The sequence below is a fragment of the Arachis stenosperma genome, chromosome 9 (genome assembly GCF_014773155.1).
Source record: "Arachis stenosperma cultivar V10309 chromosome 9, arast.V10309.gnm1.PFL2, whole genome shotgun sequence".
NCBI classification, from domain to species: Eukaryota; Viridiplantae; Streptophyta; class Magnoliopsida; order Fabales; family Fabaceae; genus Arachis; species Arachis stenosperma.
The window spans coordinates 85362131-85434219 of NC_080385.1; the positions used below are offsets into that span (position 1 = coordinate 85362131).

General features: G+C 39.2%; 1 protein-coding gene and 1 non-coding gene across 3 annotated transcripts in view; one reads left to right on the forward strand and one right to left on the reverse strand.

Annotated features, from left to right (window-relative positions):
- Positions 1–4064, forward strand: part of LOC130951700 (E3 ubiquitin protein ligase DRIP2-like) — a 5183-nt gene extending 1119 nt beyond the window's left edge. For both annotated transcript variants that reach the window (XM_057880404.1, XM_057880405.1), the window contains 6 exons: positions 132–231; positions 890–1169; positions 1274–1776; positions 1944–1994; positions 2651–2723; positions 3659–4064. In XM_057880404.1, coding sequence (XP_057736387.1) covers positions 132–231; positions 890–1169; positions 1274–1776; positions 1944–1994; positions 2651–2723; positions 3659–3832 — 1181 coding nt within the window. In that variant the 3' untranslated portion in view covers positions 3833–4064. The remainder of the gene's footprint in view (positions 1–131; positions 232–889; positions 1170–1273; positions 1777–1943; positions 1995–2650; positions 2724–3658) is intronic.
- A 33388-nt stretch (positions 4065–37452) lies between these two features.
- LOC130953398 (small nucleolar RNA R71) lies at positions 37453–37559 on the reverse strand. The gene has a single exon (XR_009075568.1). It is a non-coding gene; the product is annotated as a small nucleolar RNA R71 (small nucleolar RNA).
- Between the last annotated feature and the right edge of the window lie 34530 nt (positions 37560–72089).

A 72089-nucleotide genomic window follows, 5' to 3' on the forward strand; every position in this document is an offset into this window, starting at 1 on the left:
TTCCTGAACTGCGTTATATTATTATTATGACAATACTTATTATATACATGTCTTGTTGTGTATCTGTTAGATTATTTTTTTGATGATTTCAAGGGTGTTTACAATGCATTAAACAATGAACCTTGCAACAGTTTGTAGGAAGTGTATATATGAGAAGCTCTCGGATGAGGAGGTGGATTGCTGTCCTGTGTGCAACATTGATCTAGGCTGCCTTCCGGTGGAAAAACTCAGGTTACTTGTTGTCTCCGACTGCTAACTTTCTTTCGCAATTTGTATGGTTTATTGCTTCTTTGTATAGAACCCAAGAGAACAAAGATAAGGCTCTAATGTCCGGCAGCATATTTATAGTTTGTTTGTTTTTTTGTTTTGGTTATTCTGCTTCGGCTTCCTCCCCACCTCTTTCTCATCTCTAAAACAAGAAACATGCAGCTACGTATATATTATTACTATCTTTTCCCTACTTTCAGAAATGTTATTCATAACATTTTCTTTTTGGCATCTACCTTAAGCTTTATTACCGATAATTATTTGAATTTTGGCAAAGAATATTGTTTAGTGAAAGTAGTATCACCTGCTATTGCATTGCATCGAGATTCTGTAAATAGTGCCAGGAGCATAGAATTTGCATTGAGATTGTGTACATATTGCCAATAGCTAAGAATTTGCATCAAGATTGCTTGCATCTTATATGTGGATTTATTCTGGACTCTGCAGCTTTGATCCTTGCTGAAACTTGATGTTTATATAAGGACATGTCTCCTTGTCTCAAATCATATTAGCTTAGGATAATTTATTCTTATAAGGGATAAGGGATTATATGCATAATATGTTTTATAGGACTTAGAAATTCCATGTCTTGTATTCACGGGCTCCTGTTAATTGTATGCAGGGCAGACCATAATTTACAAGACATAAGGGCTAAAATATTTCCTTATAAGAAAAGGAAGACCAAGATCAAGGAACCAGAAGTTTTGCCTTCAGTATCCCCACCTGCAAAGAGGAAGGAAAGATCACTTTCATCGTTGGTAGCTCCGAAAGTTTCGGCACAAACAGGCCTTACAGGAAAGAGGACAAAAACTGTGTCAAGAAAGGCTGCTGCATTACGTGGGTGCAGTTTTATTCTTGAAGAATCCATAAAAAAGGAAGAAACAAATGGTGGAGATAACATGGTAAGTCTTACTTGATTCATTGAATTTTGCTTCACAAGATGAGTTAGATGTGCATTGTTGCGGCACTCGGACTAATGAATCCAACAATTAATTCATTGTTGTAGGATTCGTCAACGCCTGAGCCTTCTAAGAAAAACAAGTCCAGTGAAAGCACGGAGAACAGTGTAGAACTTACAGAAGGTAAGGCTGATCTCTGGACACCGTTAAACTGCCTTGTTGAAGCCGCCAACAGAACAAAGTCCTCCAGGTCAAATTCACAAGCAGTTCCCCCTGCCAAATCGGACTCTCCAACTACTGCACATGATGCACGAGATATGTCTGAAATCACAAACAAAGCCGAGCTACCTGCTTCAGGTCAGAATGAAATAAGCATTCCAAAATCTAAGAGTAAGGATAATGGACACAAAGCAAAATTTGGTGATGGCAAGGATGGCAACAGCGTGCCTTCGGGACCAGTGAAGCGAAGAAGGTTGCGGCCTTCTGGTCAGAAAAAGGTTGCGCCGACTGAGGGGTCTACCTCAGCCCAAGTCATGCTAGATGCAACAAGGGGATATTGCAACAGAAAGAACACCCCTATTTGGTTTTCATTAGTTGCTTCAGAGGACCAGTAAGTTTAATTTTTCTGCATAAGAAATTCATGGTAGTCATCTATTGTTGGTCTTTGGGTGCAGCCCTTACTTAGACTTCGCGTTAATGCAGAGTGCTTGTGCATCAGATTGCCTATCTATTATTAATGTTTCTTTTGAACTCAATAAAATTTTTGTCATTTTTCAGGAAAGGAGATGTTCCGTTGCCGCAGGTCTCAGCATGTTACTTAAGAATAAAGTAACTATTCTGACACTTAATCTTTCTGCTTATCTGATTTTTTATTTTTGCTTATGTTCCTAGTTGTAAATGAGTAAGTACAACTTTGGCCTGCATATTGAGAATACTATAATTTCATATGTTGTTGTGTTCAAATTAGGCAAACTGTAAATAAAATATTAAATATTGAAAACTGGTCTATATTTGATATTTTTTTGCATGATTTCATAATCTGCAGAAGATTCAAGTACAGAAGAGAAGGGAAAAGAATTCCACTTCATTTTTTCAGGAAAATACCAGTATGATGCATAATAGGATTATGTGGTGTTCAGGCAGAAAATAGTGAAAATTAATCTCCCAATTCTGGAAATTAGTTTTGTATCAGTTCCAAGAGCAACCATATTTCTGAAAACAGCACATTGATCATCATTGTTTGGTTCTGCCAAGTTAATACTTGCGGCAGATGCAAAGTGTCTGAGTCACATTTTTTAACATAGGAGAAATTGACCTCCATATTGAATCATTTGATTTGTGTTGAGTTTTGTGCATTCTTCTATTGCTACTTGCTCTTTTTCCTGTTTCCTTTCTCATGTAATTTTCTTTTCTATATTTTTTTATATAATAAGGATAAGTTGGTCATAACTGCATGCTTCTTTTTGTTGCTGACCTCATCACAGGGATGGCACTGTGCCTGTTTCGTTTATTCAAAAGTACCTTGTGAAGAAACTTAATCTTGCCAGTGAAGCAGAGGTTAGTTGTTCATTATATATCACTAAGAACTAACACTGGCCAGCGTAATCTCTATCTCTCTTTATTTTCTGTTTCTTTCTCTCACTAAAGTTGTTACTCAATGAGTAATTCCTATTTTGATAATGTCACTCCGGCTTTTACATTCATGCAAAAGTGCTATCGAAAACGTTATCTATCGAGTGACATTATAAAAAGTAGGAGTGGCAATATCCTCTCCCCATTAATTGTATGCTATATTAAATACTAAAACATCTGGCAGCCAATTTCTAACTGTATTAAAATTAGTATTTTCCAAATAGCAAACTGTAAGAATACACAATTAGTATTTTCCAAATAGCAAACACGGCTCAAGTTTCCATGTATTGGTCGACAATTTGAATTATTTTTGTTTGCTGATGAGTCTCTCGGATTTTGTGATGTTAAGGTTCCCTATTATCCCCAATGTTCTATGTGAACTTCAATTGCCTTATGATTTGCTGGTGTTTCAATTTGAAAATTGTGTTACATTATATAATAAACAAATTTGGTTGAGTTTTTATTAACGAGAAAAACTCAAGTGCCAGCAAAATATATTGCTTTTGGTCAGCACTTTTAGTCGTCAGCCCAATTCCTTTAATCTAACAATTCAATAACATATTTTTAGCCCACATTTTTAAACATTGCTGGGTAACTGCTGGCCAAAAACATAAATTCTGCTGGCCCTCTAGTATTTCTCTTTATTAACTATCAAGTACTCTTAACCAACTTGGGTTGGTCGAGTGGTCAGCTCACTCGTCCGCTTAAGCAAGTGTACTCTAATATTACATAAAAATTTATCTCTAAGGAAATTTCATTCCCCCCAAAAAAAAATGTGAATCTATTCAAGTTGAAATAAGCAAGAAATGGTAGGTGCATTATTAGTGCTAATTCTTTTCACGTACTGCTACTATTTACAGGTAGAAATAATGTGCCGGGGTCAACCAGTGCTGCCATCTCTGCAACTACACAACCTTGTAGATTTGTGGTTCAGAACAGCATCAACCTCAAAAAAGATACCAGCATCTGTAGGATCATCAGCCAAGGATTTTGTTATGGTTTTATCATATTGTCGAAAGGCCTTGCCACCTTGAAACAAGTCCATCCCCTATTCTGTTTATATGTAATTTTGTCTCCACCAATTTACATGCAAACTCAACCTTTTTGTTATGGCATTCTCACTGATATTTCCGCTAAGGTATTTGTTCCATTGATTAAAATACCATGCGATGTATCTGTTTGATTTTGGTTTTCATCGTGACCTGAAAATGTGTACCCTCCAAGTTCATGTTGTCTATTATATTGTATTATAAGGTTCATGAGACATATTATAAGGATTATGAGACAAATTCACGATTTCTTGCTTCTTATTGACCTATTGATGTCTTTCTCCTCATAGACATTAACACGAGATTGGTTATTAAGAAAGAAAGAAGATATAGGTGTAACGGGGAAATTTGATTTATACGACACATTTAACAATGCCAAGTTTTAGGGATGCTTCTTTAAATGGCATTAGGCCACAACACCATAAAAAAAAAAAAAAATCATAGTACATACACAACAAATCAGCCATCACTAGTATAAAAAAAGGGGGTGACTATGCACTTCTTAAAGGATTTAGCTCCTCTAAAGTTGTTCATTTACTTTAAAGAGAAAAGTAACGTAATCTAAGCCATTGATAATATAAATGGTTCTTATCATCTTAAATAAATAAATGCATTAAAAGAAGTTAAAACTAGATTTTTTAATAAGATTCCTTGAAAATTGTGCATTTATATTATCAATGGCTTATATTGCGTTACTTTTCTCTTTAAAGTAAATGAACAACTTCAGAGGAGCCAAATCCCTTCTTAAACATTAAAAAAAATTCTTCAAGACTCGTTAAAGTGTGCCTATAAGCACTATCAATAACGTATTTTTTTTATTGTAAAATGATAAATAAGCTCCTGAAAATTTACACTTTCGATAAATTAAACTCGAAAAAAAAAACCCAATAAAGCTCTCTACGATAATTGACTGATACGAATTTTTATCAGAGAATAGAGAACAGAAGAAAATCCTTAGTATTAGGGCAAAGAAAGAAAGTAGAGTTTCTATTACATCGTGCATATCTCACATTATTATATCATATTCCTATTTATAGTATCATTCTTTAATTGGATTATAGGTCCAAATACTAATCCTAACATTACCCTATCCTTCAAAACAACCTTGTCCTCAAGGTTGCGGGAAAAATATAACTCCTAATTAAATTTGTAAATGTATAATACAATTAATAATACAAAAATAATTAATTCTAAAATAATATTTTCTATCTTATTCCTATTCTACTGCAAAAAATAAAGAAATAAAATAAAATAACCACCAAGATCCCATTGAAAAAATATCCAAAACTCACAAAATAAAATTGCTGCAGAAATTTGAATATAGACCAACAGAATTGAAATCCTTAGAATTGGGGTTGAAGTCATTGTACCATCCATCACCTTCTGATGTTGGACTTCAGAAGTTAAAATTTGGCCCAATACAATACTAAACCAAATTGCCCTAATTCCTTCTCCTTCCTTACCTTCCCTGCATCTCCATCGACTCCCCCTCCTCACATGGAAAAAAACCATCGTCGCAGCTCCAACCAGCGTACTGCCAACCGTCGCGAGCTCGCATGGGATAACCGGTGATCTGCGCCGCGTTTGATCCCCCTCTGGTGCACTCGGCACTGCCTTACCCGGAGCTGCAGCCGCTGCCGCCGCTACTGCATCCAACTTGCAGCCACTGTAAACCTTGAAAAATTAGTAGATAATTAGTTAATAAATTCAATTTTAATAGAGAAAATTTGAAATGTAAATTTTATAGTAAAATAGGATAGAGCTAATTAAAATAAAAATTTTGACACTAATTACAAAGAATTTGGTCTAAGATTGGGTCGAACGGGTCGAACCGATCGAACCGGGTCCAAACCTAGCCCGTGGGCCCAACCCACTCAGTTAAATTATGAGCTTCAGCTCATTCTCTCTCTCTTGCATGCATAAAAGCTGAACCACTTCAGCAAAAAGGGGAAAGAATGCTCAAACTTACAAACGCTAACTCAACCTTTGATTCCACACAATTTTTCGCTTCAAGTTCTAATCGTCGTACCGTTTGTGGCCACACGTCCGCAGTGACGAGCTCTACAAAGCCAGTACATTGTAAGGTAAGGAAATCACATTCTCAGTTTCAATTTCTTCTTCTAAAATCCAAAAATGGTATGGTTTTGGGTGTTGAGATTTTGGTTAAGTTGATATTTTAGGATCAAATTGACTTGAGGAATTAGTGGGTCCAGTGGAATATTGGAGGCTTGAATTTGGTCTTGGTTGTTGAAATTTAGTGTTGGAGGCTTGTGAGCTTGCTTAATTGTGTTGTCTCGGGTTATACGAGGAAATTGGCTAAGGTATGGTTTAGGTTTCTCGTATTTAATATATAATGTCTTGTGAAAACTTAGGTTAGATGACCCTAAGATAGGTTGTATGGCATGTATGGTTGAGGATTAATGACTAGTGTTGATGATTGTTGTTTCGGTGGCTGAAAGGTATATTGAATGATTGATGACGGTAAATGTTGAGTACTAATGATGATGAGATTATGTGATAAAAATGAATGTGATGTTGCATAAGAGAAGACTATGTATGATTTGTGTTGAAAATGAATGAGTGTGAGATTCTGTTGGTTATGAGTTCTTGGGGGTGAATTTGATAAGTTGTATAATAATGTGTAATGGAATAAATGAGAAGGCTTAGTTAATCGTTTGATAGATTCAGGTGCTATTTAGAAGTATAGAATATTGGTATTGAGTTTTGATTTTTGATAAAAATTGAGGTCTGAGGTTTTTGTGAAAAATTGATTTTTGGCCGAACTTCGACGAGCCATAACTTGGCTTCCAAACTCCCAAATTATTTCAAAATTATTTCATATAAAAATTGGATCTGTGAAGTTTACGCCATTTGAAGAACGGATGGAAAACGATTTAAAACGAAAAAGTTATGCGTGTCGGAAGTTCGGAGTGCAAATTGAAAATTCTGCAGCATTCAACATTTTTGCTGTTCTGCATAAGCCACTTGAATTGAGAAGGAAACTATTTGTTGTCAATCCATTCAAATAAATAGAGCTTCTTCCCCTAATGAAAGTGGGGTTTAGTGAATCATAGCTCTAAATTCAACAACAAATGCAAAAGTAGACATGCCAATTAAGTAGTAAAGAAAATGAAGAATGAAGAAGAAGTTCTTAAAAATTGAAATTCAAAATTGCTTCCGAAAGTAACTTCTACAAAAACTACCTAAAAGTTCCTAAAAAATAAAAAAAACTAAAAAGTGTAAAAATAAAAATCTAAGTGTGTAAAGTTTCAGAGCCTCCAAGCCCCTCCCGAGAGAGAGAGAGTTTTTCAAGTACAAAACTCTACTCTATTTATACTACTCCTAAAACTCATTTGGAGGTCTTCAATTGGATTAGCAATGTGGGCTTTTCCTTTGTTAAATTCCTGGTCCAATGAAGGAGGTATTCCCCTTTGAAGAGAGTATAGAGCAGAGCAAGTTTCCATCAATTCTGGCCCAACTGGGCGTTACTTGCAAACACGCCAGTTCACAGCACGTTGGCAACGTGCTATTTAATTTCCTGGGCACCAGGCTTGGGCTTTGACTCAGTTTTGATGCCCAAGGTTGCCTCTGGTTTGAGCTTCAATTTTGTGCTTCACTATAGACTATTATACATGGTTGGAAAGCTCTGAATGTCAGCTTTCCAACGCAACTGGAAGTACCTCAATTGGATCTTTGTAGCTCAAGTTATGTTCCATTGAAGAAGACATGGTCAGGCTGCCTGGGTTGGGCGTTTTTGCCAAACACGCCAGAGACAACGCCCTTAGTTTCTGAGACTCTAAATGAGGCCAACTTTTGAATCTTCAAATGAACTCCAATCCCACACTATGATATATGGTTGGAAAGCTCTTGATGTCTAATTTCCAACGCAACTGGAAGCACCTCATTTGGAGTTTTCTAGCTCAAGATATGCTCCTTTGAAGAAGGTATGGTCAGGCTGCTGATGAGCGGATAATTTGTATGCTTTTTGGCATTGTTTTTAGTATGTTTTTAGTATCTTTTAGTTAGTTTTTAGTATATTTTTATTAGTTTTTAATTAAAATTCACTTTTCTGGACTTTACTATGAGTTTGTGTGTTTTTCTGTGATTTCAGGTATTTTCTGACTGAAATTGAGGGTCCTGAGCAAAAATCTGATCCAGAGACTGAAAAGGACTGCAGATGCTGTTGGATTCTGACCTCCCTGCACTCGAAGTGGATTTTCGGGAGCTACAGAAGCCCAATTGGCGCGCTCTCAACGGCATTGGAAAGTAGACATCCTGGGCTTTCCAGCAATATATAATAGTCCATACTTTGCCCAAGATTTGATGGCCCAAACCGGCGCTCAAAGTCACCTACAGAAATTCCAGCGTTAAACGCCGGAACTGGCATAAAATTTGGAGTTAAACGCCCAAACTGGCATGAAAGCTGGCGTTTAACTCCAGAAAAGGTCTCTACACGAAATTCCTTCATTGCTCAGCCCAAGCACACACCAAGTGGGCCCGGAAGTGGATTTTTCTGTCATTTACTCAATTCTGTAAACCTTAGGACACTAGTTTACTACTTATAGGATCTTTTGACATTGTATCCGGACCTTATGACCCCATAACATTTTGTACACGTTTCTTTCCACAGTATGAGCCTCTAAACCCCATGGTTGGGGGTGAGGAGCTCTGCTGTGTCTTGATGGATTAATGCAATTACTACTGTTTCTTATTCAATCATGCTTGCTTCGATTCTAAGATAACACTTGTTCTTAATCCGGATGAATGTGATGATCCGTGACAATCATCATCATTCTCAACTATGAACACGTGCCTGACAACCACCTCTGTTCTATCTTAGATTGAGTAGTTATCTCTTGGGTTCTTTAATCGGAATCTTCGTGGTATAGGCAGGACCTGATGGCAGCATTCAAGAGAATCCGGAAGGTCTAAACCTTGTCTGTGGTATTCTGAGTAGGATTCAATGATTGAATGACTGTGACGTGCTTCAAACCTGTAACCTACTGGGCGTTAGTGACAGACGCAAAAGAGGGATTCTATTCCGGTAGGGGAGGGAACCAAACCGGTGATTGGCAGTACTGTGACAGAGTGCGTGCATTAGCTTTCACTGCGAGGATGGGAGGTAGCCATTGACAACGGTGAAACCCTACATGAGCTTGCCATGGAAGGAGGCTTGCGTGTTTGATGAAGAAGACAGTAGGAAAGCAGAGATTCAGAAGATGGAGCATCTCCAAACCTCAACCTATTCTCCATTACTGCAATACAAGTAACCATTTCATGTTCTTTTACTTTTTACAATCAATCCTGATAATTTCTGATATCCTGACTAAGATTTACAAGATAACCATAGCTTGCTTCAAGCCGACAATCTCCGTGGGATCGACCCTTGCTCACGCAAGGTATTACATGGACGACCCAGTGCACTTGCTGGTTAGTTGTGCGGGATTGCAAAAGTGTTATTGCAATTTCGTGCACCAAGTTTTTGGCGCCGTTGCCGGGGATTGTTCGAGTTTGGACAACTGACGGCTTATCTTGTTGCTTAGATTAGGACTATTTTATTTTTGTTGGTTTAGAGTCTTTTAGTTGAGTCTAGTTTCATATTTTAAGTTTGGTGTCAATTGCATGCTGTTGTTTTTCTTTTGATTTTCGAATTTTTCATATTCCTAGTCCCTTTTTGATTCACAAAAGTTCTAAGTTTGGTGTTCTCTTTGTGTTTTTCCTTCAAAATTTTCGAAAATTTAGTGTTTGATTTTCTAAAAATTTTAAGTTTGGTGTCTTTTTGTGTTTTTCTCTTTCCTCTTTTTTTTTAGAATCAAATCTTTTTCATAAAAATTTTTCAATCATATCTTTTTAATTGCTGTTTTCAAAATCTTTTTTTTTACTAATTGATTCAGTTCTCAATTTGCTTTGATCTCATTTTCCCTTTGATTTTCGAATTCTTTATTTTATTTTCCTTTTGTTTTATTTTATTTTATTTTATTTTTTTTCGGTTATTTCAAAAAAAAAATTTAAAAATAAACAAAATTTATCTCTTTGCAATCATTCTCATTTCCCTTTTGTCCATTATGGACTCAAGTGGAATTAATCAGTCCAAGAGGACTCTGGGGTCTTATGCTAACCCCATTACAGCTGCATATGGGAGTAGCATCTGTATACCTCCTGTTCATACCCTGGGTCAAGCTGTCCGACCCGGGATGTTTAGCGACAAGCCGACCGACCTCTTCAAGCCAAATGCCCGACCTCTTTAGGCCAAATGCCCGACCTCTTCAGGCCAAATGCCCGACCTCTTCTCAAAGAGCTCGGCCAAATGCCCGACCTCTTCTCAAAGAGCTCGGCCAACTCACCAAAGGAGCCCAAAGCAGGCCCAAAACGAAGGAACACAGCCCAATCTAAAGGCAACAAAAGCCCAGAAAGATAAAGGCGGTTCCCTTGAAGATAAGATGACCTCACTTAAAGATAAGATAAAAGATAAGATAAGATAACTAACTTATCTTATCCACAGGAGGCCTCATCTCACCATTATAAATACACTGGAGCACCCAGGTATAACTCAGACTCTGATTCTACACATATCTACTTGGACCCATGCTAACTTAAGCATCGGAGTGTCATTGCAGGTACCACCACCAACCACTCTGCATATCAAGCTCGGGTCCCTGAACCCCCACCTCGGGCCTCTCCAGACGACCGAGCTACACGTTTCAGGTAACCCTCGGAACATTGGCGCCGTTGCCGGGGAACCTGGAAGTCATCCCATCACCATGGCGGACAACCATGACAACGACCATGATTCAGATCTAGAGGATAGAACACCGCACAAAGACGCGGATACTACACCAAAAGATACTCTTCAACCCACCAAAGGCGAGAATTCGCCAAAAGAGGAGGCTATGGAGGCACTTCAAGATCGCTTAAAGCAACTCGAAAAAAAGGTGGAACATCAACAAGAAGCTGAGAGAGACCTACGAAGGGAAGTTAGGTGATGCCACGAGTTAAAGGACAAGCTCCTAAAACTCGAAGCAGATCTCAAGGCCAAAACAACTCGATCCGGTCACGAAGACAGCCCCTACAAAGATCAAGACCCATTCACCAAAGATATCATGAAAGCTAAAGTCCCAAAGGACTTCAAGGCTCCCGACATGATCCCGTACGGCGGCACATTGGATCCAAGCCATCATCTCAGTAATTTCAGAAGAATGTACCTCACCGACACATCGGACGCCATTCGATGCAAAGTCTTCCCGACTACTCTAACGAAGACAGCAATATGGTGCTTCGACAGTTTGTCTCCAAGATCCATCACAAGTTTGACGACCTTGTTAAGAAGATTCCTCGCCAGGTTCTCCATCCAGAAGGATAAAGCCAAACACACTTCAAGCTTGCTGGGAATTAAACAAGGAGATCAGAAAAGCCTTTACAGCTACATGGAAAGATTCAACAACGCATGCCTTGACATACAAAGTCTTCCAACAAAAGTGGCCATCATGGGACTCATCAATGGCCTAAGAGAAGGACCTCTCAGCCACTCAATATCCAAGAAGCACCCAACATCTCTGAACGAGGTACAGGAACGGGAACAGAAACACATCAACATGGAAGAGAACTCTCGACTAGGAGAAAGCTAAAAAACCGAATTCTCCTAACCCACCACGGGACAAGGATAAAGAGTCCAAGAAAAGAGAAGATCAATCGAAGAAGATCCCACCACCTCGCCCAATCAAAAGCAAAAAGGAGAAAGAGGTCGGACGAGTTGAAGGCCCACCTCATAACAAAGAATCGGGCGAGTTAAGGTCCACCTCACAACCAAGAGGTCGGACGAGTTTAAGCTCCACCTCACACCAAAGAGGTCGGACAAGTTGAAGGTCCACCTTACACCGAAGATGTCGGGCGAATTGAAGGTCCACCTCACACCAAAGAGGTCGGACAAGTTGAAGGTCCACCTCACAACCAAGAGGTCGGACGAGTTGAAGGTCCACCTCATACCAAAGAGGTCGAACGAGTTTAAGCTCCACCTCACACCAAAGAGGTCGGACAAGTTGAAGGTCCACCTTACACCGAAGATGTCGGGCGAATTGAAGGTCCACCTCACACCAAAGAGGTCGGACAAGTTGAAGGTCCACCTCACAACCAAGAGGTCGGACGAGTTGAAGGTCCACCTCATACCAAAGAGGTCGAACGAGTTAAACATCTACCTCACACCAAAGAGGTCGGACGAGTTGAACGTCCACCTCACACCAAGGAGGTCGGACGAGTTGAAAAGGACAACGGAGTACGAACAAGCCTTCCGAGATTTCAAAATTCTTGGGGCAACCACCCATCCTTTCCAAACCACGGGAAAGTGAAGAACTCATTATACCTCGCAGTGGGAAGTCAGGCAATAGCCTCAGCACTAGTCAGAGAAGACGAAAGTGGGAAACAACCCGTCTACTTCATCAGCAAAGCTTTACAAGGGACCGAACTAACCTATCAACAGATAGAAAAAGTTCGCCTACACCCTCATACTCACCTCTCGACGACTCCACCCATACTTTCAAGCTCACACTATCAGAGTTCCAACCAACCAGCCAATAAAGGGCATCCTGCAGAAAACAAACTTAGCTGGAAGAATCCTACAGAGGACAGCTCGGATAATTCGGGAGACCTTGGACAAAACCAGAGAACATTTCGGACAATTCGGGGGACTCTGGACAAAAACAGAAAATAGCTCGGACAAATCGGGGAAAATGAAGTCTGACACATAGAATGCCCGAGCTAATGCAGCCAGCACCAACAACTCGGACAAATCGGAGAAAAATGAAGTCCGACACATAGAATGCCCGAGCTTATGCATTTTCAAAACCAGCCAGCACCAACAGCTCGGACAATTCGGGGATATGAGGTCCGACACATACCTTGAGAACAGAATGCCCGAGCTGATGCATTTTCAAAACTAGCCAACCAAGGGGCAATAACAGAAGCCTCATCCGAGCTACATTACAAGACCACAACAAATCGGTCTCGAAGGCGGTATAAGGGATGTACTCAGGGTCAGCCACAGTAACACGCATTTAAACTATGAAATCCAGCTAATCAGACACGCTGTCCGGGATCTTAGTAGACATCTCAAAGACATAGGTCGACTATGGAATTACTACCAAACAACTCGGGCAAATAAGGAAACAACTCGGACAATAACAGCAAAACATCAAAGTGACAGACGTGGCAGTAAAAAGGGAAACCCCAGGATTCACACAAAAGTCCAGGGGCACCCTTTGGAGGCAACAACAGAGTAAAAACCCAAATACAAAGGAAAGAACTCGACCTACTTCCAAAAGTCCGAGAGAGAGCTCCGATCAAGGAAGAGGCATTAAAACGTCAAATGGCCTCAAGATACAATCAGAAGGTAGTACAGCAAAAAGCTTTGCCAACAAACAATCTCATCCTAATCCAAAATGATATCGGAACAACTCGACTTGGAGAGGGAAAGCTTGCATCCAACTGACCATACCAAGTTGTTTAGAAGAACTGGGGAAAAGGTTGCTACAGACTGTCCGAACTCGAAGGGCAAGAGCTACCAAGGTCATGGCATGCCTGCAATCTAAAAAAGGGCGCCAAGCCGAGATCCAAAAAGATTGCCCGACCTAGAAAGATAAGTACTAACATGTACACACTCTTATTTTTATTATTGTTTAAAAGATTGCAGATTCCCTAAAAAGTTTCCTACCAAGACGCCCAACTACGGCAGGTCGGCAAGGTGAAACACCAAAATCATCGCCCGATCACGACAAAATCGGCAAAGATGAACACAGAATAATGTAAGAAGTTATCGAAAGTGATCCAAAAAAGAACCTGACGAGGCCTTACGGATTGCTAAAAAGACTGGCCGACGTTGAGAAGTCGGACCAAGTCAACCCAAGTTATCAGCAAATCCCTGGAAAGAGGTCTGGACAACCCTATAAAAGAGGAATTGCTATAACTTAGAAGAGATCGACCTAACGAAGTCGGTTTCCTACAAAAATAAGTTATAAAAGTAATCCCTGAAAGAGACCTGGCAAAGGTCCAAGAAAGAGGGTTACGAAATAACTTAGAAGAGGACGACATAAAGAAGTCGGCCTCCTACAAGCGAAGTTATAAAAGTAATCCCTGAAAGAGACCTGACAAAGGTCCAAGAAAGAGGATTACAAAAATAACTTAGAAGAGGACGACATAAAGAAGTCGGCCTCCTACAAGCGAAGTTATAAAAGTAATCCCTGAAAGAGACCTGACAAAGGTCCAAGAAAGAGGATTACAAAAATAACTTAGAAGAGGACGACATAAAGAAGTCGGCCTCCTACAAGCGAAGTTATAAAAGTAGTCCCTGAAAGAGACCTGACAAAGGTCCAAGAAAGAGGATTACAAAAATAACTTAGAAGAGGACGACATAAAGAAGTCGGCCTCCAACAAGCGAAGTTATAAAAGTAATCCCTGAAAGAGACCTGACAAAGGTCCAAGAAAGAGGATTACAAAAATAACTTAGAAGAGGACGACATAAAGAAGTCGGCCTCCTACAAGCGAAGTTATAAAAGTAATCCCTGAAAGAGACCTGACAAAGGTCCAAGAAAGAGGATTACAAAAATAACTTAGAAGAGGACGACATAAAGAAGTCGGCCTCCTACAAGCGAAGTTATAAAAGTAATCCCTGAAAGAGACCTGACAAAGGTCCAAGAAAGAGGATTACAAAAATAACTTAGAAACGACCGACAAGAAGAAGTCGGACCAACGAAAGCTACAGCTCGTCGACACGAGAAATCGGACCAACGAAAAGCGTGCGCTAAAAGGGACATAGCTTTGCCCAAAAAGCCACGGTTCCACGACAAGGCTATCGAAATTGTTCAGACCAACTAAGAAGGTTCTACCAAAGAACACTAAAAAGTTGTCAGACAAGTTAGCCCCAAAGGACCACCTCGACCAAGCAGAAAGTGAACAAAACCAGAAGTGATCAAGAGAAGTCGGACAACAAAGTACCGACACTCTACAAAAATCCACAAAAGGGACAAAGACATCTCGCAAACGGCCAAGGAAAGGTCAAAAGACCAAAGCCAAAAGTGCTTCGCTGAAAAATACGAAAGTCTTGAAAAAAGACACTACTTAAAAGGGAAAAGCACGACCTCAAAGACAGAGCTAAAAAGTCATCCAAAACAAACTGTAAAAAGGTTCCCAATCGGAACACTACCTAAAAAGTTGTTGGATTATGACTAAAAAACCGGAACAGCGAAGACAACCAAGTCGGAAGAAGGCTGAAAAGTCCCCTCAACAAAGTAAAAGGGGCAATATCAGACTCGCACAAAGGAGAAACTATTCAAAGATCGACCAAAGTCAGGACGCTTGAGCACGACTTCCCCGAAGAGATCGAAACTCTGAAAGCACGGTCTCACGGAAAAGACCGAACTCAAGCAGGGGCAAAGTAATACAGGTCGACGTCAGTAAAGAAGAGGTGCAAGTATGATCTCAAAAAAGAACAAAGCCATAAAGGTTCGAAAACAACCTAAGGCTCAAATATGCTCAGCCAAAAGGGATACAACTCCACTCAAAGAAGGCACAATCTCAAACAGGGCTACGAACGTCATCCGAGACTAAAAAAACGTTCTACATAAAGAACACTAAAAAAGTCATTGGAGAAATCACTAAAAGTCCGGATATCAAGCCGCAAAGACAAACTTCACCAAAGCAGAGGGTTGTCGACACAAACTTAAAGCAAGGCGTGATCCAGAAAGCAAGGGTAGAAAACCCACGCTACCACTCAAAAGAGGTTGGACTGTGAAGTACCAAACCTCTAGAAAATCTACAAAGATTGCAAAGCAATGAAGAAACAAGCCAGACAGATGCTTGAGCACGACTTCCAAAGAGATTGAAGCTCTGAAAAGCATGATCTCATGGAAGGATCGAACTCAAGCAGGGGCACTGTTCATACCCTGGGTCAAGCTGTCCGACCCGGGATGTTTAGCGACAAGCCGACCGACCTCTTCAGGCCAAATGCCCGACCTCTTTAGGCCAAATGCCCGACCTCTTCAGGCCAAATGCCCGACCTCTTCTCAAAGAGCTCGGCCAAATGCCCGACCTCTTCTCAAAGAGCTCGGCCAACTCACCAAAGGAGCCCAAAGCAGGCCCAAAACGAAGGAACACAGCCCAATCTAAAGGCAACAAAAGCCCAGAAAGATAAAGGCGGTTCCCTTGAAGATAAGATGACCTCACTTAAAGATAAGATAAAAGATAAGATAAGATAACTAACTTATCTTATCCACAGGAGGCCACATCTCACCATTATAAATACACTGGAGCACCCAGGTATAACTCAGACTCTGATTCTACACATATCTGCTTGGACCCATGCTAACTTAAGCATCGGAGTGTCATTGCAGGTACCACCACCAACCACTCTGCATATCAAGCTCGGGTCCCTGAACCCCCACCTCGGGCCTCTCCAGACGACCGAGCTACACGTTTCAGGTAACCCTCGGAACACCTCCCATTAAAGCAAGCAGCTTTGAGCTAAACCCTCAACTCATTATCATAGTGCAGCAAAATTGCCAGTATTCTGGTCTTCCACAGGAAGAACCTACTGAGTTTCTGGCACAGTTCTTACAAATTACTGACACAGTGCATGATAAAGAGGTAGATCAGGATGTCTACAGACTATTACTGTTTCCATTTGCTGTAAAAGATCAAGCTAAAAGGTGGTTAAATAACCAACCTACAGCAAGCATAAAGACATGGAAACAGTTATCAGACAAATTCCTGAATCATTTTTACCCTCCAAAAAGGATGACACAGCTAAGGCTGGACATCCAAGGCTTTAAACAAGAGGATAATGAATCCCTTTATAGTGCCTGGGAGAGGTATAGAGGTATGTTAAGAAAATGTCCCTCTGAAATGTTTTCAGAGTGGGTACAGTTAGACATTTTCTACTATGGGCTTACAGAAAAAGCTCAGATGTCTTTAGACCACTCAGCTGGTGGATCTATACACATGAGGAAAATAATTGAAGAAGCTCAAAAGCTTATAGACACTGTTGCTAGAAACCAGTATCTGTACTCTAGTAATGAGTTCCCTCCAGAAGAGGAAGTCATGACAGTAGTCACTGACTCTAATCCTCAAGAACAGATAATGGAGCTTAATCAACAACTGCTCCTGATGACAGAACAGTTAGCAGAATTTAAAGAGATGCTCCATGAAACTAAAGTTGCTAATAAGAGCATAGAACTACAGTTGAATCAAGCAAAACAGCAAATATCTAAACAGATAACAGAGGAGTGCCAAGCAGTTCAATTGAGGAGTGGAAAGACCTTGAATAACACTGTTCAAAAGAGCAAAAAGCCAAATAAGGAACAAATGACAGAGGACAACCAACCCACTGTTCAAAATCCCTCTGAGGACAGTAAGAGCCCAGAGAGGAATATTGGCGTTCAAACGCCAGAAAGGGAAGGAAAGCTGGCGTTAAACGCCCATTCCTTGCCCAGTTCTGGCGTTCAAACGCCAGAAAAGGGGGAAAAGTTGGCGTTAAACGCCCATTTTCCACCCATTCCTGGCGTCCAAACGCCAAGGGAAAATCAGACACCTGAGAGTGCTGACAGTAATCCCTCTAACAAGGCTTCTTCAACCACTTCTGTAAGGAATAAACCTGCAGCATCTAAGGTTGAAAAATATCAAGCCAAGATGCCTTATACTCAGAAACTTCGCAAGGCGGAACAGGATAAGCAATTTGCCCGCTTTGCAGATTATTTAAGGACTCTTGAAATAAAGATTCCATTTGCAGAGGCACTTGAGCAAATACCTTCTTATGCTAAGTTCATGAAGGAAATCTTAAGTCATAAGAAGGATTGGAGAGAAACTGAAAAAGTGTTTCTCACTGAAGAATGCAGTGCAGTCATTCTAAAAAGCTTACCAGAAAAGCTTCAAGATCCTGGAAGCTTTCTGATACCATGCACATTAGAAGGCACTTGCACCAAGATAGCTTTATGTGATCTTGGAGCAAGCATCAATCTAATACCTGCATCCACTATCAGAAAGCTTGGGTTGATTGGAGAAGTCAAACCAACCAGGATATGCCTCCAACTTGCTGATGGCTCCATTAAACACCCATCAGGCATAATAGAGGACATGATTGTAAAGGTTGGGCCATTTGCCTTTCCAACTGACTTTGTGGTGCTGGAAATGGAGGAGCACAAGAGTGCAACTCTCATTCTAGGAAGACCTTTCCTAGCAACTGGACGAACTCTCATTGATGTACAAAAAGGGGAAGTAACCCTGAGAGTCAATGAGGATGAGTTCAAGTTGAATGCTGTAAAAGCTATGCAGCATCCAGACACACCAGAGGACTGTATGGACGCTGACATTATTGACTCTCTGGTAGAAGAGATCAATATGGCTGAAAGCCTAGAATCAGAGCTTGAGGACATCTTCAAAGATGCTCAAACTGATCAGGAAGAGCCAGAGGAGGCAAAGGAATTTTCGAAAATTCCTCAGGAGGAGGATAAGCCTCCTAAGCCTGAACTCAAACCACTACCACCATCCCTGAAATATGCATTTCTGGGAGAGGGTGACACTTTTCCAGTGATTATAAGCTCTGCTTTAAATCCACAGGAAGAGGAAGCACTGATTAAAGTGCTGAGGACACACAAGACAGCTCTTGGGTGGTCCATAAGTGATCTTAAGGGCATTAGCCCAGCTAGATGCATGCACAAGATCCTATTGGAGGATAATGCCAAACCAGTGGTCCAACCACAGAGGAGGCTAAATCCTGCCATGAAGGAGGTGGTGCAGAAAGAGGTCACTAAATTACTAGAGGCTGGGATTATTTATCCTATTTCTGATAGCCCCTGGGTGAGCCCTGTCCAAGTTGTTCCCAAAAAGGGAGGCATGACAGTGGTTCATAATGAAAAAAATGAACTGGTTCCTACAAGAACAGTCACAGGGTGGCGCATGTGTATTGACTACAGAAGGCTCAATACAGCCACCAGAAAGGATCATTTTCCTTTACCATTCATAGACCAAATGCTAGAAAGATTAGCTGGTCATGATTACTACTGCTTTTTGGATGGCTATTCAGGCTACAACCAAATTGCAGTAGATCCTCAGGACCAAGAGAAAACAGCATTCACTTGCCCTTCTGGCATGTTTGCCTACAGAAGGATGCCTTTTGGTCTGTGCATTGCACCTGCAACCTTTCAGAGGTGCATGCTCTCTATCTTCTCAGATATGGTAGAGAAATTCCTGGAAGTCTTCATGGATGACTTTTCAGTATATGGAGACTCATTCAGCTCCTGTCTTAACCACCTATCACTTGTCTTGAAAAGGTGCCAAGAGACTAACCTGGTTTTAAACTGGGAGAAATGTCACTTTATGGTGACTGAAGGAATTGTCCTTGGGCACAAAATTTCAAGCAGGGGAATAGAGGTGGATAAGGCAAAGGTGGAGGTAATTGAAAAATTACCACCACCTGCCAATGTTAAAGCAATCAGAAGCTTTCTGGGGCATGCAGGATTCTACAGAAGGTTTATCAAGGATTTTTCGAAAATTGCTAAACCCCTGAGTAACCTGTTAGCTGCTGACACACCATTTGTGTTTGACACACAGTGTCTGCAGGCATTTGAGACCCTAAAAGCTAAGCTGGTCACAGCACCAGTCATCTCTGCACCAGATTGGGCATTACCATTTGAATTAATGTGTGATGCCAGTGATCATGCCATTGGTGCAGTGTTGGGACAGAGGCATAACAAGCTTTTACACGTCATTTATTATGCTAGCCGTGTTCTAAATGACGCACAAAAGAACTACACAACCACAGAGAAAGAGTTACTTGCAGTGGTTTATGCCATTGACAAGTTTAGATCCTACCTAGTGGGATCAAAGGTGATTGTGTACACTGACCATGCTGCTCTTAAATACTTACTCACAAAGTAGGATTCAAAACCCAGACTTATAAGATGGGTGTTGCTTCTGCAAGAGTTTGATATAGAAATAAGAGACAGAAAAGGGACAGAGAACCAAGTGGCGGATCATCTATCCCGGATAGAACCAGTAGCTGGGACGTCCCTCCCTTCTACTGAGATCTCTGAGACTTTCCCAGATGAGCAACTCTTTGCCATTCAGGAAGCTCCATGGTTTGCAGATATTGCAAACTATAAAGCTGTGAGGTTCATACCCAAAGAGTACAGTTATGTGCAGAGAAAGAAACTAATTTCAGATGCCAAGTACTACCTTTGGGATGAACCATATCTCTTTAAGAGATGTGCTGACGGAGTGATCCGCAGGTGTATACCCAGAGAAGAAGCACGAAGGATCCTATGGCACTGCCATGGATCACAGTATGGAGGACATTTTGGAAGTGAGCGAACAGCCACTAAAGTTCTCCAGTGCGGCTTCTACTGGCCTACTCTCTATAAAGATTCCCGAGAGTTTGTGCGTAACTGTGACAGTTGCCAAAGAGCTGGTAACCTGCCTCACGGATATGCCATGCCTCAACAAGGAATATTAGAGATAGAATTGTTTGATGTATGGGGAATTGATTTCATGGGACCATTCCCACCATCATACTCAAACACTTACATTCTGGTGGCAGTGGACTATGTATCTAAGTGGGTAGAAGCAATTGCTACACCCACTAATGATACCAAGACTGTACTGAAATTCCTCCAGAAGAACATTTTCAGCAGATTTGGTGTTCCCAGAGTACTAATCAGTGATGGGGGCTCTCATTTCTGCAACAAACAGCTATACTCTGCTATGGTTAGATATGGAATTAGCCATAAAGTGGCAACTGCATATCATCCACAGACTAATGGGCAAGCTGAAGTCTCTAACAGAGAGCTAAAAAGAATCCTGGAACGGACTGTAATGGCCCGAAGAAAGGATTGGGCAAAGAGCTTGGATGATGCTCTGTGGGCATACAGAACAGCATTCAAGACTCCTATAGGAACCTCTCCATACCAATTGGTGTATGGGAAGGCCTGTCATTTGCCTGTGGAACTGGAACATAAAGCCTATTGGGCAACCAGATTCCTAAACATGGATGCACAGTTAGCTGGTGAGAAAAGACTGCTCCAGCTAAATGAGCTAGAGGAGTTCAGACTCAATGCCTTTGAAAATGCAAAAATTTATAAGGAAAAGGCAAAGAAGTGGCATGACAAGAGATTGTCAACCAGAGTCTTTGAGCCAGGACAAAAAGTTCTGCTCTTCAACTCCAGGCTCAAACTGTTTCCAGGAAAACTCAAATCCCGGTGGAGGGGTCCGTATGTGATTACAGGAGTGTCACCATATGGATATGTTGAGCTTCAGGATATTGATTCTGACAAGAAGTTCATTGTTAATGGACAGAGGATCAAGCACTATCTTGAAGGAAATTTTGAGCAGGAATGCTCAAAACTGAGACTTGAGTGATTCTCAGTGAAAGTCCAGCTAAAGACAGTAAAGAAGCGCTTGCTGGGAGGCAACCCAGTCATTAGGAAGGTGTATGATTAGTTCTTACAGAGGCAAGTATCAAAAATGAAGGAATTCACAGAGTTACAGAAGGATTCAGCTCAAAAAGCAGAGAAAATGAGCTTACTGGCGAAAAAACGCCAGTAAGGGGCATTTTGGGCGTTAAACGCCAGAATGGGCACCATTCTGGGCGTTTAACGCCAGGTGTGCAGCATCCTGGGCGTTTTGGAAAAACGCCCAGTGATAAAGGATTTTTGGCGTTTAACGCCAGCCAGGGCACCTGGTTGGGCGTTAAACGCCCAAAAGGGGTAGCAAATGGGCGTTAAACGCCAGAATGGGTGCCATTCTGGGCGTTTAACGCCAGAAAGGTGGGGGGACCACATTTTTGTTTTCAACTCAATTTTTTTCAAACTTTCCTCTTTTTAACCATACTCTTCTACATAAATGCACTTCAACCTTTCATTATTCACTTTCAAATCTTCACAAATCAAAACCATTCTTCAAATCTATTTCAAATTAATCCCAAATCTTCTTCAAAAACTCACCCTTTTCTCAATTTCTTTTCATATCTTCTCAAATCTCCTTTCAAATTTTTATTTTTTCGAAATCTCTTCTCCCCTCCCTTATAAATTCACGTTTGGAACCCCCTTTTGCCCACACCATTCGAATTTTCTCTTCCTCCCCCTCTCTTCTCTCTTTCCTTTTGCTTGAGGACAAGCAAACCTCTAAGTTTGGTGTGCTTTTCCGTGATCACTAAGCCAAGATTCATCAATATCATGGCTCCTAAGGGAAAACAAACCAATTTAAGAGGCAAGAAAGAGAATAATCCAAAGAATCTTTGGAATGAAGAGAAGTTCTTAACCAAAGAACATGAAGACCATTATCATAAAATAATGGGTCTGAGGTCAGTGATCCCGGAAGTTAAATTTGATCTGAAAGAAGATGAATATCCGGGGATCCAAGAGCAAATTCAAAACAGAGGATGGGAAGTTCTAACCAATCCTGAGACAAAGGTTGGAAGGAACATGGTTCAGGAATTCTACTCAAATCTGTGGCTAACAGATAAGCAGAGAATGACTGGAACTGCTTACCATACCCATAGAACCATGGTCAGAGGGAAAGTTATATACTTCCATCTGGACAAAATAAGAGAAATATTCAAGTTGCCTCAACTGCAAGATGATCCTGATTCCTTTAATAGGAGGATGGTGAGAGTAGATAAGGGGTTGGATCAGGTTCTAGAGGACATATGCCTCCCTGGAACTAAGTGGATAACCAATTCTAAGGGTGTCCCAAACCAACTCAAGAGGGGAGACCTCAAACCAATTGCAAGAGGATGGCTAGACTTTATTGGGCGCTCCATATTGCCCACTAGCAACCGTTCTGAGGTCACCATCAAGAGAGCAGTGATGATTCATTGCATTATGCTTGGAAAAGAGGTGGAGGTCCATCATGTGATTGCTTGTGAGATTTACACAATTGCAAATAAGAATTCCACTGAAGCCAAATTGGCTTATCCAAGCTTGATTTCCTTGCTCTGTAAAGAGGCTGGGGTGAAGATGGGAGTAGATGAGTTCATACCCATTGAACACCCAATCACCAAGAAGTCAATGGAAGGACAAGTGCAAGACAACTCCATCAAAAGGAGGGCGCATGAGTTCCTCCCTGAACTCCCTGAAATTGGCTACTGGGCCAACCTAGAAGCATCTATTAACAAGTTGCAAGAGACTATGGAGCAACTGAAGGAAGAACAGCAGAATCAAAACTGCATGCTCTGCAAATTGCTGAAGGAACAAGAGAAGCAGGGGCGTGAAATCCAAGAGATGAAACGCCAAAAGCTCTCCTCTCAAGCTGAGGGAGCATCTACTTCTCAAAATCAAGGTTGTTGAGTCCTAACTCTGTGAAAACCTCTATCATTAGGAGCCTATATTTTTTTCGTTTTTTGTCTTATTTTATATTTTTTAGTCTCATCTTATATCTATATTTGAGTCTTGTTCTTAGTTCATAATTAATAAAATTTAAGTTTATGCCTTAAAGCTATGAATGTCCTATGAATCCATCACCTCTCTTAAAAGAAAAATGCTTTAATCACAAAAGAACAAGAAGTACAGGGTTTCGAAATTTATCTCTGAAACTAGTTGAATTAGTTTGATGTGGTGACAATACTTTTTGTTTTCTGAATGAATGCTTGAACAGTGCATATGTCTGTTGAATTTGTTGTTTTTAAGAATGTTAAATTTGTTGGCTCTTGAAAGAATGAGGAGAAAAGAGAACTGTTATTGAGGATCTGAAAAATCATCAAATTGATTCTTGAAGCAAGAAAAAGCAGTGAATCCAAAAAAAAAAAATATTTTTTTTGAAAAAAAAAAAGAGAAAAAGAAAAAGAAAGAAAAAGAAGGAAATAAAGTTGTGATCCAAGGCAAAAGAGTGTGCTTAAGAACCCTGGACACCTTTAATTGGGGACTTTAGTAAAGCTGAGTCACAATCTAAAAAAGGGTTCACCCAATTATGTGTCTGTGGCATGTATGTATCCGGTGGTAATACTGGAAGACAGAGTGCTTTGGGCCACAGCCAAGACTCATACACTAGCTATGTTCAAGAATCAATATACTTAACTAGGAGAATCAATAACACTATCTGAGTTCTAAGTTCTTATAGATGCCAATCATTCTGAACTTCAAAGGATAGAGTGAGATGCCAAAACTGTTCGGAGGCAAAAAGCTACTAGTCCCGCTCATCTAATTGGAGCTATGTTTCTTTGATATTTTGGAGTCTATAGTATGTTCTCTTCTTTTTATCCTATTTTGATTTTCAGTTGCTTGGGGACAAGCAACAATTTAAGTTTGGTGTTGTGATGAGCGGATAATTTGTATGCTTTTTGGCATTGTTTTTAGTATGTTTTTAGTATCTTTTAGTTAGTTTTTAGTATATTTTTATTAGTTTTTAATTAAAATTCACTTTTCTGGACTTTACTATGAGTTTGTGTGTTTTTCTGTGATTTCAGGTATTTTCTGACTGAAATTGAGGGTCCTGAGCAAAAATCTGATCCAGAGACTGAAAAGGACTGCAGATGCTGTTGGATTCTGACCTCCCTGCACTCGAAGTGGATTTTCGGGAGCTACAGAAGCCCAATTGGCGCGCTCTCAACGGCATTGGAAAGTAGACATCCTGGGCTTTCCAGCAATATATAATAGTCCATACTTTGCCCAAGATTTGATGGCCCAAACCGGCGCTCAAAGTCACCTACAGAAATTCCAGCGTTAAACGCCGGAACTGGCATAAAATTTGGAGTTAAACGCCCAAACTGGCATGAAAGCTGGCGTTTAACTCCAGAAAAGGTCTCTACACGAAATTCCTTCATTGCTCAGCCCAAGAACACACCAAGTGGGCCCGGAAGTGGATTTTTCTGTCATTTACTCAATTCTGTAAACCTTAGGACACTAGTTTACTACTTATAGGATCTTTTGACATTGTATCCGGACCTTATGACCCCATAACATTTTGTACATGTTTCTTTCCACAGTATGAGCCTCTAAACCCCATGGTTGGGGGTGAGGAGCTCTGCTGTGTCTTGATGGATTAATGCAATTACTACTGTTTCTTATTCAATCATGCTTGCTTCGATTCTAAGATAACACTTGTTCTTAATCCGGATGAATGTGATGATCCGTGACAATCATCATCATTCTCAACTATGAACACGTGCCTGACAACCACCTCTGTTCTATCTTAGATTGAGTAGTTATCTCTTGGGTTCTTTAATCGGAATCTTCGTGGTATAGGCAGGACCTGATGGCAGCATTCAAGAGAATCCGGAAGGTCTAAACCTTGTCTGTGGTATTCTGAGTAGGATTCAATGATTGAATGACTGTGACGTGCTTCAAACCTGTAACCTACTGGGCGTTAGTGACAGACGCAAAAGAGGGATTCTATTCCGGTAGGGGAGGGAACCAAACCGGTGATTGGCAGTACTGTGACAGAGTGCGTGCATTAGCTTTCACTGCGAGGATGGGAGGTAGCCATTGACAACGGTGAAACCCTACATGAGCTTGCCATGGAAGGAGGCTTGCGTGTTTGATGAAGAAGACAGTAGGAAAGCAGAGATTCAGAAGATGGAGCATCTCCAAACCTCAACCTATTCTCCATTACTGCAATACAAGTAACCATTTCATGTTCTTTTACTTTTTACAATCAATCCTGATAATTTCTGATATCCTGACTAAGATTTACAAGATAACCATAGCTTGCTTCAAGCCGACAATCTCCGTGGGATCGACCCTTGCTCACGCAAGGTATTACTTGGACGACCCAGTGCACTTGCTGGTTAGTTGTGCGGGATTGCAAAAGTGTTATTGCAATTTCGTGCACCAGCTGCCTAGGCTGGGCGTTTTTGGTGAACACGCCCATGACAACGCCCGTGACAACGCCCAAGGTTTCTGAGGCTCTAAATGAAGCTGGCTTTTGAACCTTCAAATGAATTCCAATACCTTAGTATGATATATGGTTGAAAAGCTCTTAATGTCTACTTTCCAATGCCACTGAATTTACTTCATTTGGAGTTTCCTAGCTCAAGATACACGCCTTTGAAGAGAGCAACATCAAGCTGCCTGGGCGTTGTTGCCCACGTTGTTGGCAAACACGCCAGAGACAACGCGCCAACATCTCCCCTGGTAGCTTCCTGGCGTTGTCAACTTGGTTCTCAAGTTGGCAACGTGCAATGCATCTCAAGTTAGCTTCATTTCCTTGTTTTTGGGGCTTAAAGTTGCCTCTGATTTGAGCTTCCATTTCATGTTGCATTGTGGACTATTGTATATCGTTGGAAAGCTCATGATGTCAGCTTTCTAACACAACTGGAAGCATGTCAATTGGATCTCTGTGGTTCAAGTTATTCATCCTTGAAGAGGGGGAGGTCAAGCTGCCAACTCTGCTGGACATACACTAGCACGTTGCCAACTTGATTTCCAAGTTGCCAACGTGCTGTTCTTCCCTGGCAGCACCAAATGGGCATTGCCAACTTGGTTTCCAAATTGCCAACTTGCTTGTTCTTCCTTTCTCCAATATTTTCTTGCTCCATTGTCTTCTTGCTTCATCACCTAACATAAACCAAAGAATTTTTCTCAAACTTTTGCCATCTTATGCAATAATTTTCAAGGGAATCAATCACATCAACTTGTATATAAACTCCTTGAGTCATTTGCATGAATTATGCCAAATTTCACTTAGTTCTTGGTTCATGGATGCATGGAGGAAAACTCACAAAATTGCTCATTTATTTCAAAGAAAGTGAATGAAACTAAGCTAAAACTAACTAAACTAACTAGTTAAAATAGTAAATATGCGAATGCATCAGTTGGGCATCTCGCGTATGCGAGCAAAATGCTTCCGTACGCGTGGAAGGAAGAAGTACGCCCACGCATACGCGTGACCTTTCAGTGATACGCTCCCACGCGTACGCGTGACCCCTGTTTTCAGCAAATGAAATTTTAGTGTTTTTAAACATGATTTTAAACCTCTAAACCTTTATTTTTACTCTTTTAACCCCAAAACCTTTGTTGGATACTCAGTGATGAGATGTAATTAGGAAGAGGTAGTAACTTGGGCGTGAAGCAAGTTGTGGAGTAGTGAACTAATGATTGTAAAGGGGGTGATTTTAAGCTTGAGAAGTATTAACTGAACTTATATAATTATGAAGAAGATAATAATGAATTTCAATTGAGTGAAAGATGGGTTGCAAATGATGATGACTTTAAAGTGTGACGATGATTAAAGCGATAGTGGTGAGTTGTGATTGTTAGGATGGACTAGTAATTCCTATCCAAGCCATGATTATGAGTTTGAGATATGATTAATGAAGATAACTAAGTTTAATTGTGGATTATTTTGAGATGTCGAGTTATGACTGCGAGGGTAGACGAGTAAATCCTATTCGAGCTATGTTTGTGAGTATAGACGAGTAATTCCTATTCGATGTGCAATGTCAAGGGTAGACGAGCAATTCCTATCCGAGAATAGACGAGTAATTCCTATTCGAGTCCTAGCCTGTGCATAGATGAGTAATCCCTATCTGGGTTAAGGATGTGGCACCTGCTTTGGTGGACGAGTATTGCCTACCCCAATTTTGGTGAAACATCAGCATGGGTGGATGAGTAATACCTGTCCCGTCCTGTGGTGTTTTATCCACGGTTAGCTACCAGGACATGTCCGACTGGCTAAGTAACCGATAGTTGATATCAAAAGCCATAGGATAGGCATACATCATGTGCATATTGTATGATTTGCTTGCTTGTGAACTATATGGATTTGCCTACGTGATTATAATTTGCTATTTGTTATAATTTCTATCTGTATTACTTGTGAACTACTTGTGTTTGCCTTGTTTTACTTGTTTGTCTGTGCAACTCATAGAAGCCGGAGGAACGGAGGAAAGGTGGAAAAGATTAGTGTGCAAGTTAAGTTTGGTTAGGTTGAGAACCTTTAGACGACCACCCTGATTCATGGTTTCTGTTTTAATTCATTAAGCTTTATATTTGAGTGTCGGCATTCTAGGATTGCCTTTGGCATTCCCAGGACCTTATATCTTATATGCGTGGCACTTTTACCATGCTGAAAACCCTCCAATTCTCATCCCATACTGCGTTGTCATTTTCAGATGCAGGTCGAGAGGCACCACGCTAGGCGTTTGGATTTCTGCGGTAAAGTGGAATATTTTGGAGACCTACTTTTGTTATTTTGATATATATATATATATATATGTGTGTGTGTGTGTGTGTGTGTGTGTGTGTGTGTGTGTGTGTGTGCGCGCGTGTTAGACTCTCTTCATGTCTATATTACTACTTTGCTATTGTACCTCCTAGAGGATTTATGAAGAACTAGGGCTTTTAAACATGTTCCTTTGGGCTTAAGGTTGTATATTACGTATGTAAATATTCTCCGGCCAGCCTTATCTTCGCAGGCTAAGTTAGGAGCTTGTTATTATGTTCCTTTTGGTTCGTTATTCCTAGTTTTTGTTATATCATACTTGTAACTTTAGTTTTCTTCTCACGCAAGAAATCCATATTTCTGAGCGTTGCACTTTCTATTTTGTGATATTTGTTTTACCCGTTTATTAAGGCTCCTAGTATACTATTTCCTTTTCATTATTATCATTATATATATATATATATATATATTATTTTAGAGGTCGTAATACCACACCACCTTTGTTTTACGGCTTAAGCATAAAGCTCTGTATGGTAGGGTGTTACATTATGGTATCAGAACAGTTCGTTCTTGTAGAGCCTGAGAGACATACTGACTATGCTTCTGTGCATTCTCTGTGTATGTGTCTATGTGCTATTAGGATATCTGACTGATATACATACCATAAAATTAATGTGTATGCATTTGGAACTTGGAAGCACTAGACTAGAGATATTAAGACTGATCACCTTGATATCACTTGTTTGGTGTGAACAGGTACCATATGGCGACTCATGGACGCGATCGCGGGCGAGGAAGAAGTGTAGACTAGGAAATGCAAATCCTAAAATGATAGAAAACAACCCTGTGAACTTCATGGCCACCCTGGAAAACATGGCTGCGGCTATGCAGGCGACAGTCGAAGCATTAGGAAATCAAGCTAACCATGGAAATGGCGATAATGATGGAAATGGGCCGATCACGTTCACCACTTTTCTGAAGATACATCCACCGAAATTCGGAGGAACCACAAACCCTACTGAGACTGACAATTGGTTTCAAGCAATCGAACGAACTTTACACGCACAACAAGTCCTTGAAGATCAACGTGTTGAATTTGCAGCTTATCAATTGGCGTGTGAAACCCAGTATTGGTGGCAAGGAACGCGATGCCTTCTGCAGCAGAGTGATGCTGCTATACCCTGGGATGCATTCCGAACTGAATTTTACAAGAAATACTTCCCCAATTCAATCAAAACGGCTAAGAAACTTGAACTACTGCAACAAAAGTAGGGTCAGATGACGGTTGCTGAGTACACGAACATATTTAAGGAAATGTGCTGATTCTCTAGAATTTGTCAAGGAGCTCTATGAGACTTTGAAGAATGGAAGTGTATCAAATATGAAGGAGGACTCCGGAGTGATATATTGAGTTCTGTGGGCCTGATGGAGATCAGAATTTTCTTAGACTTGGTAAACAAGAGCAAGGTTGCGGAAGAATGTCTAAGAAAGGCTACAATGGGAGAAACGACCACGGGGAGAGTTACCGAAAGGAGTACAACCCGAATTCAACCCCAAGGATTCAAGAGTTTAAGAGGAATGGTTACAGATCTCGATCCTTCCAGGGATGGAATAGTCATGAGGAAGGTGGCAGCCGTCAAGGAAATGGAAAAGGGAAGCAAGGAAGGAAATACTCAGAGGACTTGAGGTGCCGAGTGTGCGGGAATTTTTATCTAGATAAGCCGTGTCTGCTAGGTTCAGGGTTATGTTTTACATGCGGGAAACAGGAGCACAAGTCTTGGAACTATCCGGAAAAAGGGAAGAGAAGGTAGAACAATCTTAGTGACAAGGTTATGGATCTCTCGTCCAAGGTAATGGTAAAACTGGTATACAAACTCTAACCGCCTTGCATACTATTAACGTACGACACTTATTCACCGCACTTGATTCAGTTGTAATAATCATGATTCCTAGGTAAATTTTTGGTAGATGACTTTGAGTTAATTAGACAAAGGGAGTTTGATTATTATAGATGGATGGATAAGTTCTCAATGACGAGCGATCAGAGTGACGCAGAAGAAACAAGTTGGTTTCTTTTAAAATGTTCAATTTGGGTTATACTTGAGAGATCATAAATTCCAATGGGTGCGTAAAGTGATTAATTGAATTTGGTAATTGTGAACGTAGTGGAGAGGAATGTCTTGAGTTTATCCTTTTGAATGATAGATTGTAAGTACTAAACAAAGCCTGGAAAAAATCCTTTATGCGGGAGAAAGAGGATGCCAATGAATCTTTGCGAATTAGTCTAGCATTCTTTTGTAAATTGTATTGAAATTCTATCTCATAATTCTTCTTGACCATCTTCCCAACTTTATATCTTATGCGCACGTGTCCAGACATGAACTTGTCCTCTTCGAAATGATCCTGAACTTGTTTTAGTATGATCGATTAATCCTTGAATATTGGAAACTCGCTATGAGTCGACTTGCCTTCCTTTGAATTCACCTTAGTTTTCTTCTTGTGCATCTTGCCATTTTCCTATAGTTTTGTTTGATCCCCTTCAAGACATCCTTCTAGTCCATTGTGAATCCCATTCATGTTGTTCATATGTCTTCTGAACATAGTATTCTTTCGAAAACTGAGTGGAGCTTAGTGTAGCATTACGTACGATTCCTCAATGCAATCACCAAGACACTAATTCCTTAGAACAAGACATCGGGACAAGGTAGATGAAGTGGGTAATTAAGCAACATCAAGAGTGGATTCGGAACTTTAATTCTCGACGATCGTATTGCCCGTAGTTAGTTAATGCTATAGGATGTACTATATATTAGGATGCCTGAATACGAAAAAATTTTGAATCTTGGGAAAACAAGGGAAACCACAGTGCCAGATGATGAGCGGAGATTTTATATGCTTTTTGACATCATTTTCATATAGTTTTTAGTGTGTTTTTTTTAGTTTTTATTATATTTTTATAGGTTTTAGTGTTAAAATCACATTTTTGGATTCTACTATGAGTTTTTTGTATTATTGTAGAATTTCAAGTAATTTTTGGCTAAAATTGAGGAGTTGGAGCAAAAATCTGATTCAGAGATAGAGAAAGTACTGCAGATGCTGTCCGGAACTGACCTACCTGCACTTGGAAGAGCTTTTCTGGAGCTACAGAAGTCCAAATGGAGAGCTCTTACTGACTATGAAAAGATGACTTCCAGAGATTTCCAGCAATATATAATAGTCCATACTTTGCTTCGGATTAGAAGATCCAAAACTGGCGTTCAACTCCAGCTACCTGCACCCTTCCAAGCGTCCAGCGCCCAAAAGCAGAGACCAGCATCCAAACGCCTAATGAGGACCCCCTAGCTGGCATTCCATGCCCAAGAGACCTCATAGCACGTGGATCTTATCAAAGCTAAACCCAAACACTCACCAAATGGGCCCTAGAAGTGGATTTTAGTACTAAATAGACTGTTTTACCTTTACTAGTTATCTGTTTAGTATTTAAGGGATTATGTTTATGTAATTGAGACCTTCTTCAAACCTTGTACACCATATTTTCATTTTACTTTGTATTTTACTTCAGTATGAGTTTCTAAACCTCCTAGGTTGAGGAGAAGAGCCCTGCTGAGTCCTATGAATTAATAAAAGTATTATTGTTTCTTCTTCGATCTGTGTTTGATCTGTTTCTAAGATGTATATCCAAACTTCATCATGGTGACTAAGATGATCAAACAATCAGCTCTGTTCATCACATTAAGATGAACGTGTCTGACAAACACCTGCATCTACTTGGGTTTGTGTGAATACGTGACTAGAAAGCACGAGCCAACAGCTATGTTTATACATCTCTCATATGGTTAATCCATGACTTTGTTGGGAACTTCTTGAGACACCAGTTTAGCCAATTTTCGGGGAGATTAGGGTCTCCGTGGTGTAGGCTAGAATCCAAAGAAGCAGCGTTCTCTGATCCGGAAGATTTGACCTTGTCTGTGGCGTTTTGAGTAGGATCGCCAGGAGATTGAACTGCTAAGCGCTTCACCCTTCGTCAAATTGGATGACCCCGGCCAATGACGTTCAATCTGTAGCAGAGCAGATCAATGACCACGGCCCATGGCATTGATCACATATAGTCTGCCATAGAAGACATCATTCACAAGCAAAGAAGACAGTGATACCAGAGTTAATTCAGAAAGACAAAGCAACTCCAATCCTTCAACATATCCCTATTGTTGATTCCAATATTCCTTTTAATGCAAATTTGACAATGACGAGCGGATTTCTGCCAATAAAGAAATTCACTAATATAATCGCGTTGTAAGTATAGTTTCTAAACCAATAGAGAATCCTTTCGTACAAAAGTTTGGTTGTCACAAGTAACAAAAGTCTTTTCGGGAGGTGTGTTTTATTATTGGTTATGGAAAATAGTATTTTTGGGTTTTTGAAAGGTTTGAAGAAGAGAAATAAACTGCAGGAATTAATAAATCAATAGTTAAGAAAACTCTTGGCAAGGTATGAAAATTAGAAGTTCTATCCTAGTTATCCTTATCAATTGTGATGAGAATTGCTCGTTGCTCCCACTTAGTCAACCTCTAACTATGAAGGTAAGTCAATTGGATAAATCAATATGAATCCTCAAGTCCTAGTTAATTCCCAAAGAAAGACTAGAGTTAGTGGAAGTCAAGTCAATTAGCAACTTCCAATTATCAATCAACAAAAGAGTTTGATAACTCAAGAGTCTCTAATTACTCAACCAAAGCTAAGAATATAGAAAGCTAAATAAAAATCATATATCTGAAATACCTCAAATTGCATTAATAAAAGAAATCAGATCTAACATGGAAAAGTTCATAAATTAAATTGGGAAAATAAATAAAAGGAACATTGAACCTGGAAATTGAGAAGTAGAAATCCTAATCCTAAAAGAAATCCTAAATCCTAAAACCTAAGAGAGAGGAGAGAGCCTCTCCCTCTAAAAACTACATCTAAAACCTAAAATTGTGAATTATGAATGTTGTGTCTATATGTCTTGAGTCTCTGCATGTTCCCTGGCTTTATTTTGTGTTTTTGGGCTGAAAATTGGGTCAAAACGCGGCCCGAAATTGCCACCAGCGATTTCTGTTAATTCTGCAGATCGCGCTTGTCACGCGTATGCGTCGGTCACGCATACGCGTCGTTTGATGATTTTCCTCTCCACGCATGCGCGTCAGGCATGTGCTCGCATTGTTTGCGCCAACTTCAATCCACGCGTACACATCAAGCACGCGCACGCGTCGCTGTGATTTTGTCCAAATCGCGCGCACGCGTCAGTTATGCGTGCGCGTCGCTGTTCGCTGGTTGTCTCCTTTATTTCTTGTGCTCCTTCCCTTTTTGCAAGATTCCTTTCCATCCTCTAAGTCATTTCTGCCTTATAAAGCCTGAAACACTTAACACACGGATCACGGCATCGAATGGTATAAAGGGGGATTAAAATACACAATTTTAAAGCTTTGGGAAGCAAGTTTTCAAACATAGAATAAATCCAGGAAAGAATTGTAAAACCATGTAAATCATATGAATAAGTGGGTGAAAAGCTGATAAAAACCACTCAAGTTAGCACAATATAAACCATAAATTAGTTGTTTATCAGACAACTATTCCAACAACCTTCTAATCTGCCTAACTAAGATCTGCAAGATAACCATAGCTTGCTTCAAATCACAATCCTCGTGGGATCGACCCTGACTCGCTCATGTATTACTTGGACGACCCAGTGCACTTGTTTGCACAACAGTACGAAAGTGTGGAGATTCGTGCTACCAAGTTTTTGGCGCCATTGCCGGAGATTGTTGAGTTTGGACAAACTGACGGATTGTCTTGCTCCCTAGATCAGGTAATTTATTTTATTTGAGTTTTTTATTTTTATTTTCTTCTTCTTAATTTTTCGAAAACAAGTTAAAAACCTTTTTCAAAAATATTTTTATTTTTTTGTTTAATTTTTGTTCTTTGTTTGAGTCTTGTGTTCTTATTCTTGTTGAGTCTTGCGTTTTCTTCAAGTCTTTCTTTAAAAAGATTTTCAAAAATAATTTCCTTGTTTAATTCTTGTGTCAATTCTTTAAGTTTGGTGTTTTCTTGTTATTTTCCTTTTGATTTTCGAAAATTTATGTTTGATTTTCTAAAAATTTTAAGTTTGGTGTTCTTTTTATCTTCTTGTGTTCTTTGAGTCTTTGAGTCGTGTTCTTTGTTGTTCTTGTTAGTCTTCAAATCGTTCTTGAGTCTTTGTGTGTTTTGATCTTAAAATTTTTAAGTTTGGTATCCCTTTGTGTTTCCCTCCAAAATTTTCAAAAAATAAGGGGTGTTAGATCTAAAAATTTTAAGTCTTGTGTCTTTTACTTATTTTTCTCTTTCATCATAAAATTCAAAAATAAAAAATATCTTTTCTAACTTAATTCTAACATAATTTTTGAAATTTTTAAAATAAAAATTCAGATTTCAATTTCAAAATTTTATCTTATCATATCTTAGTTGTCAAGTTTTCAAAAATCAAATCTTTTCAAAAATAAAAACCATATCTTTTTTTTTTAAAATCAAATCTTATTTTTTTCAAAATCTTATCATATCTTTTTCAAAATTTAAAAATCTTATCTAATCTTTTTCAAATTTCAAATTTTTAATCAAATCTTTTTTTTAAACAAAATTTCAAAATCTTAACTTTTCAAAATCTTTTTCAAATATTTTTAATTTCTTATCTTATCTTTTCTAACGTCCAATTTTAAAAATCATTTCTTTTTCCAAACTATTTAATTTCTTATCTTATCTTTTTCTAATTTCAAATATTAATTTCAAATCTTTTCTTATCTTATCTTCTATCTTATCTTTTTTTCAAAACTACCTAACTAACTCTCTTCTTCCTTAATTTTCGAAAACTATATCTCTTCTTCTCTCTTTTCTTTTTCAAATTCTCCTAACTAACTCTCATCTCTCTCTTCTATTTTCGAAAATTCATTAACTAATTTTCAATTCTTTTTAAATTAATAACTTAATTTTTGAAAATAATTTAATAAATAAAATAAAAAATAAAAATATTTTAATTCTTATTTACTTTTTCTATTTATACTTATTCTCTTTTCACACCTATTCATTCGACTTCTTCTTCTTCCCCTTCTTCCATCTTCACTTTTCAATATTATTCTATCTTCTCTCTTCACATCTAACTGGAAGCTCTTTGATCCAAGTGGCACAAAAAGCTTTCTTCATTTCCATATTTCTTTTTCTTTTTGATTATGACCAGGAACAGGGATAAAGAACCCCTCTTGACTCCTGATCCTGAACCTGAGAAGACTCTAAGAAGGCGTTTACAACAAGCTAAATTATAACACTCCAGAAGAGGCCTTTCAGAAAGTTTTGAACAAGAAACAGTGGACATGGCCGAACCTCAAGAGGAGCCAAGAAAGGTCCTTGGTGACTTCAGCATGCCTACCTCTGACTTTTATGGTAGAAGCATCGCTGTACTTGGCATTAGAGCTAACAATTTTGAGCTTAAGCCTCAGTTAGTCTCTCTTTTGCAGCAGAATTGCAAATTTCATGGACTTCCAATGGAAAATCCACATAAGTTTTTAGCTGAGTTCTTACAAATCTATGATACTGTAAAGACTAATGGAGTTAATTCCTGATGCTCTTTCCATTTGCTTTAAGAGACAGAGTGGTGCACGAAATTGGGATCACACTTTTCACAACTCTGCACAACTAACCAGCAAGTGCACTGGGTTGTCCAAGTAATACCTTACGTGAGTAAGGGTCGATCCCATGAAGATTGCCGGCTTGAAGCAAGCTATGGTCATCTTGTAAATCTCAGTCAGGTGGATTCACATGGTTATGAGGTATTGATAATTAAAAGATAAATAAAATGTAAAATAAGATAGGGATACTTATGTAATTCATTGGTGGGAATTTTAGATAAGCGTTTGGAGATGCTTTGTTGCTCCTGAACCTCTGCTTTCCTATTGTCTTCATCCAATCATGCGTGCTCCCTTCCATGGTAAGCTGTATGATCCTCTTAGTAAAAATGGTCCGGCTACAGTCTCTGTACGGCTAATCAACTGTCGGATTTCTTGTCTCGGATGAAAAATACCAGGCACAGCTACCGCAGGGCTAATCATCTGTCAGTTCTCACTAGCGTCGGAATAAGATCCATTGATCCTTTTGCACACTATCACTGCGCCCAATATTCGCGAGTTTGAAGCTCCTCACAGTCATCCCTTCCCAGATCCTACTTAGAATACCACAGACAAGGTTTAGGCTTTCTGGATCTCAGGAATACTGTCTAGTGTTCTAGGCTATACCACGAAGATCCTAATCTCAAATTCAGATGCTCTGTTGTCAGGAGAGATGATGTGAATCGTTGATTAGAGACCCAAGAGAATATACTCCGGCTGTCGTCCAATGACTACGTTGAACATCATGTTGACCGCTTTGTGGTCGTCAGGCACGCGGATCTTGGCTAAGCGAGTACTGAAGATAGAGGGTGATTGTCACGGGTCACCCCTTTAGTCTGACTTAACTGAATTAAGTACAAGAGTATATCTTGGAGAAGAAGTAGGCATGAATTGAATGAAAAACCGTAGTACTTGCATTAATTCATGAGGAACAGTAGAGCTCCTCACCTTAATCTATGAGGTGTAGAAACTCCACCGTTGAAAATACATAAGAACAAAATGGTCTAGGCATGGCCGAATGGCCAGCCTCCAAAAAGGGCTTGAAGAACTATCCAAAAGGTCAAAGACACGAATACAATAGTAAAAAGTGCTATTTATACTAAACTAGTAAACTAGGTTTACAGAAGATGAGTAGATAGTGTAGAAATCCACTTCTAGGGCCCACTTGGTGTGTGTTTGGGCTGAGCCTTGAAACTTTCACGTGCATAGGCCATCCTTGGAGTTAAACACCAGCTTTGGTGCCAGTTTGGGCATTTAACTCCAGTTTTGGTGCCAGTTCTGGCGTTTTATGCCAGAAAAGGGTCTCTGGGTGGCGTTTGAATGCCAGTTTGAGCCATCAAATCTCGGGCAAAGTATGGTATACATTGCTGGAAAGCCCAAGATGTCTACTTTCTAACACAATTAAGAGTGCTCCAATTGGGCTTAAGTAGCTCCAGAAAATCCACTTCGAGTGCAGGGATGTCAGAATCCAACACCATCTGCAGTCCTTTCTCAGCCTCTGAATCAGATTTTTGCTCAGGTCCCTCAATTTCAGCCAGAAAATATCTGAAATAACAGAAAAACACACAAACTCATAGTAAAGTCTAGAAATGTGAATCTTGCATAAAAACTAATAAAAATATACTAAAAAGTGACTAAAACGTACTAGAAACTACCTAAAAACAATGCCAAAAAGCGTATAAATTATCCGCTCATCACAGAGCTAAGTTCTAGTTGGACGCCTAACCAAGAAAGAGTCTTGACCCTTGGGAAAAGCTGGTTAATGCTTTTCTGGCTGAATTCTTTCCTCCTAAAAGGATGAGCAAGATTAGAGTGGAAGTTCAAATCTTCAGACAAAGAGAAGGTGAATCCCTCTATGAAGCTTGGGAAAGATACAAGTAGCTGATCAAGAGATGTCCTCTTGACATGCTCTCAGAATAGTCCATCATAGGCGTGTTCTGTGATGGCTTGTCTGAGATATCCAAGATTTCATTGGATGGCTCTGTAGGTGGATCCCTCCACTTGAAGAAAATGCCTGCAGAAGCAAGAGAACTCATTGAGATGGTTGCTAACAACCAGTTCATGTACACTTTTGAAAGAAATCTTGTAAACCGTGGGACCTCTCAGAAGAAAGGAGTTCATAAAGTTGAAACTTTGAATGCCATAATGGCTCAGAATAAGATCTTGACCCAACAAGTCAACATGATCTCTCTGCATCTGACTGGAATGCAAACTGTAGCTGGCAGTACTCAGGAAGCTTCTCTTGAAGAAGAAGCTTATGATCCTGATCATCCCACCATGGAAAAGGTGAATTACATGGGAGAACCCTATGAAAACACCTACAATCCTTTATTGAGGAATCATCCTAACCTCTCATGGATGGATCAACAGAAACCCTAGCAAGGTTTTGATGATTGAATTTTTGATGGTTTAGAATTTTACAAATGAAATCTCGTTGCAAGTATAGTTTCTAAACCAACACTAATCCTTTCATACAAAAATTTGTTTGTCACAAGTAACAAACCCCTAAAATCTATAAACCGAACTATTCAAACCTTGGGTCGTTCTCCCTAGGAATTACAATAAAGTGTCTTGTTATTAGTTATGAGTTATTTTTGGGGTTTTGATAAGAAACATGAAAGATAAATGGCAAGAAAGTAAACTAATGGCTAAAAAGGTCTTGGCAAGGGTTGGTGGTCAAGGATCTCTATCCTAATTACTAACCACAATATGAGAATTGGCAAGGATTAATCTCATTAAGTCATCCTCTAACTAGTAAAGAAAAGTCAAATGAGCTATATCAATCCTAGTCCATAAGTCCTAACTCTCCACTAATTCAATTAGCGAAAACTAGAGTCAATGGCTTCCAATCATCAATTACTTGGACATTAGCAACTCAAGAGTTCCTAAGTTACCTTTCCAAGCTAAGAGCATAAAATTCTACTCTAAAATCCAACCAAGCATTTCATCAAACACTTGGAAGGCATAAAAGGAAAGCATAGTAAATCAACAACAAGAACAACATTTAACAACTATTATTGCAAAGAATTAATAACAACAATCAAGAGAAACACAATTACTATGGATTACCTTGAATTGAATTGAAAGAAAATGGAAGGAAAAGAGATTACAACAAAAGAGTAGAAGAATGATGAATGTAACTATAAGGAATTGAAAGATAGAAGTAGAAGAAGATGAATTAAAATCTGAATCTAAGAACTAAACCTAATCCTAATCCTAATCCTAGAGAGAAGTGAGAGCTTCTCTCTCTAAAACTAACTCTAAACTAATCCTAATGAGTGTGAATGAATGAATCTCCCTTTACTCTTCAATCCTTGGCTTTAAATAGTATTTTTGGCGCCAAAGTTGGTTGGGATTGGGCCCCACAACCCTTCTGAATTTGCTGGCCACGTTTTCATTAAAAAATCATATTCCGCGTACGCACGCGTACGCGTCCATGGGCCATTTCGCAAGGTACGTGATGCATGAAAACTTATCTCTCAACAAATTTCCCTTCAGCAAGTATATCGAATTGTCATCAAGTAAAAACTCACAATAGAGTGAGGTCGAATCCCACAGGGATTAACGGATTAAGCAATCAATGGTTAATTGATTATCCTAGTTAGACGAATCATATTGGAGTGATAAAGTAAAAAAAAGTGCAAAAAGGTAGAATAGCAAGAAAAGTAAATGTAAGAACTAAAAATAAAATGAACATTGGGATCAAGTGATATTGCAATCCTCCGGATCAACTTCATTCTCATCTCTTCCTTAATCAATGCATTCATTGATCTCCTTGGAAATCTTAAGTGATTGGATCCCAATTCCTTGGCAATCCAATCTCTCTAAGCTTGGACAATTTCCCAAATCCTTGATTTAATTGCTCATGGGAAGAGATGAAGTTTGGTCACTGATTATACCACACACATTCATAGGTTAAAGTATTGGGAGGATTACATGTCACTATATCCGCCCAACCACCAATTTCCAATCTACTTTGAATGTACAAACTAAGGCCTTTATATAGGCTCTCCTAAATTACAAAATGAAATTAAAAGCAAATTACAATTAAATAAAAATTCCTATTCTAGATGCTTCTTGTGGCCTTGATTGGTTGACACTTGTGGGCTTGCTTCCTTGAGGTTGGGTGGTCCTTGAAAGAGAAGTGAATCAAATTGAGGTCCAGGGTGACTTAGCTTTATTGCTTCCGTTAGCCACACTAACGCTACAAGTGTGGCATTAGTGTTGAAGTTAGTGTGGCTAATGTCACACTTGCTACCCAGTTGGTATTTTTGGGGCTTAAAAGATGCCTCTTATTTGTACTCTAATTTCATGCCCACTATAGACTATTATATATCTTTGGAAAGCTCTGAATATCAGCTTTCTAACACAACTAGAATCATCTCAATTGGACCTCTGTAACTCAAGTTATGCTCATTTGAAGTAGACAAGGTCGCTGGCACAGTCGCTAGCGTTACTGGAAAACGTGAGTCACGATAACGCTAGCGATCAGGGGCTTAATGTTGCCAGGTTCTGGAGCTCAAACTTAATGTCCACTCCATATTATTATATTTTGTTAGAAATTTCTGGATGTCTACTTTCTAACGCCTTTGGAAGCGCATCATTTGGAGCTCTACAGCTCGAGTTACACTTCTTGGAAGGTGAAGAGGTCAGTTGGCCTTACTACAGGTTGATACCTTGTTCATCTTTGCACTTTTGGGGCAGGTTTTCTCCCTAAAATTTAGTGTCCACCATGTAGTGCCATATATTCTTGGAAAGCTCTGGAATCCTAATTTCCAATGCCGTTGGATTCACTTCATTTGGAGTTTTGTGGCTCAAGTTATTCTTGTTTGAAGAAGGCATATTCAGGCTGCCAGGTGAGACTTTTGCCCACGTTAGTGTCCACGTTAGTTAACGTGTAACTAACGTGGCCATTAACGTGGGTCTTCCTTTGCTTTGGTAGCATTAATGGTGTTCACCTTTTCCACTAACTTTGGTGTCTCCCTTTCCTTCCACGTTAGTTCCCACGTTAATGTAACTAACGTGGGTCTTCTTGCTTCACAAACGTTAGTGGCACCCACTTTTTCCACTAACGTTGGCGTTTCCCTTTCCTTCCACGTTAGTTCCCACGTTAATGTAACTAACGTGGAAGCTAACGTGGGTCATCTTGTCCTTCGCTAACGTTAGTGGTGCTTACTTTTACCACTAACGTTCCATGCTCTCCTTCTTCAAAGTTAATGCCATTAACTTTCTCACTAACTTTGGGGCTTCTCTTTTCCTCCACGTTAATGGCCACGTTAGTGGCACTAATTTAGACACTAACGTGGCTCTTCTCTGCTTCTTGTTACCTAAAATCAATCAAACAAAGTGCATCAAAGTCTTGCTCTTAATCATGGGATCATGCATCATCCAATTTATCATTCAATTCATGCATAATTCTCATGAAATCATTCAAAATTTACAATGTTTGCTTGAATCATGGTATAATTGTATTTTCAACTAAATACTTGCTTATTTCCTAAGAAAATGCATGAAACCAACCTAAAGCATACAAAAAATGGCTAGTAAAACTAGCCAAGATGCCTTGGCATCACAACACCAAACTTAAATCTTGCTTGTCCCCAAGCAAGAAAAGAACTATGCACAAAGAATTCTCTTTATTTGGAATGTATTGAAGAATTTCTTATGATGCATTAGTGGGTGAAGTGAATAAGTGACAGTGGGGTGAACTCTAATTTGTATGCTTATGCAAGGATTCCAGTGCTCATTAGTCCTCACATTTTGGAAGTCTTAGATCTTAGGACTTCCATTCAAATGATATTATGGAATCCTCTTTATAGATTGTCACCTTGAAGCAGCACTTATTTTCTAGCATTTTTTTCTTTGTGGAATTTGGCCTTGACTCTAGGTGTCATGTATCAAAGCGGCTTTTTAAGATAAGCTTTCAATTAATACTCCCAAACCAGTTGGTCTAAGGTATTAGGTGTTGAAGCACCCCTTAGGATTTACTTGCTCAAGCCTCTCTCTTTGATACAAATCTACCACAAGCATTTAACTAGGACAATAACTCTTTGAATTCTTGTTTCTTTCTTTTTCTTCCTAGTAATTGATGCTCAGAACCTTGGGCTTGTTCTTTGTTTTTCTTTTTCTTTTGTTTTCTTTTGTTACTGCTTCTTGGATCAATAGATATTTGAGAAATTCCAAAATACTTCTCTAAACTTCATTTCCTGTCTATGAGCTCCTATGCAAGTTTTCACAAACATGCAACTTCAATACACAATCATACAATTAGAACCTCTACTCCTCTTAATCTTTTGCTTGCCCCATGATTTATAAAATTCTTCATCATTTTCCTTTCAAAAGAATGATTTCTTTGTTGCATTCTTAAAGATATTGGGTGCAAGTAAGACTCAAGATGATAATCATGATATCATAGCAACATGTTACAAATCAAATATCAAATTATGCTTATTTACAAGGAGTAATCACACATGCATACAAAGGAGATATAAGACAATCATGCAATTTAAAGTGCTGAAAATAAGTAAGAGGAAAAAGGAACTTTACCACCTTGTAGTTCATCTTCATTGTTGTTTCCCTTTTCCTCCTATTCTTCCCCTTCCCACACCAAACTTAGAATGCTTGCTTATACTCAAGCAACAATTAAAACAGTGGTGATGGAGTCTATGATGGATCATGAATGTCTTAGAATGAAGTGTGAGTAATGCATGTGCTTAAACAAGCAAAATTAAGGATACAATAAAGGCACAAGAGATACAAACAGAGACATTTTGATTGCATTAGCAAGTGGTGTGCTTGGTACCTTGCATGAAAAATAAGTGGCAACACCAAACTTAGTGTGACACTCTCAATTTAGAATGTTACAAGTACCCAATGAAGATTGAAAATGAAACTGTTGCATGGCAACACCAAACTTAGAATGCAATCATATGCCAAATTATTGAAAGTAAACTAAGCAAGGAAAGAAAATGTTACCTACGGTTGGGTTGCCTCCCAACAAGCGCTCTTTTAATGTCATTAGCTTGACATTTTGTTCATGACTTTCTTCCTCTTCTTCCAGTTTGTTAAGAGGAATGACCTCAAGAGGAAAGAGGAGCCAGTTAATGCCCCTTGCTTAGAGTGCCTCTCCCTAGCAAGCTTTCTTTTGTTGTTAGCTTGAGTAAACTTGCTTGTTGGAGTAGGGGTGGGATGGCTTTTGGTTGACCTTTTCTTCTTCATGGATATTGTCCTTCTTTTCTTGGTCACCATCCTCTTTTTAGTGCTCATGTTGATTGCCTTCATCACCTTGATTCCAGAAGTTGGGTGTTGTATGATGGTTGGATCGTCCTCTTCATCAAGTGCTTCTTGAATTGGTGGTTCAATGAACTCACCCTCTATGCAACTCTCTATTTCATTGGAGTGTGGGCTCCCTTGATTGATTTCCTCCCTTTCTTCTACATGATGTTGCATTGAGTCTTTTGGGAGTAGGTTTGCATGTTCCTTTGTCACCACTAGTAACCTCTGTGGGTATGGAGCCTTAGGCTTATATATTTTCACAACCTCCTCCTTCATCATAGAAATCTCACTTGGTATGGGTGCCTCCCTTTCTTGTTCTTTTGATTCCTCCCTTGAGTTTGCCATGGTACCACTGAGAGAATTATGGGTATGGATTTGCTTTGATAGATATCTAACTTGTGCCTCAAGCTTCTTAATGGCAACCCCCTGGTTCTGCATAATGGATTTTACTTCCTCTTGGAAAGTCCTCGTGTCCTTAGATTCTTCCAGGAGCATTGCCAGTAGGTTCTCTATCCTTGATAGCTTATCCTCGAGGGGAGGGTGTGCAGCTGGGTTGGAATTTGGAGGTTGAGGGTGGCTATTTTGTGAATAAAATTGGTTGCTTTGTGGTTGTATGTTTTGAGAGTGGTATGACTCTTGTGGGTAATGATATGGATTTTGTGGATTGTAAGATTGTGTGTAATGCAATGAATTGTGTGAGTGGTGAGAAGAATTATATGGATGTGGGCAAAAATTTTGTGTTGAGGCATATCCAAGTGGTGAAGGGTGATGACAAGTCATCATATGCCCATTTTTCAAGCTAATTTCACTTGTTTCACTAGTTTTTATGCACTTTCTTGCATTCTAAGTAGGTAATTTGGAATGGAAATGCATGGTTTCTTTGAATTAAACAACCACCATTTAATTGATGCTAAATCATGAGGTTTGAGCTAAATTTAATTGATTTTTAATGATTTATAAACCTTGTGAATTTGGTGATACTTTGATTGGTTGTTTTGATTAATTGTAGGTGAAGAAAAGAAGAAAACAAGAAAGCGTGGCCTAAGAAGTGTGGCCCAAGGAAGAAAATAGTGTGGCAAAATGAAGGAGGGAAGCCACACTGCTCTCCCCAAGAGCACACTGCTCTCCAAGGGAGCACAACAATGAACCAAGCATGCAAGGCTTCACTGCTCTACCCCCCTTGAGAGCGGAGCACAAATTCAAGCCAAGAAACAAGGAAGAGCAAAAATTCTACTCTGCTCTCATCAAGAGCAATTTCGGGCTCCTCATGGAAAAATTGAAGAAAAATTAACTCCAAGTGCCACCCATGGGTTTCGAACCCAAGCTCAAGAGGGAAGGAAGTAGCGCTCAAATGAAAGGAATTGGCTTGTTTTCAACCTCCAATGTTCGAACACAAGGCCTCCAAGAAAGTAAAAGTCTAGGCGCTACTTTGCGTTAGCGACGCGGTCGCGTGGGACGATTTGTGCCATTGGCACGCCTCCAGCCACGCTCTCGCGTGACTCTCTATTCGTTTTTTATTTTCTCCCCTCTTCTCGCGACGCGGACGCGTCGCTGATGCGGTCGCGTCGCGTGGTATTTTTTTTATATATATGCAATATGCAGAATGCAATATTAATATGAATGTTATGCAAAACTCCAGGTTCAATGAAATAAAATAAAATTCAAAATTAAACAAAACTAAATAAAATTATAATTGAAAAAAAAAGGAAAGATCATACCTTGGTGGGTTGTCTCCCACCTAGCACTTTTAGTTAAAGTCCTTAAGTTGGACATTGGATGAGCTTCCTGTTATGGTGGCCTGTGCTTGTATTCATCCAGAAATCTCCACCAATGTTTGTATCTCCAGTAACCTCCGGGGTCCCAAACTAAGCATGTAAAGCCCTTAAGAAGCTTCAAACAGATTCTTAGGCTCCCGGGGTGACAAATGTCAGAGCAGATTCCAGGATCCCAAATCTTGCCTTTACACCCATCTTCTTGTTGATCATTGGTGTTCCAACCGGGTGGCAGGCAATTTGAATTCTCACTAAAGCAGCCAGACAACTTCCTAGACCCATTCAGTTGAGCTTTGCACCAACCTTTGCGTTTAAACTTAAAGCTTCCAACCATAATGAATGGTGGACGAAATTGTGATCCATATTCTTTTGTATTTGTATAAAATCATTATTATGGCACCAGTTGAATTCACAACTCCGTTCAACTAACCAGCAAGTGTACTGGGTCGTCCAAGTAATAAACCTTACGCGAGTAAGGGTCGATCCCACAGAGATTGTTGGTATGAAGCAAGCTATGGTCACCTTGTAAATCTCAGTTAGGCAGATTAAATAGTTTTCGTTTTCGAAAATCAATAATAAAAAGAAAATAAAAGGGATAGAAATACTTATGTAAATCAAGAGTGGGAATTTCAGATAAGCGTATGGAGATGTTGTGCTCCTCTTGAAACTCTGCTTCACTACTCTCTCTTCCAATCCTTCTTACTCCTTTCCATGGCAAGCTGTATGTAGGGCTTCACTATCATCAATGGCTACTTTCAATCCTCTCGGGAAAATGGTCCTATGCGCTGTCATTGCACGGCTAATCGTCTGGAGGCATCACCCTTGGTTGATAGCTACATCCCATCCTCTCAGTGAAAACGTTCCAAATGCTCTGTCACAGCACAGCTAATCATCTGTCGGTTCTCAATCAGGTTGGAATAGAATCCATTGATTCTTTTGCGTCTGTCACTAACGCCCAGCCTTCAGGAGTTTGAAGCTCGTCACAGTCATTCAATACCGGAATCCTACTCGGAATACCACAGACAAAGTAGACTTTCCAGATTCCCAGGATCCTACTCGGAATACCACAGACAAGGTTAGACTTTCCGAATCCCCATGAATGCCGCCATCCATCTAGCTTATACCACGAAGATTTTGTTGGGGAATCTAAGAGATATGCGCCCGGCCTAAGGTAGAACGGAAGTGGTTGTCAATCACGCGCGTTCATAGGTGAGAATGATGATGAGTGTCACGGATCATCACATTCATCAAAGTGTTGTGCAACGTATATCTTGGAATAAGAATAAGAGAGAATTGAATGAAAAGTAATAGTAATTGTATTGAAACTTGAGGTACAGCAGAGCTCCACACCCTTAGTCTATGGTGTGCAGAAACTCCACCGTTGAAAATACATAAGTGAAAGGTTCAGGCATGGCCGAATGGCCAGCCCCCATGGTCTAAGAACTAGGCGTCCATAGATGTCTGATACACTAGTAAAAAGTCCTATTTATAATAAACTAGCTACTAGGGTTTACATGAGTAAGTAATTGATGCATAAATCCACTTCTAGGGCCCACTTGGTGTATGCTTGGGCTGAGCTTGATCTATCCACGAGCTGAGGCTTCTCTTGGAGTTGAACTCCAAGTTATGACGTGTTTTGGGCGTTCAACTCCGGATCATGACGTTTTTCTGGCGTTTAACTCCAGACAGCAGCATGTACTTGGCGTTCAACGCCAAGTTACGTCGTCAATTTCCGAATAAAGTATGGACTATTATATATTGCTGAAAAGCTATGGATGTCTACTTTCCAACGCCGTTGAGAGCGCGCCAATTGGAGTTCTGTAGCTCCAGAAAATCCATTTTGAGGGCAGGGAGGTCAGATTCCAACAGCATCAGCAGTCCTTTTGTCAGCCTTTTTTCAGAGTTTTGCTCAAGTCCCTCAATTTCAGCCAGAAATTATCTGAAATTAAAGAAAAACACACAAACTCATAGCAAAGTCCAGAAATGTGAATTTAACATAAAAACTAATGAAAACATCCCTAAAAGTAGCTTGAACTTACTAAAAACTACCTAAAAACAATGCCAAAAAGCGTATAAATTATCCGCTCATCACAACACCAAAATTAAATTGTTGCTTGTCCCCAAGCAACCAAAAATCAATTAGGATAAAAAGAAGAGAATATACTATAAATTCCAGAATATCAATGAATATTAATTATAATTAGATGAGCGGGACTTGTAGCTTTTTGCTTCTGAACAGTTTTGGCATCTCACTTTTTCCTTTGAAGTTTTGAATGATTGGCTTCTTTAGGAACTTAGAATTTTGGATAGTGTTATTGAATTTCCTAGTTAAGTATGTTGATTCTTGAACACAGCTACTTATGAGTCTTGGCCGTGGCCCTAAGCACTTTGTTTTCCAGTATTACCACCGGATACATAAATGCCACAGACACATAACTGGGTGAACCTTTTCAGATTGTGACTCAGCTTTGCTAGAGTCCCCAGTTAGTGGTGTCCAGAGCTCTTAAGCACACTCTTTTTGCTTTGGATCACGACTTTAACCACTCAGTCTCAAGCTTTTCACTTGGACCTTCATGACACAAGCACATGGTTAGGGACAGCTTGATTTAGCCGCTTAGGCCTAGACTTTATTTCCTTAGGCCCTCCTATCCATTGATGCTCAAAGCCTTGGATCCTTTTTACCCTTGCCTTTTGGTTTTAAGGGCTATTGGCTTTTTCTGCTTGCTTTTTCTTTTTCTTTCTATTTTTTTTTCGCCAATTTTTTTTTTCCGCAAGCTTTTTAATTTTCACTGCTTTTTCTTGCTTCAAGAATCAATTTCATGATTTTTCGGATCATCAATAACATTTCTCTTTGTTCATCATTCTTTCAAGAGCCAACAATTTTAACATTCATAAACAACAAGATCAAAAGACATATGCACTGTTCAAGCATTCATTCAGAAAACAAAAAGTATTGTCACCACATCAATATAATTAAATTAAATTCAAGGATAAATTCGAAATTCATGTACTTCTTGTTCTTTTGAATTAAAACATTTTTCATTTAAGAGAGGTGAAGGATTAATGGAATTTATTCATAGCTTTAAGACATAGTTACTACATACTAATGATCATGAAGTAGAGACACCAAACATAAATAAACACAACATTAAAAGCCGAAAAGCAGAAAGAAATAAGAACAAGGAATGAATCCACTTGAATGAGGGTGGCGCCTTCTTGAAGGTCCAATGGTGCTCTTTGAGCTCCTCTATGTCTCTTCCTTGCTTCTGTTGAATGATTCCTAATAATTTTTTGTGTTCCTACCCTTAGTTGCTTCCAATATTTGTGTGGAGGACAATATATCCCCTGAGGTATCTCAGGGATCTCTTGATTTGCAGCCACATGTTCTACCACTGAGCTATAAACCCTTTACATGAGTCTTTCCATCTCCCATGACTCAGAGGTGGAAGCTTTTGTCTTCCCTATTTTTTTGGATGTCTCTGGCCTTAGGTGCCATTAATGGTTATGGAAAAGCAAAAAGCTATGCTTTTACCACACCAAACTTAGAAAATTGCTCGCCCTCGAGCAAGAGAAGAAAGAAAAGATGAAGAAGAAGGAGAAGAGATGGAGGAGATGGAGGGATGTGTGTATTCGGCTATATGGGTGGGTTTGGGTGGGGAAGAGTTTTGAATTTTGAAGGTGAGTGGGGAAGAGTGGCTAGAAGTGAGTGGTGAATGAAAAACAGAAGGGATGACCATGAATGGAGAGAGAGAGGGCGAGGTAGGTGGGGATCCTGTGAGGTCCACAGATCCTGAGGTGTCAAGGAATTCCATCCCTGCACCAAATAGGCATGTAAAATGCCTTTACACACCATTCTAGCGTTTAAACGCCCATTGGTGCACATTCTGGGCGTTCAACGCCCATGTAAAGCATGTTTCTGGCGTTCAACGCCAGTTTCATGCTTGTTACTGGCGTTCAGCGCCAGCTTTTCTTCTCCAGGCACATTCCTGGCGTTCAGCGCCAGAATGTTGCTTGTTTCTGGCGTTCAGCGCCAGAATGATGCTCTGTTCTGGCGTTGAACGCCGGCCAGATGCATCTTACTGGCGTTGAACGCCAGCCTGTGCGTCCTCCAGGGTGTAAATTTTTTCTTCTGCTGTTTTTGACTCTGTTTTTAATTTTTATGATTTTTTCGTGACTCCTCATGATCATGTACCTAATAAAACACAAAATAACAATAAAATAGAATAAAATAAAAATTAGATAAATAAAATTGGGTTGCCTCCCAACAAGCACTTCTTTAATGTCAATAGCTTGACAGTGGCTCTCATGGAGCCACAAGGTGATCAGGTCAATGTTGTATAGTCCCAACACCAAACTTAGAGTTTGGATATGGGATCTTAACACCAAACTTAGAGTTTGGTTGTGGCCTCCCAACACCAAACTTAGAGTTTGACTGTGGGGGCTCTTCTTGACTCTGAACTGAAAGAAGCTCTTCATGCTTACTCTCTTTTGTCACAGAGGGATGGCCATGTGCCTTAAACACAAGGTAGTCCCCATTCAATTGAAGGACTAATTCACCTCTGTTGACATCTATCACAGCTCCTGCTGTGGCTAGGAAAGGTCTTCCAAGGATGATGCAATCATCCTCTTCCTTCCTAGTGTCTAAGATTATGAAACCAGCAGGGATGTAAAGGCCTTCAACCTTTACTAGCACGTCCTCTACTAATCCATAAGCTTGTCTCAATGACTTGTCTGCCAATTGTAATGAGAACAAGGCAGGCTGTACCTCAATGATCCCCAGCTTCTCCATTACAGAGAGTGGCATAAGATTTATCCCTGACCCTAGATCACACAGAGCTTTTTCAAAGTTCATGGTGCCTATGGTGCAAGGTATTAAGAACTTGCCAGGGTCTTGTTTCTTTTGAGGTAGAGTTTTCTGAATCCAAGTATCTAGTTCACTAATGAGCAAGGGAGGTTCACTTTCCCAAGTCTCATTACCAAACAACTTGGCATTCAGCTTCATGATAGCTCCTAAGTATTGAGCAACTTGCTCTTCAGTCACATCTTCATCCTCTTCAGAGGAAGAATAGTCTTCAGAGCTCATGAATGGCAGAAGGAGATTTAATGGAATCTCTATGGTCTCTATATGAGCCTCAGATTCCTTTGGATCCTTAATAGGAAACTCCTTCTTACTTGAGGGACGTCCCAGGAGGTCTTCCTCACTAGGATTTTCGTCCTCTTCCTCCCTTGTGCATTCGGCCATGTTGATCACATCAATGGCCTTGCACTCTCCTTTTGGATTCTCTTCTGTATTACTTGGGAGAATACTGGGAGGAGTTTCAATGACTTTCTTACTCATCTGGCCCACTTGTGCCTCCAAATTTCTAATGGAGGATCTTGTCTCATTCATGAAACTGAAAGTGGCCTTTGATAGATCAGAGACTATATTGGCTAAATTAGAAGTGTTTTGTTCAGAATTCTCTGTCTGTTGTTGAAAAGATGATGGATATGGCTTGCTATTGCTCAGCCTATTACATCCACCATTGTTAAAACCTTGTTGAGGTTTTTGTTGATCCTTCCATGAGAAATTTGGATGATTTCTCCATGATTTGTTATAGGTGTTTCCATAAGGTTCACCCATGTAATTAACCTCTGCCATGGCAGGGTTCTCAGGATCATAAGCTTCTTCAGAAGCTGCCTCTCTAGTACTGTTGGCTGCATGTTGCCATCCATTCAGATTTTGAGAGATCATGTTGACCTGTTGAGTCAACACTTTGTTCTGAGCCAATATGGCATTCAGAGCATCAATTTCAAGAACACCTTTCTTCTGAGGTATCCCATTATTCACGGAATTCCTCTCAGAAGTGTACATGAACTGGTTGTTTGCAACCATGTCAATGAGTTCTTGAGCCTCTGCAGGTGTTTTCTTCAGGTGAATAGATCCACCTGCAGAATGGTCCAATGACATTTTCGAAAATTCAGAGAGGCCATAATAGAATATATCTAATATGGTCCATTCTGAAAACATGTCAGATGGACATCTTTTGGTCAGCTGCTTGTATCTTTCCCAAGCTTCATAGAGGGATTCACCATCTTTTTGTTTGAAGGTTTGAACATCCACTCTCAGCTTGCTCAGCTTTTGAGGAGGAAAGAATTTATCCATGAAGGCAGTGACCAGCTTATCCCAGGAGTCCAGGCTATCCTTAGGTTGCGAATCTAACCATATTCTAGCTCTGTCTCTTACAGCAAAAGGGAAAAGCATGAGTCTATAGACTTCAGGATCAACTCCATTCGTCTTTACAGTCTCACAGATCTGCAAGAACTCAGTTAAAAACTGATAAGGATCTTCAGATGGAAGTCCATAAAACTTGCAGTTTTGTTGCATTAAGGCAACTAGTTGAGGCTTAAGCTCAAAGTTATTGGCTCCAATGGCAGGAATGGAGATGCTTCTTCCATCAAATTTGGACGTTGGTTTTGTGAAGTCACCAAGCATTCTCCTTGCATTATTATTATTATTTTCGGCTGCCATCTCCTTCTCTTGTTCGAAAATTTCTGAAAGGTTGTTTCTGGATTGTTGTGATTTAGTTTCTCTTAATTTTCTCTTCAGAGTCCTTTCAGGTTCTGGATCAATTTCAACAAGAGTGCCTTTTTCCCTGTTCCTGCTCATATGAAAGAGAAGAAAACAAGAAAAGAAAGAGGAATCCTCTATGTCACAGTATAGAGATTCCTTTATGTTAGTAGAAGAAGAAAGGGGAGAAGAATGTAGAAGGATGGATTCGGATTTTTGGATGAAGAGAGGTGAAGAGAAGTGTTAGTAATTAAATAATTAAATAGAAGAAGAAAAGAGAAGGGAAATTTCGAAAATAAATTTGAAAAAGAGGTTAGTAATTTTTGAAAATTCAAGATAAAATATAATTGAAATTAAAATTTAAAACAATTAATTAATTAAAAAGAATTTTTGAAAAAGAGAGAGGTATTTTCGAAAATTGAAGAGGGAAAAGTAGTTAGGTGGTTTTGAAAAAGATAAGAAACAAACAAAAAGTTAGTTAGTTGATTGAAAAAGATTTTAAAATCAAATTTGAAAAAGATAAGAAGATAAGAAGTTTAGATAAGATATTTTGAAATCAAATTTTGAAAAAGATAAAATTTTGAGAAGGATAAGATAAAAAGATAAGATAAAAATTTTAATAAAAAGATATTTTGAGAAAGATTTAATTTTTTTTTTTAAAATGACTTGACTAACAAGAAACTACAAGATAAGATTCTAGAACTTAAAGATTGAACCTTTCTTAACAAGAAAGTAACAAACTTCAAATTTTTGAACCAATCACATTAATTGTTAGCTAATTTTCGAAAATTAGATGTAAAGATAAGAAAAAGATTTTGAAAATATTTTGAAAAAGATTTTTGAAATTTTCGAAAAATAGAAAAAAATGAAAAAGATATGATTTTTGAAAAAGATTTTGAAAAGATAAGATTTTTAAAATTTGAAATTTTGACTTGACTTGTAAGAAACAACTAATTTTAAAAATTTTTGACCAAGTCAACCCAAAATTTCGAAAATTTGGAGGAAAATAAGGAAAAGATATTTTTTTGATTTTTGAATTTTTAATTATGAGAGAGAAAAACAACAAAAATACTCAATGCATGAAATTTTTAGATCAAAACAATGAATGCATGCAAGAATGCTATGAATGTCAAGATGAACAACAAGAACACTTTGAAGATCATGATGAACATCAAGAACATAATTTTGAAAAAATTTTTGATGCAAAGAAAACATGCAAGACACCAAACTTAGAAATCTTTAATACGTGAAAAATATGAATGCAAAGATGCACATGAAAAACAAGAAAAGACACAAAACAAGAAAATATCAAGATCAAACAAGAAGACTTACCAAGAACAACTTGAAGATCATGAAGAACACTATGAATGCATGAAATTTTCGAAAAAAAATGCAAGAAAAATTTTTAAAGCATGCAATTGACACCAAACTTAAAAATTGACTCAAGACTCAAACAAGAACACAAAATATTTTTGGTTTTTATGATTTTCTAAATTTTTTTGGATTTTTATTAATTTTTTCGAAAATATTTTTTGAAAAAAAACGAAAAATAAAAGAAAAATTTTTGAAAAAGATTTTTGAAAAGAAAATTACCTAATCTGAGCAACAAGATGAACCGTCAGTTGTCCATACTCGAACAATCCCCGGCAACGGCGCCAAAAACTTGGTGGACGAAATTGTGATCCATATTCTTTTGTATTTGTATAAAATCATTATTATGGCACCAGTTGAATTCACAACTCCGTTCAACTAACCAGCAAGTGTACTGGGTCGTCCAAGTAATAAACCTTACGCGAGTAAGGGTCGATCCCACAGAGATTGTTGGTATGAAGCAAGCTATGGTCACCTTGTAAATCTCAGTTAGGCAGATTAAATAGTTTTGGTTTTCGAAAATCAATAATAAAAAGAAAATAAAAGGGATAGAAATACTTATGTAAATCAAGAGTGGGAATTTCAGATAAGCGTATGGAGATGCTGTGCTCCTCTTGAAACTCTGCTTCACTACTCTCTCTCCTAATCCTTCTTACTCCTTTCCATGGCAAGCTGTATGTAGGGCTTCACTATCATCAATGGCTACTTTCAATCCTCTCAGGAAAATGGTCCTATGCGCTGTCACTGCACGACTAATCGTCTAGAGGCATCACCCTTGGTTGATAGCTACATCCCATCCTCTCAGTGAAAACGTTCCAAATGCTCTGTCACAACACGGCTAATCATCTGTCGATTCTCAATCAGGTTGGAATAGAATCCATTGATTCTTTTGCGTCTGTCACTAACGCCCAGCCTTCAGGAGTTTGAAGCTCGTCACAGTCATTCAATACCGGAATCCTACTCGGAATACCACAGACAAGGTAGACTTTCCAGATTCCCAGGATCCTACTCGGAATACCACAGACAAGGTTAGACTTTCCGGATCCCCATGAATGCCGCCATCCATCTAGCTTATACCACGAAGATTCTGTTGGGGAATCTAAGAGATATGCGCCCGGCCTAAGGTAGAACGGAAGTGGTTGTCAATCACGCGCGTTCATAGGTGAGAATGATGATGAGTGTCACGGATCATCACATTCATCAAAGTGTTGTGCAACGTATATCTTGGAATAAGAATAAGAGAGAATTGAATGAAAAGTAATAGTAATTGTATTGAAACTTGAGGTACAGCAGAGCTCCACACCCTTAGTCTATGGTGTGCAGAAACTCCACCGTTGAAAATACATAAGTGAAAGGTTCAGGCATGGCCGAATGGCCAGCCCCCATGGTCTAAGAACTAGGCGTCCATAGATGTCTGATACACTAGTAAAAAGTCCTATTTATAATAAACTAGCTACTAGGGTTTACATGAGTAAGTAATTGATGCATAAATCTACTTCTAGGGCCCACTTGGTGTATGCTTGGGCTGAGCTTGATCTATCCACGAGCTGACGCTTCTCTTGGAGTTGAACTCCAAGTTATGACGTGTTTTGGGCGTTCAACTCCGGATCATGATGTTTTTCTGGCGTTTAACTCCAGACAGCAGCATGTACTTGGCGTTCAACGCCAAGTTACGTCGTCAATTTCCGAATAAAGTATGGACTATTATATATTACTGGAAAGCTCTGGATGTCTACTTTCCAACGCCGTTGAGAGCGCGCCATTTGAAGTTCTGTAGCTCCAGAAAATCCATTTTGAGTGCAGGGAGGTCAGATTCCAACAGCATCAGCAGTCCTTTTGTCAGCCTTTTTTCAGAGTTTTGCTCAAGTCCCTCAATTTCAGCCAGAAATTACCTGAAATTACAGAAAAACACACAAACTCATAGCAAAGTCCAGAAATGTGAATTTAACATAAAAACTAATGAAAACATCCCTAAAAGTAGCTTGAACTTACTAAAAACTACCTAAAAACAATGCCAAAAAGCGTATAAATTATCCGCTCATCAATGAACCTTGCAGGACAATTCTTACCACTGGCCATCTTCCGCTTACTCTTAATGTCACAAAGAGCTCTAAGTTGACCATTCGTCTCCAGTAGCCCATATTCAAGTGGAATTAGAAAGCTAAGGGATATGAATTTTACCCACTTGAATGTTGTGAAGGATGATGGCGACTTAGGGGGAGGTATTTTTAATGAGATTGCAAGCTCCACTCCCTTGTGCTCTTTTCGGATAACTACCACCTCTTTGCAAGCTTTTTCAATTTCAACCTCTTCCTCTTGGTAGCTCTCTTCCAATTCAATCTTCTCTTCATTGCTTTCCAAGGGCATGAGAGGTTGTGCTTCTTCTTCTTGAATCTCCATCACTTGATCAACCTCTTCCAAGTCTTCAACTGTGATATACCTTGGAGGTTGTACACCTTCCTCAACATCAGCTTCAAACGTCTTTGAAGGATGTTCTATAACTTGACTTTCCCATGGAGGTTCAGCATCTCCTAAGTCTTCAACTACTGCCTCCTCTTCTTTTTCAATAATTCCGGCTTCCTCCACTTGTTCCAATATCAAATCGTGCTGTTCACTATCCACCTCAGTGCCCAATTTTTCCTTCCTGCTACATTCTTCAGTAGATTTCCCACATGAAATCATGGGGGTTCTTTGAATGTCCGAACGTTGGAAAGGTAATCGATTTCTTTCTTAATCCAGGTAATTAAGTATGCAATCATATTCGTCCTCAATGATTTTCCTTCCAACTATTTCTTTACCTTTAAGTATAAAATCCTCCTTGTTGTCTTCTTTCACTAGTTCTTCAACCGTGCTGTCAACTTCAAGGGTGTCTACTACTTTCACCCTTAGTGCCTCCTCTAGCTCCTTATGAAGTATGGATTCCCCAAGATGATCCCTTCTCTCTTGTTCTATGTCAATAGTATCAGTGGGATCATGTTGCTCTTGGATTGATGGATGTGGGTGCTCTTCCATGGATGGTGGTGATGGGATGGATAGATCATTTTGTGGTTGAAAAGAAAGTGTACTAGAGCTTGAGGGTTGATTGTTGAAGGGATTTGGTAATCCGATTTGGGCGGCGAGAGCTTGTATAGTAGAGTTTAGATCAGCAATTACTTTTTCCAAGGAGATTTGGGGTGGATAGGAGGGTTCAATTGTTGGGAGAAAGGGTTCATGGTAGGAAAGTGGTTTATCTTGATAAGGATAAGGAGATGGTGTATACTGAGGTGGTGGTTCTGTGTATGGTTCATATGGTGGTTGGTGTGGTGAACAAGGATTGGGGTCATATAGAGGTGAATGGTGGAAAGGGGCTTGTGAGTGTGGTGGGTTGAGGTTGTGTTGAAAGGATGATCTCTGAGCATAGGGTGGGGCTTGTTGGTAGCTTCAAGGTGGTCCATGATAAACCCATATTTCATGGTTTATCTTGTACTCAATTGAGTGGTTTTTATCAACTCTTTGCCTACTTATTCATACTATTTGCATGTTTTACATTTTCCTTCCTAATTATGTGCTTTGATTGAAAACATGCTTCTTTGACCTTAATTTTATTAATATTAATTCTCCTTTTATACCGTTAGATGCCTTGATATGTATATTAAGTGTTTTCAGAGATTACAAGGCAGGAATGACTCAGAGGATGGAAAGGAAGCATGCAAAAGTGGAAGGAATACAAGAAGTTAGAGAAACTGCTAAGCTGTTTAGCCTGACCTCTTCGCACTCAAACAGCGATAACTTTAGCTACAGAGATCCAAACGACGCGGTTCCAGTTGCATTGGAAAGCTAACGTCCAGGACTTCGATTTGATATATAATTTGCCATAGCTGCCCTGACGCCAGGCGACGCGAATGCATGGGTCACGCGGACGCGTGACCTGGCAGGAATGCAACCCGCGCGGCCGCGTGAGCCATGCGGCCGCGTCACTTTTCCGCAACCTGTACGAACCAGAAAGTGCTGGAAGTGACTTCTAGGCTATTTCTGACCCAGTTTTCGGCCCAGAGAACACAGATTAGAGGCTATAAAGTGGGAAAATGCATCTATTCATGAGGAGGCTCTAATAATTCACTTTCGATGATTTAGATCTAGTTTTGAGAGAGGTTCTCTCCTCTCTCTCCTAGGATTAGGATTTAGGACTTCTCTTAGTTTTAGGAGTGACTCTCAATCACAGGTTCTTTATTTTTATTTATCCCAATTTAATTTATGAACTCTTCCATGTTACAAATTACTCTTTTAAATTAATGTTAATTGAGGTATTTCAGTTTAATATTGCTTTCTTTTATTTACATGATTATTACTTCCCATCTAAAAGCATTTTTTTATTCCAGCAGCTTTAATTTCCTTTCCTTTTGGTCTTGGTTAAGAAATCAGTAACTCAGGAGTTATCTTAGCTCAACATAATTGATAACTATTATCTTTGCTAATTGAACTGAACTTCAATAATCCCAACCTTTTCTTAGGAAATAAATGGGATTCGAAGGCCAATTAATTAGTCCCTTGACTTTCCTTTGCTTTAGCAAAGGTCGACTAAGTGGAATTAAGATTCAACTTTCATTATTATTGATAAGAATAACTAAGTCTGGATTTCCAATTTCTCGTACCTTGCCAAAGGATTTGTTTTACAGTATTTATTTATTTTAATTGTCATTTAAATTATTTGCCATATTTATTCCTCATTCTCAAAACCCCAATTTTATCTTTTTCATAGCCAATAATAAGAACATATCTCCCTGCAATTCCTTGAGAAGACAACCCGAGGTTTAATACTCGGTTATCAATTTTAAAGGGGTTTGTTACTTGTGACAACCAAAACTTTGTACGAAGGGATTTCCGTCGGTTTAGAGACTATATCTACAACGCGACTGTTTTTATGAAATTCTTTACTGGCAAAAATCCCGATGTCAGTCCACCATATCTATCAGCTTGGGATGCATTGTAGCCTGGTCTTTGTCCATGATATCTAGGATGGTGTTGTTGCCTGAAGGGTTGATTAGATCCTCTTGGCTCTATCCATCCTTGATTGGTTTGACCTTGATGCATATTCCTGCTGTGGTTTCTATTTCCTTCAACAAAGTTAGAACCAAACTTAAAGCGGGAAGGGTGAGAATTCATAGTAGTTATCAGAAATAAGGGGGAAAAAGGAGAAACAAATAAACAAGTGAAAGAAAAATATTTTTTTTTGAAAAATATTTACAATAACCAATAATAAGGCACACGTTTGCAATTCCCCGGCAACGGCGCCATTTTGACGTTAGGATTTTTGCCACTAAAGAATTTCATAAAAACAGTCACGTTGTAGATATAGTCTCTAAACCGACAGAAATCCCTTCGTACAAACGTTTTGGTTGTCACAAGTAACAAACCCCTAAATAAATTGATAACCGAAGCATTTAAACCTCGGGTCGTCTTCTCAAGGAATTGCAGGAAAGTATGTTCTTATTATTGGTTATGAGTTTGTAAATTGGGGTTTTGGAAGTAAAGTGGGAATATGTTATATGACAAGTAAAATAAAATAATAATAACTGTAAAATAAACCTTTGGCAAGGTATAAGAACTGGAAGCCCTATCCTGGTTATCCTTATCAATTGTAATGAAAATTGGACTTTTATCCCACTTTGTTAACCTCTAATTATGAAGGTAAGTTAAGTGGATGAATTAATTCCAATTTTCAATCAACAATGAGTTTGATAACTCAAGAGTCACCAATTAATCAACCAAAGCCAAAAGGGAAGAAAATCTACTCAAATGAAAATAATTTGGATAAGCACCAATAACATAAATTAAAGAAAGCAATCATAAATTTGAAATACCACAATGAGCACTAGTAAAGATATCAAAAGTAACATGGGCAGTTGTAGCCAAATAAAGAAGTTAAGTTAAACATAGGAATCCATAAACTAAATTGAGGAAATAAATAAAAGGAACATTGAAAATAAATAAATACAAAGAACATTGAACCTGGGATTGAGAGTCACTCCTAAAACTAAGAGAAGTCCTAAATCCTAATCCTAAGAGAGAGGAGAGAACCTCTCTCTCTAAAAACTACATCTAAAATAATAAAAAGTGAATTATGAGAGCCTGATCTGAATGGATGCAATCCCTCTACTTTATAGCCTCTAATCTAAGTTTTCTGGGCCGAAAACTGGGTCGAAAACAGCCCAGAAATCGTTGGAGAAGAAATCTGCCACGCTGGTTTTCCGTCACTGTAACACGGCCGCATGGAGCACGCGGTCGCGTCGCCTAGCGTCAGGGCCACTATGGTACATTATATATCAAATCGAAGCCCCGAACGTTAGCTTTCCAATGCAACTGGAACCGCATCATTTGGACCTCTGTAGCTCAAGTTATGGTCGTTTTAGTGCAAGAGGGTCAGGCTGACAGCTTTGCAGTTTCTCCAACTTCTTGTATTCCTTCCACTTTTGCATGCTTCCTTTCCATCCTCCAAGCCATTCCTGCCCTATAATATCTGAAAACACTTAACACACATATCAAGGCATCTAATCGTCATAAGAGAGGATTAATAATAAGCAAATATAAGATCAAAGAAGCATGTTTTCAATCATAGCACAAAATCAGGAAGGAAAATGTAAAACATGCGAATTGTATGAATAAGTGAGTAAAGAGTTGATAAAAACTACTCAATTGAGCATAAGATAAACCATAAAATAGTGGTTTATCACTTGACTAAACTAATCACCCACTAAAGATGCTTGATCCATCAATCCCTGTGGGATCGATCTCACTCTTGTGAGTTATTACTACTTGATGCGATCCGGTACACTTGCCGGTTAGATTTGTGTGTTGGAAATTCGTTTTCCGCAAAAACACCATCAAGTTTTTGGTGCCGTTGCTGGAGATTGATTAGATCAACAATGATTAAGTGGGTGAGAAGTCTAGATCAAGCATTTTTTTGTTTTTGTTCTCTGTTCTAAACTGAAACCAAGGTGTTTGTGTTTTTGCCTCACTAAGCAAAACTCATCTCTAATATGAGTAATTTCAATTTTCATTGGTATTGTGTTTTACAAAATTCAAATGCAGTTCACTGATGAGCGGATAATTTATACAATTTTTGGCATTGTTTTTAGTATGTTTTTAGTATGTTTTAGTTAGTTTTTATTATATTTTTATTAGTTTTTAGTTAAAATTCACTTTTCTGGACTTTACTATGAGTTTGTGTGTTTTTCTGTGATTTTCAGGTATTTTCTGGCTAAAATTGAGGGACTGAGCAAAAATCTAATTCAGAGGCTAAAAAGGACTGCAGATGCTGTTGGATTCTGACCTCCTTGCACTTGAAGTGAATTTTCTGGAGCTACAGAAGCCCAATTGGCGCGCTCTCAATTGCGTTGCAAAGTAGACATACTGGGATTTCCAGCAACATATAATAGTCTATACTTTGCTCGAGATTTGATGGCCCAAACAGGTGTTCCAAGTCAGCTCAAGAATTCTGGCGTAAAACGCCGGAACTGGCACAAGAATGGGAGTTAAACGCCCAAACTAGCACAAAAGCTGGCGTTTAACTCCAAGAAAAGTCTCTACACATGAAAGCTTCAATGCTCAGTCCAAGCACAAACCAAGTGGGCCCGGAAGTGGATTTTTATGTCATTTACTCATCTTTGTAAACCCTAAGCTACTAGTTCACTACAAATAGGACCTCTTGCTATTGTATTTTTCATTTTTGGATCACTTTAGATCTTTAGATCATCTTTGGACGTCTAGTTCTTAGATCATTGGAGGCTGGCCATTTGGCCATGCCTAGACCTTGTTCTTATGTATTTTCAACGGTAGAGTTTCTACACACCATAGATAAAGTTGTGGAGCTCTACTGTACCTCGAGTATCAATGCAATTACTATTGTTCTTTTATTCAATTCGGCTTATTCTTGTTCTAAGATATCACTTGTTCCTCAACTTGATGAATGTGATGATCCGTGACACTCATCATCATTCTCACCTATGAACGTGTGCCTGACAACCACCTCCGTTCTACCTTAGATTGAGTGCATATCTCTTGGATTCCTTAATCAGAATCTTCGTGGTATAAGCTAGAATTGATGGTGGCATTCAAGAGAATCCGGAAGGTCTAAACCTTGTCTGTGGTATTCTGAGTAGGATTCAAGGATTGAATGACTATGACGAGCTTCAAACTCGCGATTGTGGGGCGTTAGTGACAGACCCAAAAGAATAACTGGATTCTATTTCGACATGATCGAGAACCGACAGCTGAATAGCCGTGCTGTGACAGAGCGCGTTGAACATTTTCACTGAGAGGACGGGACTTTAGCCATTGACAACGGTGATGCCAAACATACAGCTTGCCATGGAAAGGAGTAAGAAGGATTGGATGAAGACAGTAGGAAAGCAGAGAGACAGAAGGGACAAAGCATCTCCATACGCTTATCTGAAATTCTCACCAATGAATTACATAAGTATCTCTATCCTTATTTTATGTTTTATTCATCTTTTAATCATTAATCCTCCATAACCATTTGAATCCGCCTGACTGAGATTTACAAGATGACCATAGCTTGCTTCATACCAACAATCTCCGTGGGATCGACCCTTACTCGCGTAAGGTTTATTACTTGGACGACCCAGTGCACTTGCTGGTTCGTTGTGCGAAGTTGTGATAAAGAGTTGAGATTGCAATTGAGCGTACCATGTTGATGGCGCCATTGATGATCACAATTTCGGGCACCAAGTTTTTGGCGCCGTTGCCGGGGATTGTTTGAGTTTGGACAACTGACGGTTCATCTTGTTGCTTAGCTTAGGTATTTTTCTTCAGAGTTCTTAAGAATGAATTCTAGTGTTTCAAGGTGATGTTCTTATCATCACCAAAGCTGATTGATTCTCATCAATTTAGCTCTTGAATGCAATGTCCTGCTGAAGCTTGGCTAGCCATGTCTAATTTCTTTAGACTAAAGCTTTAGACTAACATTGCATGATTCCTGGAATTCTCATTAAGAATTTTGATATCCTTATTTTCTTTATTACTCAATTTTCAAAAAATCCAAAAAAAATTATAAAATCTTAAAACTAAAAATAATTTTATGTTTCTTGTTTGAGTCTAGTGTCTAATTTTAAGTTTGGTGTCAATTGCATGTTTCTTTTCTTCTTGCATTTTTCGAATTCATTCATGTGTCTTCATTAATCTTCAAGTTGTTCTTGATGATTTCCTTGCTCTGATCTTTAAATTCTCTTGTCTTGAGTGTTTTGTTGTTTCTCATATGCGTTCTCAATTTGTTAGTGTCAATAGTATACAAACTTCTATGTTTGGTGTCTTGCATGCATTGTTAATTTGATCTTAGTTTCATTTTGATTATTCCTCATCATTAAAAATTCAAAAAAAAATTTTTAATTTGTGTCTTTTCAAGTCAATAATACAGAGAATTAAAGATTCAGAACATGCAGCAGAGGAATTACACAGAAAAAGCTGGGCGTTCAAAACGCCCAGTGAAGAAGGAAAACTGGCGTTTAAACGCCAGCCAGGGTACCTGGCTGGGCGTTTAACGCCCAAAAGGGTAGCATTTTGGGCGTTAAACGCCAGAATGGATACCATTCTGGGTGTTTAACGCCAGGATGATACAAGAGGGAAGATTTTGTTTTGAATTCAAATTTTTTTCAGGTTTTCATAATTTTTCAAAATCAAATATTTTTCAAATCATATCTTTTCAATCATATATTTTCAAAATCAATTTCTTTCCATTTTCAAAAATACTTGCTAACAATTAATGATTTGATTCAACATTTCAAGTATGTTGCCTTTTCTGTTGAGAAAGGTTTAATGTCTGAATCATATCTTTTAAATTTCTTGTTAGCCAAGTCATTAATTTTCAAAATCAAATCTTTTTAAATTATTTTTCAAATCATATCTTCTCAATCATATCTTTTTAAAACTATATTTTTTTCAATCATATCTTTTTAATCACATCTTTTTCAAAATAGTTTTCAATCATATCTTTTTTATTTCTAATTTCAAAATCTTTTTCAATTTCACTTTATTTCTTTCCCAATCTTAGTTTTCGAAAATCAATTACCATTTTTCAATTAACTCACTTTAATTTTCGAAAATTTCTTCCCCTCTTCTCACATCCTTCTATTTATGGACTAACACTCCTCCTCAATGCACAATTCAAACTCTATCTTTCTTGATAAGTTTGAATTCTTCTACCTCTTCCTTCTATTTTTTCTTTTCCTCTGACACCTCAAGGAATCTTTATACTGTGACATAGAGGATTCCATATTTTCTTGTTCTCTTCTCTTTCATATGAGCAGGAGCAAAGACAAAAGCATTCTTGTTGAGGCTGACCCTGAACCTGAAAGGACCTTGAAGCGAAAGCTAAGAGAAGCTAAAGCACTACTCTTTGTAGAGGACCTAACAGAAATATTCAAACAAGAAGAAGACATGGCAGTCGAAAACAACAACAATGCCAACAATGCAAGGAGGGTGCTGGGTGACTTTACTGTACCTACTCCTGACTTCTATGGGAGAAGCATCTCTATCCCTACCATTGGAGCAAACAACTTTGAGCTTAAGCCTTAATTAGTTTCTCTAATGCAACAGAATTGCAATTTCCATGGACTTCCATTGGAAGATCCTCATTAGTTTTTAGCTGAATTCTTGCAAATCTGTGACACTGTCAAGACCAATGGGGTTGACTCTGAGGTCTACAGACTTATTCTCTTCCCTTTTGTTGTAAGAGACAGAGCTAGGACATGGTTGGACTCACAACCTAAAGAAAGCCTGAACTCTTGGGAAAAGCTAGTCAATGCCTTCTTGGCAAAGTTCTTTCCACCTCAAAAATTGAGTAAGCTTAGAGTGGAAGTCCAAACCTTCAGACAGAAGGAAGGTGAATCCCTCTATGAAGCTTGGAAAAGATACAAACAATTGATCAGAAAGTGTCCTTCTGACATGTTTTCTGAATGGAGCATCATAGGTATCTTCTATGATGGTCTGTCTGAACTGTCCAAGATGTCATTGGATAGCTCTGCTGGAGGATCACTTCATCTGAAGAAGACGCCTGCAGAAGCTCAAGAACTCATTGAAATGGTTGCAAATAACCAATTCATGTACACTTCTGAAAGGAATCTTGTGAACAATGGGACGAATCAGAAGAAAGGAGTTCTTGAGATTGATACTCTGAATGCCATATTGGCTCAGAATAAAATATTGACTCAGCAAGTCAATATGATTTCTCAAAGTCTGTCTGGAATGCAAGCTGCACCAGGCAGTACTAAGGACGCTTCATCTGAAGAAGAAGCTTATGATCCTGAGAACCATTCAATGGAAGAAGTGAATTACATGGGAGAACCCTATGGAAACACCTATAATCATTCATGGAAAAATCATCCAAATCACTTATGGAAGGATCAACAGAGACCTCAACAAGGTTTTAACAACAATAATGGTGGAAGAAACAGGTTTGGCAATGGCAAGCCTTTTCCATCATCTTCTCAGCAACAGACAGAGAATTCTAAGCAGAGCCACTCTGACTTAGCAACCATGGTCTCTGATCTAATCAAAACCACTCAAAGGTTCATGACTGAAACAAGGTCCTCCATTAGAAACTTGGAGGCATAAGTGGGTCAGCTGAGTAAGAAAGTTACTGAACTCCCTCCTAGTACTCTCCCAAGCAATACAGAAGAAAATCCAAAAGGAGAGTGTAAGGCCATCAACATGGCCAAATTTGGAGAGGACGAAGAGGCAGTGAGCGCCACTGAGGAAGAAGACCTCAATGGACGTCCATTGTCCTCTAATGAGTTCCCTAATGAGGAACCATGGGAATCTGAGGCTCACACTGAGACCATAGAGATTCCATTGGATTTACTTCTGCCATTCATGAGCTCTGATGAGTATTCTTCCTCAGAAGAGGATGAAGATATCACTGAAGAGCAAGTTGCTAAGTACCTTGGAGCAATCATGAAGCTAAATGACAAGTTATTTGGTAATGAGACTTGGGAGGATGAATCCTCTTTGCTCACCAAAGAACTGGATGACTTGACTAGGCAGAGATTACCTCAAAAGAGACAAGACCCTGGGAAGTTCTCAATACCTTGTACCATAGGCACCATGACCTTTGAGAAGGCTCTGTGTGACCTAGGATCAAGCATAAACCTCATGCCTCTCTTTGTAATGGAGAAGCTAGGGATCTTTGAGGTGCAAGCTGCAAGAATCTCACTAGAGATGGCAGACAATTCAAGAAAACAAGCTTATGGACTTGTAGAGGATGTTCTGGTAAAGGTTGAAGACCATTACATCCCTGCTGATTTCATAGTCCTAGAGATTGGGAAGTGCATGGATGAATCCTTCATCCTTGGCAGACCCTTCCTAGCCACAGCAAAGGCTGTGATTGATGTTGACAGAGGAGAATTAATCATTCAAGTAAAGTATGAATCCTTTGTGTTTAAGGCTCAAGGATATCCCTCTGTAACTATGGAAAGGAAGCATGAAGAACTTCTCTCACAACAGAGTCAAACAGAACCCCCACAGTCAAACTCTAAGTTTAGTGTTGGGAGGCCACAACCAAATTCTAAGTTTGGTGTTGAACCCCCACATTCAAACTCTAAGTTTGGTGTTGGGAGGTTCAACATTGCTCTGAACATCTGTGAGGCTCCATGAGGGCCCACTGTCAAGCTACTGACATTAAAGAAGCGCTTGTTGGGAGGCAACCCAATGTTATATTCATCTATTTTCCATTGTTATTTTATGTTTTCTATAGGTTGATGATCATGTGAAGTCACAAAAACAATTGAAAAAGCAAAAACAGAATGAAAAACAGAAAGAAAAATAGCACACCCTGAAAGAAAAACAGACTGGCGTTTAATGCCAGAAAAGGGCACCAGACTGGTGTTTAACGCCAGAAATGGGCACCAGCCCGGCGTTTACCACCAGGATTGGCAGAAGGAGCATTTTTGCTCGCCACTTGGTGCAGGGATGAATTATCCTTGACACCTCAGGATCTGTGGACCCCATAGGATCTCCACCTACCCCACCATTCTCTCTCTTCTTCACCCATTCACCAATCACCTCAACACCTCTTCCCCAAAAACCCCTCACCTATCAAATCCCACCATTCTCTTCACTACTCACATCCATCCTTCATAAAATCCCACCTACCCACCATTCAAATTCAAACCACTTTTTCTCCCAAACCCACCCATAATGGCCGAACCCTACCCCTCTCTCCACCCCTATATAAACCCATCTTCACTCCTTCATTTTCACAAATCATACACACTACTTCTCCCCCTTGGCCGAATCACTCCCACTTCTCCATCTCCTCCATTTTCTTCTTCTTCTCCGTCCCTCTTTCTTCTTTTGCTCGAGGACGAGCAAACCTTCTAAGTTTGGTGTGGTAAAAGCGTTGCTTTTTGTTTTTCCATAACCATTTATGGCACCTAAGGCCGGAGAAACCTCTAGAAAGAGGAAAGGGAAGGCAAAAGCTTCCACCTCCGAGTCATGGGAGATGGGGAGATTCATCTCAAGGGTGCATCAAGACCACTTCTATGAAGTTGTGGCCATGAAGAATGAGATCCCCGAGGTCCCTTTCAAACTCAAAAAGAGTGAATATCTGGAGATCCGACATGAGATCCAAAGAAGAGGTTGGGAAGTTCTTACCAACCCCATTCAACAAGTCGGAATCTTAATGGTTCAAGAGTTCTATGCCAATGCATGGATCACCAAGAACCATGATCAAAGTGTGAACCCGAACCCAAAGAATTGGCTTACAATAGTTCGGGGGAAATACTTAGATTTTAATCCAGAAAATGTAAGGTTGGCATTCAACTTGCCCATGATGCAAAGAGATGAACACCCTTACACTAGAAGTGTCAACTTTGATCAAAGTTTGGACCAAGTCCTCATAGACATTTGTGAAGAGGGCGCTCAATGGAAGAGAGATTCAAGAGGGAAGCCGGTTCAACTGAGAAGGCATGACCTCAAGCCCGTGGCTAGGGGATGGTTGGAGTTTATCCAACGCTCAATCATTCCCACTAGCAACCGATCCAAAGTTACTATAGACCGGGCTATCATGATTCATAGCATCATGATTGGAGAGGAAGTAGAAGTTCATGAGGTTATAGCCCAAGAACTTTATAAGGTGGCGGACAAGTCCTCTACCTTGGCAAGATTAGCCTTTCCTCATCTTATTTGTCACCTCTGTTATTCAGTTGGAATTAACATAGAGGGAGACATCCTCATTGATGAGGACAAGCCCATCATTAAGAAAAGGATGGAGCAAACAAGAGATCCCACTCATCATGAAATCCCTGAGATGCCTCAAGGGATGCACTTTCCTTCACAAAACTATTGGGAGCAAATCAACACCTCCCTAGGAGAATTGAGTTCCAACATGGGACAACTAAGGGTGGAGCACTAAGAACATTCCATCCTCCTCCATGAAATTAGAGAAGATCAAAGAATCATGAGAGAGGAGCAACAAAGGCAAGGAAGAGACATTGAGGAGCTCAAGCACTCCATAAGATCTTCAAGAGGAAGAACAAGCCGCCATCACTAAGGTGGACCCGTTCTTTAATTTCCTTGTTCTTTATTTTCCTATTTTTTGAATTTTTATGCTTATGTTTTATCTATGTTTGTGTCTTATTACATGGTCATTAGTGTCTTAGTGTCTATGCTTTAAAGTTATGAATGTCCTATGAATCCATCACCTTTCTTAAATGAAAAATGTTCTTAATTAAAAAAGAGAAGAATTGCATGAATTTTTAATTTTATAACAGTTTAATTATTTTGATGTGGTGGTAATACTTTGACTTCTGAATGTATGCTTGAACAGTGCATATGTCTTTTGAATTTGTTGTTCATGAATGTCGGCTCTTGAAAGAATGATGAAAAAAGGAGACATGTTACTGAGGATCTGAAAAATCATAAAAATGATTCTTAAAGCAAGAAAAAGTAGTGAATACAAAAAAAGAGAGAGATTATGTGTGGAAAAAAAAAGAGAAAGCAAGCAGAAAAAGCCAACAGCCCTTTAAACCAAAAGGCAAGGGTAAAAATAAAGTCATGATCCAAGGCAAAAAAAAAGAGTGTGCTTAAGAACCCTGGACACCTCTAATTGGGAACTCTAGCAAAGCTGAGTCACAATCTGAAAAGGTTCACCCAGTTATGTGTCTGTGGCATGTATGTATCCGGTGGTAATACTGGAAGACAGAGTGCTTTGGGCCACGGCCAAGACTCATAAAGTAGCTGTGTTCAAGAATCATCATACTTAACTAGGATAGAAGCCAATCATTCTGAATTTCAAAGGATAGAGTAAGATGCCAAAACTGTTCAGAGTCAAAAAGCTAAAAGCCCCGCTCATCTAATTAATACTGATCTTCATAGATGTTTTTGGAATTCATTGCATAGTCTCTTCTTTTTATCTTATTTGATTTTCAGTTGCTTGGGGACAAGCAACAATTTAAGTTTGGTGTTGTGATGAGTGACAAATGGATTTTTGCCGGTATAGAAATTATCAAGTAATCAATCGTAGTATAGTCTAAACCGACGCAAAATCCATCATCAAACAAATCTACAATCTATAATCGAGAGTATTAGTCCCGAGTCGTTCTTCCCTAGGAATGCTACACGGATGCATTGTTATTGGTTAAGTGGTCTTTTGTGGCTTGAAGAGTGTGGCATAAAAGTGTGAATAAAAGAAAACAACAATCAATCAATATTAAAAGCCTTGGCCAAGGTTGAACATTGGAAGTCCCATCACTATAGCTTCCTTCAATTGTGATAACAAAGGAGTGTTGCTTCACTTAGTTAACCCCTAATTATAGAGGAAAGTCAAGTAAAAGTAATTAACTCAAGTCACAAGTCCTAGTCTTACCCTAGGGAAGTCTAGCTTTAGTGCACTCTAAGTCAATTAGCAATCCTCAATTCTTAATCAACAATTGACATCCACTATTCAAGTGTCTCCAATGACTCAACCACTAGGCCAAGTGAGGGAATACTACTCCATATCTAAAGTTGGCATTTTCTCAAACATTTGGAGGGCAAGAATGAAAGACATAGTAAAATTGAGAAGAGACTTAGAATCAAAGCAATTCAACACAGAGAAAACAACAATCAACAATGAACAACAATGAAAATGAGATCTTTATTGAATCAATAGAATCCAAAACAACAAAGCTAATTCTAAGATTTACAAGAATTGAACAATTACAACACTAATTGAGATTAGAGAAGATGATCTACAATATGAACAAAGTAAATTGAAAGTGGCAATAGATCTCACCAAGGAATGGTTGAGAATTGAGAAAATGAAGATGAATCCTAGAGAGAAGTTGGAGTTTCTCTCTCTACAAATGTAACTAACTAAAAATATCTATCTAATGATCTAGCATTAGTCTATGGAAGTGAATGTGTGTATGTTATGTCAATCCCCTTCAATCCTTGGCTCTTATATGCATTTTGGCGCCAAAGTTGGTTGCTGAAACCTCTCAAAATCGCCAGGCACGTGTTGTAATAAAAGAATCACGTGCGGGCTACGACGCGCGCGCGCACGGTACGCGTGCGCGTCCCTGGCTAATTCTGCGATGTGCACGCGAGCGCCTTGTGCGCGTACGCGTGCTTGGCCGAAATCAATTCTTTGGCTTTTTGTGCTTCTCTCCACTTGCATGCTTCCTTCCTTGCCTTCTTTGATCCATGCCTAGCCTATTTCAATCCTGGAATTACTAGCAAACACATCAAGGCATCTTATGGAATCAAAGAGGAAATAGAATTCATCAAAATAAGGCTTAAAAAGCATGTTTTTACACTTAGGCACAAATACGGGAGAGATAACAAAACCATGCTAATTTATAGGCTAAATGTGACAAAAGGTTATCAAAATACTCTAAATTCAATACAAGACAAACCCTCAAATTGGGGTTTGTCAACCTCCCCACACTTAAGCCTTAGCATGTCCTCATGCTAAAATAAGAAGGAACTAAGGGTTATGACATTTATTTGGATGCAACTAAACTACATGGGTCCTATCTAAATGCAACTATCTAAAGTAATTGAAAATGCTTAGTTCAAACAAATCAATTCCCAAGAGCATGTGTAAGCACAAGAGCTAGGCAATAGGAATTAAATCCAAACCACAATTGTATTGAATTAGCAAAAGGAGTTCAACTTACAAGAATATAGATAATACGGGCGAATACATGTGATTGAACTTTTGAACCCTCACCGGATGTGTATCCGCTCTATTCACTCAAGTGTTTAAGGGTTAATTCACTCAATTCTCTTCTAATCATGTTTTCCAAAATTTGATTTTCTTCTAACAATCAACACTTATTCAATGTATGCATACATTCATCATGAGGTCTTTCATTTGGGTTGTAATGGGGTTAGGGTCAAGGTAGGATCATTTATGGTTAAGTGGACTAGGATTTGAATCTTTGATTAGCATAGACTTTCCCTCCTAACCTATTTAATGACCTATACAAATGCAAGCTATCCTAACTACCCATTCTTCACTTTTTCTTACATACTCATGCATTCTTATTTGATTCATAACACATATGCATTGATTCCTTTTTATTGACTTCACTTTGGGGCATTTTGTCCCCTCTTTATTATATATACTTTTTTTTCTTTTTTCATCATCATTCATTTTTTTTTCTTTATTTTTTTCTTTTTTTTTTCTTTTTCATTCATTCTTCTTTTTTTTTTCTTTATTACATACAAGAACATCAATGCATAAGGTCTTTACATTTAATCAATACATGAATATGTACCCAATTCCTAAACATGAAAGTATACTACCCCTCTTATCCCATCCAATGTTCCCAAGCCTCACCAAACTTGAATAGTAAACACTCTCACTAGCCTAGGCTAATCAAAGATCCAAACAAGGACTTTTTCATTGGTTTTCCGCCTTGGGCTTGTAATGTGCTAAATTGAGAATAAGTTGGTTGAACATAGGCTCAAATTGGCTAACAATGGAGAGTAAAAGGTTGGCTATTTGGGCAAGTGGGCTAATGAAGTAATGGCCTCAATCATATAAATGCATAAATACAAGAAATAAATGGACATATAGAATCAAGCAAATCAAGGATTACAATCATAGAAAGAGAACAATTTCACACAAGAATGGAAAATAAGTGGTTATAAAATGTAACCACATCAATAGGCTCAAGTCTCACAAGCTTGTGTTCTTAATTCAATACATGCTTCACAAAGTATGAAATTCAAGCAAGTTTCACCAAAAATTTCCTTTCAATCAATTGGGTTAATGCCTTATATTTAAACTTCTTGAAAAAAATCTCAATGTTTGACTAAGCATTGTTGTGATTGAAAAGTTCAAAAATTTTCTTAGTTCACCCTTTCCTTTTTCACTTAAAACCAATTTCTTATGCAAAAAGGGTGACTAAGTATTTGCAATTCAAAGTATGATTTCCAATCACAACTACAACTAAAATTAAAGATAAACAAAAATGTATAAAGAAAAATCCAACTAAAAGTATGAAATCTATCATCTAAACGAAGTAAGATTAGCTAGAGGAGTGGCCAAAATGTTCACCGGTATCTAATGATGCCACCGGCTACCTCCCCACACTTAAGATCAAGCATCGTCCTCGATGCTAATCCTGAGAATCCGGGATAGGTACACCGACAGGCTCTGGTTGTGGCGGTGGTACCGGCTGAGCAGCGGCGGGTGAGGGTGAGAGGAGGAAGAAGATGAAAATGGGGGATGGGGTTGCTGCGTAGGTCATCATCATTTTAAATGGACGCGCGCGCGCACCTTGCGCGTCCACGCGCATTAAGGATTCTAGGGGCCTACGCGTGCGCGTAGAGTGCGCTCACGCGTGGATGATTAAAATAGGTAAAGACGCGTGCGCGAACTGCGCGCGCACGCGTGCAAGGAGTTGGGCTGGAGGCTTAAAGTTGGCCCACATGAGGCCTAACTCTCTGGTCAATGGCCTGGAGGTTGCACTACTAGGCCTGCGCGTACGCGGCATGTGCGCGTCCGCGCCAGTTGAGTTGGGCCAGGGGCTTATTGTTTGCCCAGAGCCGGCTCAACTCTCTGGGTGTTGGCCCAGAAGTTGCAACAGCCGATTGACGCGTACGCGGCATGTGTGCGTGCGCGTGCATTTTCTTATAGTTGTATGGACGCGTACGCACATAGTGTGCGTAAGCGTGGAGTGAGTTGGGCTTGAGGCACAACGCTGGCCTATGAGAGGCCCAACTCTCTGGAATATGGGTGATGATGCATCCGCTCATGGACGCGTGCGCGTACGTGGTGCGCGCGCGTCCACCCCCTTAATTTTTTTTTTTATTTTTTTTTTTGAAATGCCTAAAAGCTCTAATTGCCCAAAGACTCCCCATGGTGCCTACAGCTCCTTATTTAGTCAAAATCACAAACTTTCTAAAATGCAAGTTGGTTTTGAGATTTATTCTATTTCTACTAAGTACAACATACATGTTAATATGCTAGCAACTAGTGTACACAAACAAGC